The 55,968-nt window shown below is 35.5% G+C and overlaps 5 protein-coding genes and 1 pseudogene across 11 annotated transcripts; 4 read left to right on the top strand and 2 right to left on the bottom strand.

Moving 5' to 3' along the window:
* Positions 1 to 3,443: 3,443 nt before the first annotated feature.
* LOC121798272 (auxin-induced protein 22C-like) lies at positions 3,444 to 6,240 on the bottom strand. The gene is made up of 3 exons (XM_042197189.1): positions 5,849 to 6,240; positions 4,209 to 4,305; positions 3,444 to 3,756 (listed from the first exon to the last, which is right to left on the bottom strand). The coding sequence occupies exons 1-3, from the start codon at positions 6,168 to 6,170 to the stop codon at positions 3,648 to 3,650; spliced, it is 528 nt and encodes a 175-aa protein (XP_042053123.1). The 5' UTR covers positions 6,171 to 6,240; the 3' UTR covers positions 3,444 to 3,647.
* Positions 6,241 to 16,730: 10,490 nt separating this feature from the next.
* On the bottom strand, positions 16,731 to 25,445 carry LOC121797926 (coatomer subunit beta'-1-like). 7 transcript variants are annotated; one of them, XR_006049989.1, is made up of 26 exons: positions 25,298 to 25,444; positions 25,023 to 25,043; positions 24,859 to 24,920; positions 24,378 to 24,432; positions 23,791 to 23,827; positions 23,367 to 23,692; positions 23,146 to 23,277; positions 22,914 to 23,062; positions 22,656 to 22,724; positions 22,192 to 22,342; positions 22,056 to 22,121; positions 21,540 to 21,728; positions 21,079 to 21,219; positions 20,908 to 20,982; positions 20,638 to 20,814; positions 20,442 to 20,533; positions 20,132 to 20,248; positions 19,432 to 19,546; positions 19,175 to 19,246; positions 18,750 to 18,946; positions 18,575 to 18,668; positions 18,310 to 18,416; positions 18,001 to 18,115; positions 17,645 to 17,876; positions 17,150 to 17,215; positions 16,731 to 17,051 (listed from the first exon to the last, which is right to left on the bottom strand). XR_006049989.1 is itself a non-coding variant. In XM_042196708.1 (26 exons), the coding sequence occupies exons 1-25, from the start codon at positions 25,298 to 25,300 to the stop codon at positions 17,196 to 17,198; spliced, it is 2,736 nt and encodes a 911-aa protein (XP_042052642.1). In that variant the 5' UTR covers positions 25,301 to 25,445; the 3' UTR covers positions 16,731 to 17,036; positions 17,150 to 17,195. The 7 variants fall into 7 exon arrangements, 2 of the variants coding, with proteins under 2 accessions (XP_042052642.1, XP_042052641.1); XR_006049990.1 differs by having other exon boundaries at positions 16,731 to 17,036; XR_006049988.1 differs by having other exon boundaries at positions 17,673 to 17,876.
* Positions 25,446 to 33,218: 7,773 nt separating this feature from the next.
* On the top strand, positions 33,219 to 36,804 carry LOC121799692 (probable sulfate transporter 3.4). The gene is made up of 13 exons (XM_042199141.1): positions 33,219 to 33,449; positions 33,645 to 33,693; positions 33,781 to 33,988; positions 34,308 to 34,479; positions 34,746 to 34,811; positions 34,895 to 35,008; positions 35,098 to 35,214; positions 35,300 to 35,426; positions 35,502 to 35,788; positions 35,879 to 36,069; positions 36,190 to 36,275; positions 36,422 to 36,498; positions 36,622 to 36,804. Exons 1-13 carry the CDS (start codon positions 33,234 to 33,236, stop codon positions 36,763 to 36,765), a joined length of 1,854 nt encoding a protein of 617 aa, XP_042055075.1. The 5' UTR covers positions 33,219 to 33,233; the 3' UTR covers positions 36,766 to 36,804.
* Positions 36,805 to 38,865: 2,061 nt separating this feature from the next.
* LOC121797924 (factor of DNA methylation 1-like) lies at positions 38,866 to 43,480 on the top strand. Its single transcript, XM_042196704.1, has 7 exons — positions 38,866 to 39,030; positions 40,027 to 40,927; positions 41,276 to 41,457; positions 41,985 to 42,074; positions 42,207 to 42,494; positions 42,677 to 42,895; positions 43,008 to 43,480. The coding sequence occupies exons 2-7, from the start codon at positions 40,027 to 40,029 to the stop codon at positions 43,236 to 43,238; spliced, it is 1,911 nt and encodes a 636-aa protein (XP_042052638.1). The 5' UTR covers positions 38,866 to 39,030; the 3' UTR covers positions 43,239 to 43,480.
* A 163-nt stretch (positions 43,481 to 43,643) lies between these two features.
* Positions 43,644 to 45,448, top strand: LOC121797925 (glutathione S-transferase T3-like). The gene is made up of 4 exons (XM_042196705.1): positions 43,644 to 43,773; positions 43,861 to 43,916; positions 44,321 to 44,365; positions 44,446 to 45,448. The coding sequence occupies exons 1-4, from the start codon at positions 43,758 to 43,760 to the stop codon at positions 45,343 to 45,345; spliced, it is 1,017 nt and encodes a 338-aa protein (XP_042052639.1). The 5' UTR covers positions 43,644 to 43,757; the 3' UTR covers positions 45,346 to 45,448.
* A 2,449-nt stretch (positions 45,449 to 47,897) lies between these two features.
* Positions 47,898 to 50,077, top strand: LOC121798970 (annotated as a pseudogene).
* Positions 50,078 to 55,968: the final 5,891 nt, after the last annotated feature.

The following is a 55,968-nucleotide window of genomic DNA, read 5'->3' as shown; positions in this document are numbered from 1 at the left end:
CAATCGATCACCATGATTATTCATACTATACATACAAAATACCATCATCAAAATATCAAATAAAGTAGAAAATCAAAGATATTATCAACAAATATGCATCAAACTAGATTCGATTAGGAGACATTAAAAATTATACATTGTGACATACAACTGATAATTCGGGCATGCATGTATAAATATGGGGATTTGACAGCACGACAAGGAAACATGTCTCCAATTATTTTATACTAAAACATTATTTTATACTGTGCTTTTTCGAATTCTAAATTATTAACATTTGAGATCGGACTTCATGTTTATGCACTTAACTAATTTAAGTAAACTAGTTCAACGAACTTAACTAAACTCGCCTCAATAAGCCTGCAATTTTTTATTTAAAAATTAATCCTGCCTCAATAAGCCTGCAATTTTTTATTTAAAAATTAATCCTAATTAGACCGCATAATGAAAACGGTGTGCTTCGAATATTTCGAAAACGAGAGTGGAATCTAATCAGTGGCTAAGTTAGGTAGGAGATTGATACGAGTATATCTTCGGAAATATCTCTCATATCTTTATTATTATATTATCATATCTTTTCCCTATAATTGTTATCTTATTCACCAAGTTAAGTTATTCGTATGAGTATTATAAATAGGGACTTTGTTATTCCTTTCAATCATTGAAGAAATATCAAATTATCTTATTTTCCTTTTATCGTGTTTTACTTTCTTTTGCAATCCTAAATCTTGGTTTGATCGACGGGCAAAGCTCCCGTGACTACCGCTTATCGTGGTAAGGGAACTTCACCCTTAACAATTGGCGCTATCATTGACGAACTCAATTTTCAATGGCGAATCGTTGATACGAGTATATCTTCGGAAATATCTCTCATATCTTTATTATTATATTATCATATCTTTTCCATATAATTGTTATCTTATTCACCAAGTTAGGTTATTCGTAGGAGTATTATAAATATGGACTTTGTTATTCCTTTCCATCATTGAAGAAATATCAAATTATCTTATTTTCCTTTTTATCGTGTTTTACTTTCTTTTGCAATCCTAAATCTTGGTTTGATCGACGGGCAAAGCTCCCGTGACTACCGCTTATCGTGGTAAGGGAACTTCACCCTTAACAGAGATACTTTAATTTTTATGATTTTTATGATAACATAACAGATTTTATTAAACAATGAGAAAGAATGTCTCGTATCCAAAAACAGTTCATAGGTCTAGTAAAAGAAAAGGTGTTCCTTTAACTCGAAATTATATCAAAGAAAATTATTTGGTCCACAAGTTAGGAGAGTCTTTAATTAAATTTCAATATTCATTGATAAACTAATCACCATTTAGACACCAACAAAATTATTTTGTAAAAAGTAGTTAAATCATAAGGGGAACATAATCGTGTAATATTGATATAGATATAATATATAATTATAGCTTTAAATAAGTTTGATTAATGGAGTTCAGAATAAATCAGCTTTTTGCCTTTTAACTTTGTTATGTGTTTTCTTCCAGTTTTCTATATATGTCAATTCCTTTTTGGAGTTAAAATGCAATTAATTAAGCTTACAATGTTGCCGAAATTTAAGCTTAGTGTTTGAACTTATTTGGTCACTCATAAACTCAATAGCCTAATCTAGCCAAACATAAATGGAGTCACAAATTAAGTTCAATTCAAAAATTAAATTTCATTAATTTAATCCAAAATCGTACGTTTTATATGCTGACATACTTGGGTAGATTGACAAGATTTCACAAATATATCAATTGATTTCACAAAATCAGCCTGAAAATTAGTGACACGTTTGTGAATGATTAGAATCTCTTGCACTTAAAATAGACTTTTATTGTTCTATCACATAACACATCTAATCTGTGAGATTAGTTTTGGTTGATTACAAATTTTTTAAAATATAGGTTCATAGAATCTGTTCCATATTAGAGTGTGTTACACAAAATTAATGTTATATTTTTGTTGAAATCTTTGTTCTATGTTCTTTGAATGTAGATCAATCTGATTCTCTGAACAATATGTAAATGAATAAAACTATTGCAGTGTAAATTAATGTTAATAATGGAAGTTTTAATTCGATTCATGCATGCACCAAATTACAAACAGCTCTATTCCAGCTGCGTGAAACAAATAAAGTAAATTAATAATCGACTTTGATCTTATCTAATAACGCAAAATATACGTGGTTGATTAATTCAATAGATGAGGATTTATGTCTATTTAATTTAATAATTAAGATTCATCAATATAGATATTGACACGTTATCACTAATCACTAGTTTTTAACATGAATAAGTATTTCATTTTTGGAAATAAATCGTGTTTTATGGAATGAGCATAATCATATTTCAAAATTCGACATATTCCAATTTTGTTGTTTCTTCAATCTGTTTTGACGTTTTTTTTTATTTCCCATACAATAAAATAAGGGGATTTGTGTTATCTTTCCCTCTCTATACATAGTCTTTAAGCTTTTCAAATAATCCACTGAATAATACAGTCGACAATATTCGGTCAATAAATGTCGAGTTTAAGTGGAGTAATTGTTTGGTATTCATTTGTCGGTTTGGTTGACAATTCAAATGAAATTCTAAAAAGTGTACCATCCGTCCCGCCACGATATCAGTCCTATTTATTTGGGCACGAATTTTAATAAATATAAAAAAAATGAGTTAAATAAATTAATAGAATATGAGTCTCACTTATATATATTATTTTTATAGTAAAATGTGAGTGAAATAAAATGGTAAAATATGGGTCTACTTATTATTTATGATAAAAGTTAAATAAGACTCTTATCATGGGACAGTCTAAAAATAGCTAATGGTTATTGATAAAGTTATTTCCCCAACAGAATCGAACCTAACTTCAAATAATTTCAATATGAGTTCGAGTTTCAGTTCAACTTTCATCTAACCAAAAAAATATAATAAAATCCTAGTATAATTCAAGATCAATTAATGAAACATATTTTGACTGATAACGCAGTGCTACATATACTAGTTCTAGGCAGATGACTTGTTTATTCGCAATTTTTTATTGTTGTTGATTTGATATGCTTATAAATCATTTTTTGGCTTGAACATTTTATTCCATGTGAAAACATTGGTTTTTTCAACAGCTAACAAAATAAGTTTCGATTTCTCTAAATAAAAATCGAATTGCTAAAAATTTCAACTGATTCGATTCGATTCCATTATTTGATTTTGGTTATCCTCAATGATTTTATGACAAATTTAAACTTGGTTTTCACTTTACCCAACCTAAAATTAAGATACATTCAAACCTACACACTATCAAAAGAGGGGAAATAAGTTCTGAAAGTCCATCGACAAAAAGTCAAGTGTCAGATTAGAATCTAGCATGGTTTTCATCAAAATATAAATATATAATCATTTATAAATATTAATAGTATGCTTGTAAATATTAAAGTCAGCATATTAAGCAAGCACCCTTACATGCCAATTCAATAGTGCAATCGTCAACAAAAAAACATACAATCAGTTCTTCAAATTAAATACCTCAAGTCTCTATAATGAATTGAAGTCACATTTAAATTTAAACTTACTAATTCATAACAGATAGTGATTAATTAAGGTGGTGAAAAGACATTTTTATCCATCTCAACTAAGTGAAACACAAAGCTAATCCTCTTTGGAAAGTCCCTTGAGAAGATCCTTTGCATGAAGCCCAACACCATTTGCTTCAACCCTTTTCATCACCCTCAGCCTCTTGCATGATTCTGCAAACATCCTACATAAATTCAACACAAATTAATTTTATAAGTATTTTATTATAGAATCAACAATGACACGACATTAGTACAAATGAAAATAATTGATTAGTCCTCGATTGACTCTGCAGCAAAGACATGCGATGATGATTTATTAGAAAAAAGGTTAAATAATAAATTTTCGACAGATTCTAATGTTAGAGAAAGTGGTGGTCCAAACAGTCCTACAATAATCATAAGCAATGATGTTTGTATTGACTTGGAAATGTAGTTGCACAAATTTGATCTCTCAATTTTAAATACATACTGTACTTTCATAAATTTGATGCTCATATTTTTATTTTATTGGAAATTCATATAAATAATTGTACTCCCCTAATACTATGTTATAGTCATATATACAAAGTTTAATAGATAGAAAAATAAATATAAAAATTGAAAATAGTGAAATAAATAGGTAAGAAGGACATACTCCCATGGAACATCTCCAAGAAGCATCCAGTCCCCATCTTTGTCCTCATAGATGGGAACAAATTCATAATTTTCTTCGTCCTCCTTCAATGCTTCCCCTATTCACAATTCAAATCAAATTCAATTATTTAGTTTCTAGAAATTTAAATTTAATTTCCAGACAATATGAAATTATACGTTGTCTATTGTGTTTTAAAGGCGTGCACATTGCACACCACATAAACCCTAAATGTACGTGTGGGACCGCGCATGTCACAGATCAATTAACTTGTCCGAAATTGTCCGAGTGAACTGATCCAAGACAATTAAGTATCAGACTCTATTTAGTTTTTCAAACAAGATTTGTAATACTCGGATGGAATTGGTCCGAGACAATTAAATATCAGACTCTATCTATTTTATCGAACAAGATTTATAAGACTCGGTCTCTCATCTAAATCATCAAATGAAACATGAATAAAGGGAGATGCTACTAGCAATGCCTATCACACGACTATAGTAGTCATAAATTAGTGCATGTACTTTCTCCGACAATAGCTAGACATAATTGAATGATATTAATTTATTTCTCTTCCTCCTATCTTTTCATCTTCATGTTTGTTTGCATCCTTCGTGTCACAAGTTGATTCTTTTGACTCTAAATTCATAATTTTTCTTCTCAAATACTATGTCTCTACTTTTCTTTTAAAACTCACACCCTCTAATACTCTCATAGTCTACAACCAATGACAACATACATACATTTCAATATAAAATGGCCAAAGTGGAAACAACAATTAAAATAACATTAGTTCAAGTTGAATAGTACGCAAGAGAGAGTAAAAAAGTAGAAGAGAAATAAGTGGTATGTCATATTACTATAAATAGAAAGAACTTTTTTTTAGAGAAAATCATAGATAGTTCAAATTTATTTTTATAGTTACTCGAGAAATTAGAAGTACTAACATTTACAATTCTATAGATGATGGAAACAAAAAAAATAAAAGCAGTGCAAATAAAGGGTAAAAATGGATATATTAATTCTCAAATAATATCCTAACGCATATAAAATCTTAAACTATCCGATCTATCCCAAACCAATTATCTTTATATAAGTATACTTAGTTTTTTAGCCCATAATGATCTCGTACTTTATTTATTATAATCAGAGTAAATATTTTTTCAATAGCAACCAAAAAATTTAAGATAAAATAAATATATATACGTCCGTCAATTATACATAAAATGTCCTATTTCGACATGTTATTACTGTTTATATTACCCTAAATTTAAATCAGTGCAATCATGACCATTCATAATATTAGGCCCACGTATCGTGTAGTCACAATCTATGGCTATGATGAAATATTTACAATTTAATAATACATACTTAACTAATAAATCAATGTTTAGAACCAAATTCATCAAAATTGCATTTTCGTATAAGAAAAAGAAAAAAGCCTATATAAATTTAATATAGTTCGTTGATCCCCTAAGTTGTAACCATTTCACAAAATCAAGACAAAATCAAACTACTAAGTACAATATATGAAAAAGAAAGATTAAATACGATCACGAATCAATTCCCAACTGCATGAATCATGATCAAACACTACCAAAATTAAAAAAAAAATTAATTTAAACAAGTGAAATGAAACTCACCAATTCCAAAACAGCCAAACAAATCTTCAAGAGCCCTAACAAGCTCAGAATAGCCTTTGTGCATGGTCAAATCAACCTTCCTAAGAAAAGGAGCTCCATCCATGCTAACCTTCACATACATTTTCCCCTCATTGAAGCTGTTCTTGCGCCGGAACACCGCCACCGGGGGCCACCCCACCACCTGATTCTTGCACACCGCCGCCCTATCCTCACACCCATCAAACTCCTCATAAACCCTCTTCTTCTCATTCTTGGTATCCACTTCCCCTCCGGGGAGCCCGAGCCGCAGCTCCGTCTCGAGTCCTCCGCCGCTTTTCTCCATTTTCCGGTGAATTAAGGTAAAGGGTTTTTTTTTGGGGGTTGTTGGTTTAGTATTTGGTGAAAAATATGTTAGTTCTTATACATGCAAGAAGAGACGACAGTGCCAGGTCAAAGGAGGATTAGTGGTCGGTCACATGAGAAACAATGGTGGGGAATTGTTTGTTTCCAAAATTACCAAAATGGGCCGGCAAGATTAAAGTTTGGAGTTGGACAGATCGGACGGTTCATGATGCATCGTGGCTTGGGAGGGCTTGTTCGTGGCCGTTGATTGCGGGTCATGGGAAACATTGCATGTGATGGGCTTAATTGTGGTGGGTTGACAAAATAAATGGAAAATAGGGAATTGTATGGTTTACTTATTACTATGTGTAATGGAGTGGGTAAATAGTGTAGCCATTTTTTAGCCTTGCTCTATTTCAATTTTGTTGTTTTCTATGTATTCTTGACCTGGTAACGCTTCTCTTGTAGTTTAAGTCGTATATTTTTTTATGGATTGTTGTCTTGGTTTCGGATCTTGGGCATTGTGTTGGTTCTAATCATATGTGCCCATTGCCACTTTGAAAACTATTCTATTTATACGATGCTCGATAAACCATAATAGATGGTTTAATTAGCTTTTCTTCATGATTATGTGCTTGTACACTAAAGATGTAATTTGAGAAGTATTTGGATGTTATTTTTTAGATAAATTTCTCTGTATTTTAAAATGTATTTATCATAGTGCTAAGTGATGTCATTTTTGCTATTTTTCAAATAGAGGGAGGAGTAATTGAAATTCATACCAAATTAAGTCACTAGCCTTTTAAAGAGGTGAATAATAAGTGGTACACCAAACTACTGAAATTTTTACACTATTTTGAGTCGTGCATTTAATAATTTGTTTTGGGGAAGGAATCAATTTAACAATTGAAGCATAAAACGTGAAAATGAGATGAACAAATTAAGACAACGTTTTAAGACATATGTGGAGCATTGAGATGTTGATAGTGTGTCTGTTGATATAACGCGGTTTCACCTTATTAATCAATTGTAACTTCAGTCGTTCACATTGAGTTGTAAAAGACGTGTTCCTACACAACTACGCCTTTATTTTTTGTCTGCTCTTTTGCTTCCAACCCCACTACTACTCTACTCCCACCACTAATTTGGATTATTAGTAGTAATTTTGTGTTTTTGGATGATTTAGTTAGTTGGTTGTGTGAGTATGTTTTTATTCAAAGATCATTAATCAAATCAATGGCAAATCTAGGTATAATTAAATGGCTTGAGAAAACTCCATCAAATTCGAGCTTTATAATTGACCCTAACTGCACGGAAGGGGAAGGGCAGCTTGCTCCAAGTGGGATTGAATTCCGTTTCTTTGTCCATCATCCAATTGTCACCCGCCGCTACATTGCCTTTGCGTTTTGACGCCTGCAATGACTTTCCTCAGTGTATCTGACTCCATGAGTTTTGTTTTTGGTGGATTATATTTAACTTTTTACATATTTTGTTACATGATAATTTGTTCAAGGATAAAAAGGAAGCATGCGCATATCTCGAAACAACATCGTGGTGAAGTAAACCATATCCCACATCGGATAATGGACAAGATTTGCAAGCATATATATAAGGGCTTCCCCAACTCCATTAGTATGAGGCCTTTTCGGGAGTAACCCAAGAGCAAAACCTTGAGGACTTTGCCCAAAGCGGACAATATCATACTAATGTGGAGTTCGGGTGCGCACCACTGATTCCCAACAGTGGTATCAGAGCCATGGTTCAGGGCTGGGCCTGCGTGGCTCGGGGTTCGGTGGATTGCGCTTGCAAGTTCTCCAATGTCTCTGCATGAGCTCGATCAAGACCTGTGGTGACCTGTATATCATACTAATGTGGAGTTCGGGTGCGCACCACTGATTCCCAACAGTGGTATCAGAGCCATGGTTCAGGGCTGGGCCTGCGTGGCTCGGGGTTCGGTGGATTGCGCTTGCAAGTTCTCCAATGTCTCTGCATGAGCTCGATCAAGACCTGTGGTGACCTGTAACATGTGTGGTCGACATGTGGTCTCAACTCCATTAGTATGAGGCCTTTTGGGAAGTACCCCAAGAGCAAAACCGTGAGGACTTTGCTCAAAGCGGACAATATCATACTAATGTGGAGTTCGGGTGTGCACCACCGATTCCCAATAAACATTTTTAGACAGACAGCATATATGCGCATTAATTAATCTTTTATATGTTTGTGAACTCCAAGATAATGATATTATTAACTAGCAAATTACACAGTCAAGAAAGCTGGGTGAGATCGGATCCAAGATTATGTCTTTGTACACACCATCACTTTACCTTTGGCCATTAACTTTTACCCCTTTTGGCTTTTCTTCCCTGTCCAGGCCATTTATTTTATATTAACATATGGAGTATATGATAAATATGATTTAATATTCTACACTACTAGTATAGGGTTTATTAACCATGTTTAAAATGACTTTATATATCATGTAATGTGAAGTGTTATGCCAATTCGCATCTTTGGCTGATTTTGTTGGAAAATGCAGCCGATATTTGACAAATTAAATGACAACGTTGAATGAATTGGAGTCGACGATCAACTTGATGTAGATATAGAGGAAGAATCTATAGATAATGAAACAATTCAATGACAAAAACTAACCGGATATCAAGTGTCAAATAAAATGTGAAATAATTAATTGGCAATTATAAGTAATTAAAAACACATTTACAAAGTGTTAGTAGCAACAAAATTTGTGGTCTTGTTCCCTTCTTTGTCTGCCCTTGTTTTGCACATAGTGCAGACATGATGGGAAGCTATATCATGCTTGGTTGTTAACATTTAGACATCCATACTTTCTTTCAAAAGATATGCCCCAAGAATCTAATTTTTTCTATTACCAAACCATAAAATAATTTTGATATCCTAATAAATCAAGTCTAATTGTTTGGTCATATGGTTTTAAAGATTCTTCTTGGGCAAGACCCTCCAAAATATGCACACGATCATGGCCACATTGCAAACTAGTTTAGTTGGTTGAATTTGAATCATTATTAATTATTGCTCTTCTTTATACTATAGTTTACTAGCTAGTACTATATGTGAATATTATCCATTTAATTTTTACAATCATCGATACTATTCCCCTTTGGTCAATTTGATACTCATGAATTGAGAAATATGTAAGATCTAATTTTCATTAAACTTGTAAATATTTATTAAATTCATTGAATTTTCATGTCTGATCATAGCCATAAACCATCTAGAAAAATGAAGTCCACTCATAGACATATATGTCCCCTCATTAATCCCCATGAAATTTAGAACTCAGAAGTCTCTATCATTGACAAAAGAATGCATATGCACCACATTTTTGGTTGATACATGTGAAGATTTGTGATTCTTCAAGAATATATGAATCTGATTTCAAAACCTACATTCTTCTATATATTTTCTCTATTAATGGAGAGTGGAGCACATGAACATGCAAGCAATGGAATCCAAGTAAGCTATGTGGATAAAAATAGTCCATAAATTTTATATCATGGGCTCCTCATTTATGTTTTGTGTCAACACAAATGGAGGAAAAGTGGCAAAAATTCACATAAGCTCACAGATTTAGGGGATATTTTTACATATAATCAAATTTTTAGGTGTCCCATGTAAAACTCAGTGTGACAAAATATTAGTAATTTATTTTTTGACTATAAATACCAACAATAAATTATACTATTGTGTTGAGTCTATTGACCCACCACAATATCAACAATAAACAATTCTGACATCTAGAAGATTGTATACAATTTTTGAAACTTCTCCATTTGAAAGTTTGAAACCAATATTTGCAGCTGCCTTGTTGACTAGTTGTTGTCCATTATTTTGAGGCAATTGAAAATTTGAATTCAGGACTGAAGAAAGAGATTTTCAATATAACAACGAAACGGTTGAGTATTAAAACTGTCTGCCAACGATAAATGAAATTATATATACTAGGAAAAAAAATGTTTCATGAGAATGCAATACCGTCTTCACAAGAAATATTAATGCAGGTATAAAAAAAAATCAGTTACAAAAATGCACAAAATGAAGCATGAATTAATCATGTCCGTTAATCTGCATAAATGTACAGTTAAGATTAGTTCTTAGTTGATTTTCACAACAATTTTTTTATTTGAACTCTTTCTGTATATATTTATAAATATGAGGATTGAGGTCAATTAAATTCAGGGCTCAAATATTTTGCTTGACATAATAAAGTCAAATCACAATTAGTTAGCTACTATTATTGGATTGAAACGTAGTGCATATTTGCGAAGTAAAATCAGCCTCCATTTTCGCATATTTAAAACGAGAACATGGCAATTAATACAATAAATCAAAATTAAGAGAAATAATCTACAAATATTAAAAAGAGTTGACGCTTTTAAATACGATAGCCGTTGAAAGCCCCATACATATATGTCCATGTTGTAATCAAAATCCAAGAAATTATCCAAAAATATGAAATCTTCGAGCATTGGATATGCAATTGGCATAGTGATTACTCTATTGTTTCTTTTTAGTGCATTGCTACCAAGATTGTGTTAAAGAGACATGTCCCCATAAACCATCAAGCTGCGATCCTTATTGCAGTCGCTTATGCGGTGACGCTGCTACTCGTGGCTGCAACATTGGTGGCCGGAACCTACCTTCGCGGCGATATTATGGAATAAGTGGATGATTCATGTAAGGAAACATGAGATGTTTTGAAACAAATTTTGTCAAACCCTAATTATAAAAAACTTGCCATTTCATCTCTTTTTATGTTTTTTTCTAATCTCTAATTTGGGAAAAAGAAGTAATGGAAATTAAATCAAAATTAACTCATAATCCAAATTCCAATCAGTTCAGTCAAGCATAAAGATATTTAAGTAGTTAAGACAGACCAAATGCATGTTAAATTTTTATTTTTATATTAATTCTTGTTGATACTGTTAATACTTATGTTATGTGCACTTAATTGGTCAACCAATAATCAACCTATTAAGACACTAATTTTCTAACGATGCCTCTACATTTTCTGTAACCTAAATCTACCCTAACTATATATATACACCGCTACACATTATTTCTAAATCAACCAAAAAAAGTGAGTAAAATGAAATTGTGGAGATTCGGATTTGTGGTTGCAACGGCGATGGTGCTGATTTTTGCTGCGGAGGCACTCGACGACGGTTTAGGTAGTTGCTACGCTGGTTGCACGGACGTTTGTACCGATCCTTTGATTAAGTGTTACGAAGACTGTGCTCGCCAATGTTCACCGCCGCGTCCGCCTCCCCTTACCGGTGGTGAAAGGCTGACGGATTAATTGAAACCTCTATATATGTTTTTAGTAGCATTAAAACCAAGGAATCTATCTTTCGTGTGTGTGTGTGTTTGTGTTTATTTTCCTTTTCTTTTCATTATGAATTGGAGATGAAATGAAGATTTGGATTTATAAAACTTTTAGTTGACATGAATGCATACATAATATATTGATAAAAGGAAGAAGTAATCTAGTTTTATAAAAGTTTATTTCAATAATTTGAATTACGCATCACAAGTAGTGATGCACATATATATAAACCTATTTTTCAAAGGAAAAGTAAACATAAATTTTACTATAGGTCATATATATTAGGATACGGGGTCCAATACGAGACATTTGGTTTCAGATATTAACTACTCTACCGCTAAGCAGCATCATCGTTCAGTTTATACTATTCTGATATCTAGGTACTGGTTCTTGGCGGCTGGACAAAAATAATTTGCATCTTCAACAGAGCAACAATAACACCCAATTCTTGAGGATTTCATGTTTAGTTATTATTTTATAATTATCAGAAGAGTTCAGATATAATAGAATGATGATTATATAAGGAACGATATAGAGTTCTATAAGTATTATAATGAGTATGCAGTACTAATAATATTCCTCATTTGATTAAGAATATACTCCATCCGTCCTAAGGTAATTGAGTCGTATTCTTTTTATATTGTCCCAAGTTAGTTGAATCATTTTTTTTATTTGTCAAAACCTTTGCTTCCCTGTCATACTTTATTCCCTTTTTTTTTATATAGTACTTTAACATTTAACACATCAATTTCTTAAATTCCATTCCCCAAATAAATGATATAATAGCTATATGAATTATGAATTTAATACATAATTATGAAATGCCAATTTGATTTGATGCGATTCGGATAGTATTTAGTACTAGTAATTAATTAGGGCACAAAAGTCACATTGATATAATTAATTTATTGGAATCTCCGATAATCCAATTTTGCAAATGACGAAAATAATAATTCATCACAAAAATAATAACTTAGCCAAACATCCACTGCTACATTATTAGTTATTGAGAAGATGTATGCTAAACATTATTACATTACTTCTATGGCAGAGAATTGGCGGCGGCGGAGGACGACGGCGGCTGAGACTTGGCAACGGCGGCGGCGTGTTTGCTGTCACAATCATCTTTAACAACACAAATATTGACGCAATCGACTCCTGCAATTCCACAATCAACAATGCAACGTCTATAGCATTGCTCTTTAGTTTCGTTTCTTTCGACGATACCATGAATTGAAACAATCAACATGGCCATCATAAATACAACAAAAACAGATTTCATTTTTTATTTTCTTCTTTTGGAAAAACTAAATATATAAATAAAAATGTTTAGGTGTTGGATATTAGGTTGTGTAAGGCGAGATATATATAGTTGAAAAATATACTAATCCACTTTAGATTACTTTGAGATGACATACATAATCTTTTAAGTTTTAACTGCCTTTTTTTGGAATCGGCAAATAGCAATTATTCTGAAAATATCATTTTTTTCATTATTGCAAAAGAAAAAAGAAATATGGCAATAATTTTCTTATTTAACGAATAGTGAATTTTTTATATATTTTGTAAAGTGATCCTATATATGGCAATAATTTTTTTAGTATTATATCGAGGTTTGTTATATATATAGTTGATTTTATGATTTTATATATCCGATTATAAATTTTTACTAACTTCCCATCAACCCACATTTATGTTTAAAGATTACACTAATGTTATTAATACATTATAATTGCCATTAAAAGTACTTTGACCTATTTTAGCCATTTATTATGCAAATTAAAATAGCATACTTATAAATAAACATTTAGAAAAAAAGGAAAATTATTGCAGATAATCTCAAATTAAAAATACTTTTTGTAGTTTCTTTTTGAAAGAGTACATGAAATATCCTTGTTGAAATGTGTTTGATAGATAAAAAGGAATATTATTGCATATGGGATCACATTGAAATAAGTGCTCCCTCCGTCTCAACCTAAGTGAGACGTATTCCTTTTTGGTACGTCCCCATCTAAGTGAGACGTTTCCTTTTTTGGCAACAATCAACTCACTCATCTCTCCTACTTTATCATCTTATCTCTCCTACTTTATCTTCTCTCTTACTTTATTTTTTCTTTCTCTTTCTTACTTTATCATCTCTCTTACTTTTTTCTCTCTTTCTCTTTCTTACTTTACTCTCTCTCTTACTTTACCATTAATAATTTAATTCACCAATGACCACTACCTAAATTCTTGTGCCAAAATAGAAACATCTCGCTTAGGCCGAGACGAAGGGAATAGGAGATAAAAAGGAATATTATTGCAGATGGGATGACACTGACAATTTGTAGGATTGGAATGCCATATCTACCTTTTCCTAGTACTATAGGTGTGTTTGATTGGTAGATAGGAACATTTAGAGTGCATTTAATGACTCTATCTGGTGCTTGATCTGTCGGTTAAATTTTCTGTGCAGTCTACTCAATGGGCAATGACCCATTGAATTAAGGCCGAAAATGGTTGTTTTGTTATCATGAAAAATTCACGGATAATAATCTATGCAACACTATTTCAATCTTAAATTATCTGCAATTACTAATATAACCCTCAATTTTGGAAATATAGAAAAAATCCGAAGATAGTTTTGGAATTTCCTACTATAGTGTGACTTTAAATAACAAACCAAACATGTGTTATTAAGGACTATAAATAACATACCATCAATTCAAATATCACAAATAGAAATGAAAAATCAAGAAAAGATAAACTCCAATTCAAACACCACAAAATGATTGTGTTCTTATCTAAATAAAAGATAAACTCTAATTCAAACACCCCAAAATTTTTTGGTTGAACAGATTTTAAATTATCGACATAAACTATACTTCGTCACGTTATTTATTTAAACTTAGGATAATCGTCATTAACGTTACGAAATTAAGTCAAGTCCTGGTCAACACATAAGTTCGGGTTTGCCGTCACAATCATATTTGACTACACAATTTTTGACGCAATCGTCTCCTGCAATTCCACAATCATTAATGCAACGTCTATAACATTGCTCTCTAGTTTTGATTGTTACGACGATACCATGAACTAAAACAATCATCATCATCATCATCACCATGTGGCTGTTTAAGGCCACCCGCAACGCGTCACGCGGGTGGCTCGTAACCCGTCACGCCGGGACGACACGACGGCAAGACGCGTTGCAGCGTCCCGTCTCGTCCCTAGCCCGCCGAGACGGATGGCGAGTCGTCTCGCCACGCGCCCGCGCGACGTGGCGCGCTCCGGCGCCATGCGTGACTCCCACTCGCCGGCCCGCGAGTGGGCATCGTCACGCTGACGCAATAAATCATTTTTTTTAATTCAAATTTTAAAAAAAAAATCAAAAATCGGTAATATCACTGTTTTTCGACCATTTTTTCTTTTATATATATATATATATATATTTTATTTTTTTACTCTATAAATACTCATAATTCATCCTCATTTCACACACAAATACACATCTATTCTTTCCAAATCATCTCCATTTCCTCTTCAATTTTCATCTAACCTCTCATCACAAAATATCCGGCGACGGAAACTCTGGCGGTGGCGGCTCCGGCGGGTTTGACATCAATGTGTTCGGCGACTGGGGGCATGTACAAGTCCTGGGGTGGTGGTTCCGGTTCGTCGACGCCGGGCAGCCAGGGTTCGTCGACGCCGGGGGGTACCAACCACCCCATTTTGATGTGGATGCATACGCTCGTCCCTCCGCCCTGAGGTATTCGCAGGGATTATCCCAAATTCGGGAGGATATTCGGTTGAACCCACTTCGGAAGGAGGCCGAGGAGGTGGAGGAGGCCGAGGCGGTGGAAGCTCCAGGGCGGAGGCGGAGGCGGACGAGGAGGAGGAGGAGGAGGATTTAGGCCGACATCCGTACAGCCCCAAGGAAACGCTGGCCGTGTACAACGCCTGGATCAGCGTCTCGTACGATCTCATCGTCGGGAATCAACAATCCCAGAAGTGCTTCTAGGAAAAGGTCACCGAAGCCTACCACGAGATTAAGCCGAAGGGGTCCCGCCGCCGCACATTTAAGATGCTCCGCGCTCACTTTGACCGAGTCGACAGAGAGGTCAAAAAATTCTGCGCCATCTACAAGAGTGAAGCGGCTCATTACCAAAGCGGAGCCACGGGAGCCGGCATTCTGAGGTCGGCTTTGCGAGTCTTCTTCGACGACACCGCCAAACAATTCAAACATGTCGATGTTTGGGAGGTCGTCAAAGACGAGGAAAGGTGGGCCGGCGGTGTCCGGTAAAGCTCGGGCTCGACCTCGAAGCGCACGAAGTACACGGCGGGTGGCCAATACTCGTCTAGTGAGGGCGGTTCGGGCAGCGCCGCACAAGAGTTTGCCTCGCAGGAGGTTGATGGCACGACAGACGATGTCGGGTGGTCCTCCCGTGGGCGCTGTCGGCCGCAAGAGAGAAATGGGGCGAAGGCGGTTAGATGGAGGAGGGGTCGAGCCGAATCAAGCCAGGCGGGCTCAGGCTCGGGGGTACCCTCGAACTCCATAATGTCCATGTACATGACCGCCAGAATGGCGGACACTTCCCGCATGACGTCTCCCCAATACCAAGCCTATCTTGCCGGAATTGAGTTAATGGCAAGACAACTTGGTAATTCCGCCTCCAGGTGGCTTCAGTGCACCTCCACCTCCTTCGGGGGATGATTCGCCGGCGGAGTGATTTTTTTTATTTTCTATAAAATTGTATTTTAAATTATGTAATTTTTATTTTTTTTAGGATTTTAATTATGTGTTTTTTTTATTTTTTTAAATTTTAAGTTGTAATTTTATTTTATTTAATAAAGTGTGTTTTTTATTAATTGAATTTGTTGAAAATAAAAATAAAAAATGAAAATGAATGAATAGTAATTTAAGAGATGGTTAAGAGACAGATAAGAGATGAAGGGTTGCAGGTTCTGTCACTTAGTTAAGAGATGGAGTAAAAAGTACAGTGGAACCTAAGAATAGTAATTTAAGAGACGGTTAAGGGACGGATAAGAGACAGCGTTGCAGATGACCTAACAATACACCTGCAAGCCAATTTCTAACAAGACCACTCACAATAATTGAAATTTCAAAATTCACTCAATTTTAATGATTAAAAATCCACATGGTATGATATTCGAAAAACTGAATTTCTGGTATGAAGAAACATGAATGTGACAGGATTTAAGAATACAATATTATAGTCAGGATATTAATTCATCCAAGTGTGACAAAATTCTGCATACAATAGATGATGAGTAAACTCTATATAACACTACTATGTATCTACAATTCACAACGCCGCATGACAAGAGGTAAAATTACCATACAGAGACATGGAGAGAGTGATTAAAAAGAAACTAAACTAGAAAAAATAAACAAAATAGGAACTCCATAAGTCTAAAAGCAGTGTAATATGTAACAAAAATAATTGTGCTTATCTCACCACTTGTAGAAAGACACTTGGCCCCCTGATCGCCTCTTCCGGGCTGCCAATATAGATGCTGGGCATATGAGAATCGAATTTAGAGTCGAGCAAACAAGAGATCCAGACAAACCATGCAGATCTCTTAACATTTAAAAGAAGTTAAAAGAGTCTTACCACGAGAGAAACTGTATAACGGTGGAACCGTCTGTCTTCTCTGGTCTTAGTGACGAGGCGTAAGCACTGGATATAAGTAAAAGGGGAGAAGAAAATAAGGACCAGCCATTGAAAGAACTGCTTCGTAAGATGGTAGCATGACTAGCCAACCCACTAGAAACAAGACTTCATACATGTTTTGACAAGGCTAAGGCATCATGTACAATTGAAGCAGCATTTAAAGATGCTTTGAAGTCAACATAAATATGCGAATTGATTTGAAATTTCATATTTTTTCTAAAATATAGGGCAAAGGTCTAATCCAAGGAAAATTAGGAGGAAACTTGGACAATAATAATAGCTTCAAAATGTGGATCAACATCAGCTGAATTATAGATATCTATGTATAGAATCTGAGAAGATGCACCAAAAGCACATAATGAATTAGGTAGAGAGCTAAATGGAGGGACTACAAAAACTGGGCAACACAGCAAGTAGAAGAAATCAATTAATCACCAGCAAAAAAAAATTAGGAATATCACACCGGCCAAACCAATTGCTTTTAGGCTGACAGTTTTCCTTCATTATTCGTACCCCACTCTTCCTCGGCCTCATTTCCGTTAACAAGTACAGCACCATCAGTTGAGTCAGCATCCACCACAACAGGCTCTTCCTGGCCATCGTCACGCCCTTCTACAAGTTCGTCATGTTGTGTTTCTTGTGCTTCATGTCCATTCTGCTCAGCATACTTAATAAAATTAATTAAAAATATGAAAGAGAAATGTACATAGAATGAACGAGATAACACAAACATAAGTTCCAGAATGATAACACCATCAGATAGGCTTACTAGGACAATAATTCATCAATACCTCGTAATCCAAATCTTCTTCTTCTTCCATTTGCATGCTTCTAAAAGTTTCTACAAGACTTGCGGTTGATCTATCAACATTCTGCACATATTCAGATGCTGGAGGATATTTGCCCCTACAAAGAAATGGAAACAGATATGTTAGTACCATGGCTAACTAATTTGAACTGTAATATTTAATACGATTCTGCAATATTCAATGTGGAAAGCAGGCTGGACAAAAGACAAACATACAACTGATTGGTAATTTACATACATAAATATGCTTGGTCAAATAATAATGGCGCGCAAATTATCTAAACAGAAACACCTTGTCTCTGCAGCTTTGGCTTCAACAGCAAAAGCAATTTGCCAATCATCAAACATATTAGGATACTCTTCCGGATCAGCAAGAGACTCGGCAGCTTTCTGATTAATCTGCCAATAGCAATGGAACTAAAATTTAATAAAAAGAATACCGTAAAAGGCATTCAACCTTAGTTTTCTGTAGTTTCAATAGAATACATCTGTACAGTGTCCTAAAGCATGACTCCTACAGTTAAGAAAGTAGACATGAATAGTAGCAAGATGAGGACCTTGCTGAGGTCCTTTCTCCAAAGAGAAACAATCTCTGACACTTTACTTGGGAGGTATGACCGTGCCATCAATGCAGCCTCAGGTATCCGATTGCTGCAAAGGACTCACAAGTTATAACTTATAAGAGTTATTATAACTATACAGTAGACAAACTAGATGAAGTAACGAGAATACCTATCAATCAACAGCTGAAGGCAGTCCTCCAATTTACCCAACATAAATAAACAAAGGAATGAAACATTATTTTTCCCATGTTCTTTGGCAAGAGAAGCAAGTGCAGAAATTCCCTCAGCATTGCCTAAGGAGGAGTAGAGTAGCAACAAACCACTCATGTCATTTGCTTGCTTCAAGCACTCCTCTGCCATCTCCAACTGAACCACAATAAATAAGCATAAACTATTAGAAAGGAAGCCACGTCTGGACCAATCTAAGCATCCATACAAATCAGTTATCTGAAGCATGGATGAGGATAAATGTGCTATTTAGCACCCAAATTAAAATAATCTAGAAGGAATTGGCTAAAGGATTTAGCAGTTAGACATTAAGTCTTTTAACAAAAGCCATCATTTTAGCTTATAGACTTATAGTCAGGAGGCTACCATTCCAGTAGACAAGGCTAATTCACCCAATTGCTTCCACTTAGACTCGCTCTGTGCTACTGTTGCAATTTCCTGCAGTGAAAACCATAATTGGAGCACAATAAGAACAACATATTTAATCCAAAGACAAGAATTCAGAGTATACCACGAAGATATTCTTCCAGAGTAAGCAGCCACAACAAATTAAAAGTGTTGAGCAAAGAATTTTGAATATAGAAATCTCCCAAAAAAGAAAAGAAAAAGTTAACACCATTTACCTTAGCAATTGCTAGTTTTCCTAGTTGTATGGCCAACTCAAATCTATAATCAGGATCTGTAGCAACTTCAAGTGCGTCTTCTATCATACCTCGTGATTCCAAGAAACGAGCGACACTACATGGGGTATGATTTTTCATATTAATCAAATTAATAATGGATGCAGGAATATATGTGTCAGAATCAGATTGAATGTGAATATGTAGTGATAGTGAAAGCGAGCAAGTGAGCCAACCAGAAAGAGAGAGAAGGGGATTAGAACAGGGTATTAAGAAATTTTTCTCTTGCATTCAGAATCTTCACATTTAACTTTAGTAAGGAACTAAAATCAGTTATTCAGCAGTCAAGAAAAGCCAATCTACGAATGTTAAATCTGACGTATATACATTAACAGATATAGACTTCATAGTTTAGAAAGCTCAATAAATCCAAGGTGTTCTTTTTATGTGTACAAATGAGTGATTGTATCATAAATGGAAGGACTTCAGAGAAAGCCAGAGCAAAAGAAAACCAAATTGATGTGCACAATTAGTTTATTAAATAAGTTGATATTCGACTCCTCAATTTTGAGATAAAGCAGGATTATTTTCATTGATGCTGCACATGGATATTAATTTCAATAGCAAGTTGACTTAGTTTATCATGAATATTTATTTTGGAGAAATCTAAGTAACTAACTAAGATGTTTTGATATTAACAAACCTGTCGAGATGTTCCTTTGGAATTGATGGTAAGACCTCATTTGCCCTTTCCAAGTCACCACGCATTACAAGAGTCTTGTATTCAATCAAGCTGAGTAGCAATGTGTATCCAATAACACTGCAAGATACATATAAAGGTCATTTTTGGGGAGAACTAAAATTAAACAAGAAGAGCCCCTTCCCCTCACATCAAGAAGAAAGAGGTGACTAATAATTTCTTTACTAGGTAAAGATTGTACAAACTATTCATTTCTAGTAGTCAAAATAAACTTCACAGGCAATGTTTCCTAGAGAAATCATGAATAACTCACTTAAATTCTTTGTCAAGGAGATAAACACGACTTTGATTAGCAAGATACCCAAGCAGGTACATTGGTCGGTCTAAATGAAACATTGTTGTCACCTAAAACATCACATAACACAACATTTCTATCATACATCCTGGAAATAACATTTTACAAAAAATAAAATTTATGATAAAAGTACATATGGTCATGTAAGTCCTACCTCACCGACCACGCAGTAATTGAGTCTCCAGGAAGAGTTATTGTAAATAAAACAATCCCCAACCCAAAGTCCAGTTCGTAATCTTTCATTAATTTCGTAAACAAGCTCAAAAGCATCTTCAACGCCTTGTTCATCTACTGATCTTCCACTATCTAGATGAGCAGAAACAACATCACGCTGCAACATATAAAGGCCGATTCAATTACAAACACTCCCCCAAATGGAACCCTGGCGTACATTCATGAGATATAGTATGAATACACGCCTTACGTTGTATTTAAGTATGTAGAATGATGTATCACTGGCAATGGTCACCAAATCACCGCTGTCAGCCCAGTAGAGATTCTGGAATATATCACCAAGAAACAGATTAAAAAACATAACCTATATGGCTGAAACAGTAAGATTCATACCACATATCTTAATCTGCAATTTTCTTACTTTAACAGTGACATCGATTCTCCGTATCATCCTGCAATCAGCCCAATCATAGAAACAAATAAAATCATTTGAACACATTGCCAATAAATTGCCCCCATATATATGCTCGGCAGAAAAAGTGGGCCGGATGCTTTTCTTCTCCTGAAACAAAACCACTGAATCGTCATTCTAATAGAGTAATAGTCAAATGATGAACTACAAACTCAATATAGATTGCTGACAAGTTTTATTTATGAACACTACACAAATGTTAATCTATTTCCTTTTTAAGAAGAACCAGTAACCGTACAGCATATTTGTGTAAATGCAATGTAGCAATACTAGAAACAGAACTGGAATAAACTGAATGCAGACTTAAGAAAGCACATTGACAAAGCAAGATAGTAAAACTGTCGTCTAGTTTGAAGTTTATATCCTACTAGAACAGAAATGATAATACAAAAAGGACTTTAAAAAGCGACCTGGAAATTTTTGGAGAAAATCTTAATCTTAGATGTGCTTTCTCTAACAGCATATTCTCCTTCAGTTGACCAAACAAATTCCAATGCCGAGCCAAATGATCTGTTTCTCCATGCCAAAGCTGTGTATATTATGTATTCACCATCTCCACATACAACAACAAACCTACCATTGGGATTGTGCTTTAAGCTCTGTCAGATAAGAAACGAGGAGATAGGAAAAGTTAATAATATGACAACCTAGAAAGTCAACAAGTGAGCTCGCTTATTTCAGCTAAATGCATCAAGAATCTAATACTAAATAATCAAAATATTCACAGTTTTAATACACTAAATGTCCTCTAAAAATACGCAATGAGAATTATATTCAGTATTTTAATTGTACGTGAGGTGTTATTTTTTAAAAAAATAGGAAAAAAGATGGAAGAAGTGGATGCAGAAAAGATAACCATCCATATTCTTATACACAATAAGACTTAAGATACTTAAAGCAACATGTTCAAATAAGTAGAAAAATACCTGTGGATAAAGATCACAATTTCCCAGTTCCTTAACTGCCAAGGGTAGTCTCTCTCCATCAGCAACCTGAGATGAGTTCATCACAGAACTGCATATGGCTTTTAATTCTGGAGTTAATTTGAAGAAAACTCCATACCTCATTATCTGCCCCAACAGCCTTGATGTTGACAGTCTGAATTTCATTATGCTTGGCCCAAATTATTTTCCCTCCATTGTCCATACTAGCAACAGGTACCTCACGACCAAGCTTTACCATGATCGTGCCTTCATCATAACCGATTACGACCCTGAGCATTGAGTGATTCAGATGTGCCATCCAAATAAAAGAGGCAGACACATGCAAACAATTTAGTTCTTTGGAGAATTCTCCATAGTTCAAAACCAAGTAAGCTAACTTGATCAGAATCCTCTGGTAAAACCAATGCACTTCATGTCGTAAGTTTCTTCAGCAATAAGGTTCAAAAATAAAGTGTACAGTTACACATATTACTTTTCCTAGAAACAACTTTTAAATTTAAAGTCAAGATAGTGAAACAATATGAAAAGTTAGGACTTTCAGAAATAAAACCATCATAGATAGGTAATGGGGCTGGGAGGTACCTTCTTGAACCTTTAATGTAGCCAACTGCCCAAACTCTTTCAAGGCCATAATTCAATGTGTTTTCAAGTCTGCAAAATGATTAAAAAAAAAAAGTGAGACATCTCATCCACAGAATATGGAAAGAGAAAAATGGGACACGGCTTCCACAATAGTTACTGAATATATACAACAGAGAGGGATGTGTAACATATTCTAAAGGAACAATTGAACAAATACGGAAAGTGTAAGTATATAACACTCTTTGGCACACAGGTCACCTGTAAGTGGTTGCATGCCAAATGCGGACAGTACCATCCTCAGAACCAGTTACGATAATGGGAAGTTCAGGATGGAAGCAAACTGCAGACACATTGTGTGTGTGGCCTTCTAATGTCTGCACACAGCTCTTTGTCTGGTAATCCCACACCTATTTGCAAGTTTTACAGATATTTTAAGATTATTGTATCTGAGCTTCACTCTCCAAAAGGCTAAAGGCAGAACAAGAGATACCTTAGCAGTGTGATCATCAGAACCAGTAATGAGATATGGTTTATCACCACCCGTGAAATAATCAACACAATTGACTCCTTTCAGGTGAGCATCCAAGGTAAAGTTTGGATCAGGAGAGCCAAGATTCCAGATCTATGAAAGCAATGTTGCAAGCTTATGCAATGTCAAGTGAACAGGATAAAAAAAGAAAAAAAATTATCAGTGGGTGATTCCATCCATACCTTAATAGTGCGGTCAAGTGAAGCACTGGCAAAAGTATTGGTATCTTTTGGATTAAAAGTCACTTGCATAATATAGTGAGAATGGCCCTCAAAAATTTGAGTGCACAGCCATCCCTTCTCCCAGTCCCAAAGCTTTATTAGCATATCATCAGAGGATGACAGCACGTAGGGAAGAGTGGGATGAACAGCCACACACCTGATATAATCTGTATGTGCCTCAAACACTGTTACCTTATCCATTGTATTGTAATTGTACACGCGAATGAACATATCATCAGCACCAGCAACAACCCACTGCTTTCGTGCGATAAATTTTGCCGATCTAACTGCAAGATGATGTGGAAGGAACTAATATAAACATATTTCTCATCATGTTAAATATTCTAGTCTCCAAGAAATTCAAAAATTGATTTTAATCAAGTACCTGGTAAATCTGTAGCCTCAAAAGATTTAACCATTATCTGTAGAAGCAGAATTAAGTTTCAGAATATAAGTTTAGAGTGTGAATAAGAGATTATTTCAAAGCTAGTTACAGAAGTGTAAAGGAACTTAACATCCCTTTTCAAATAATTCTTCCTGATAATGCACGTCTTTGTTATCATATTAGTATAATGTAAGCATGTTGATGTTGATTAGGTTCACTGTTCTAAGAGAAACTAACCCCTTAAAGTCAAATTTTGTATCTTTGGTAAGGCAAGTTGTGGACAAAATCTACCCCACATGCAAACACATACACCAGGAAAGCATAGGCCCGGGAGTTAGGTTTCATATGACACAACAATAAGGAGCAGCTCTTTTTAACAATCTGAAAATTTTAGACAGCAGAAATAGAGTCACCCCATTATTAGCATGCAGTAAACTGACAAGTCTATAAAACTAATTCTTCGAATGGGTTGGAGATGCATGCAATCTGACAAGTTGTTTAAACTCTACAACCTATATTATTCTGGAGTTGACAAAGAAGACCAATCATTGAATGGTATATCATTACATCATTTGTGCATCCCATACCTGAGTCTGGTAATTCCAAATACAAACAGTCCCTGAATACAAACTTGCCAATATCCTGTAAAAACACAAGAAACATGATTTGTTACAATTTAGGGGTGACCAATGTGGAGAGCTGAAGAAATAGATCAGTGTAATTCATCCCTTATATAAGCAAGTCAACGTATAATCTATCTCAGAAACACAAACAGCTCTAACATTGCTTGGATGCAGTAAACTGACAAGTATAACAATACCTCAAAGTTGATTAACAAAGTAACAGCAGGGAACATGATTTGTACGTGTTGATATCTTAAATTTATTACTAGAAAAAAGCTGTTGGAGTGTTTAATTGATTCAGTTGTTGTCTCAACCATAAGTCCAGAACTAACAATTCCTCTTCCATAAAAAACTAACCTTTCATAAGGAATTATATTATCCATATTGCAAATTAAGATGCAAACGCAACTACTATAACGCTTTAGTTGATTGCGCAGGAACATACCATGGCTCTGTTGGATGCAGATCCACTGATTTTACTCTTTCTGATCGTTGTACGAGTTTCCTCTGATGAATTAATTAGAAGGAAATATATAAAAAAAAAGTCAGCCAAACACTCTTTAAAAATCAAAATCACTCGCACAATTATAATTGAAACGGCATTGGTACCTTGATTTCCAATCTGAGCGGCTGCACCAAATTCCAGAGGAAGAGGACGAAAACAACAAAAAAATGAGTCAGTAAACAATAACATTACCTCAGATCTTTACCAAACCGAAAATAAATCCCCACAAATTGCCATGTGGAGTCTCATTCCCGGAATTACAAGCACGATCAATTGGAAAACAAGTTAACTAGCATCAATTCGAAAAGGATGGCAGATCTGGCGGACAAGTGGCTAATGCGAATAACAATAGAATTCAGATAGTAGCAGAGAAAATCACCATTTTCACAGAATCTGTTGACAATTGGGAAAGCCTTGGGATCGGAGAGTAAGATCTGCGAAGAGTGAGTGAGTCCAGGAACAAGCAGTTGGATACTGAGATCAAGAGAGAGAAAATGCGCGTATTACTACTGTTAGAGGTCTTCGGCTGTGAAAAAAAAGTCAATAAGAGGAGAAAGTTTTTTTTTTTTAAATTCTTATTTCTCCTTCATTGTTTTCTACTAGTATTATGAAGTATTTTAGTGCTATATGGAGTATATGAAATGATTATTCGTTCCAATTTAATTACATGGTACATGTAAAATCTTTAGTTTTAACTTTTAAGTACTCTTGATCGGAATTTAACTATTTATTCACTCTGTGTTATAATATCATTAACAAAAATAAAAAAAAATAAAAAAAAATGCTAGTATCTTGATTCAGTATAGCCAAAAATAGCAATCGATGTGTCACATTTAATCTCTCAGATTTACTATTTTACCGATATTTGTTACTACTATTTTTATACTTCCACTGTTCCATTCAAAATGACTATCTTTTCCTTCTTTTTGTCTCAATCAAGGGGTTTACTTAGGGGTGAGGAAACGGTCAGTTCGGTTAGAACCGAACCGATTAGTCGGTTAACCGACTCCCCTTTTTTTCCAAATACAAGAACCATAACGGTACGGTTCCTTGAGGAACCGATTGGTCATAACCGACAGGTTCTTCGGTTCCACTGAAGGAGAGAGTAGTGGTGTGGAGAGTTAGACAATAGCCTCGTCGTCGCCAACGTGAGAGAGAGAGAGAGCAGCCTCTCGTTGCCTTGGCGGTGAGAGCAACGCAGCGAGGAGAAAGCAGTAGCCTCGCCGTCGCCGGTGTGGGAGAGAGCAGCAGTGCCGACATGCTGCGAATATTTAGATGAGAGAGCTCACGTGTTAGTTGAATTGACTTCATTGTAAACACTTGATAATTTTTTCATGGAAGATAAGTCAATGTACCTATAATATGAGATTTATAAGTTATTTGCTAATGCTCCATATTTATCTAATACGTTGAAGTTCCACTCGGTTCTTCGGTTCTAACCACTCGGTTCTTGGTTAGAACCGAGAACCGCTCAAATACTAAACTCACTAACCGAGACCGAACCTTAACCTTATATTTTCGGTTCTCGGTTAACCGATAACCGAAAAATATGGTTCGGTTCTCGGTTAACCAAGAACCGAGAACCGTTTCCCCACCCCTATGTTCACTTTCTTCTTTTAGATTTCTCTCTTTTTTTCTTATTAAAATATTCAATTATCTTTTTCTCTCTATTTTACTCCATCTAAAATTCCGTATCACTCAAGAATATGATCATCTTAAGTGGAAGGAAAGGATTATTTACCTAACTCAATTGACGGATAATAACATTTTTTTTTCATTTAGCATATTAGAATCGATTCAATCATAAGCTAAATGCAGAATCCAATTTTCGAAATAATGGTCAACAAATTGAAATACTTGAGATTTTTAACATTTTTTTTTCATTTAGCATATTAGAATCGATTCAATCATAAGCTAAATGCAGAATCCAATTTTAGAAATAATGGTCAACAAATTGAAATACTTGAGATTTTGTAAACACAAATTTATTTCCAGATGTTTGGAGATCATTTGGTGACTCTTATATTTAAACATCAAGGCCCAATTTGTGTCAAGAAAAATATCACTGGACCACGGTAAGCCCGGTTCTCATATTTCGACTTGGCCCAAAGTTTGTTTCATATATTTGTAAGTGGTGTGTTTTTCTTTATTTTTTGGTAAAACAAGCGGCCTAAGCCTGAGATGGAAATAAATTATCGACAATACGAAATGCTTAATCTATCACGAAGAGGCTAAATATTAAGTGGTGTGCCTATATTTTTTTAAATTTTCATTTATTTATTTAGCGATGTTCATTGGGGAAATCCACTCTGTTTTGATAAGCCAATTCAATTTCAAGCTAATTTCAATTCGGATCAATTGAGTTTTTTTCATTTTGACTAAAATTTTCAGAATCTAGTCTTAACCCAACGGATATTGGGTAGCCTGTTGGCTCGTCAGCATTTTACATTGATCGGATAAAATTATATGCCATTTGATTTTATGGATATTAGTCATGGTTGACAATTTCATGAAATTTCACTATTTAAATTATTTGTTATTAAAAAATATAATTTCATGAGTTATAATACCATTTATATTTTATCTAGTCAAATTGGTTCACTTAAGGCTTAGTTTCATGCACAACCTCCACCCAATAATTTTAAGTTTTTTAGGCTGTTAGATAGAAAATAGAATACGGAATAAATAATCTAGTACTTTATTACTCGATTATCTTTGATGGGTCTAATTTCATTTCATCAATTCTTAAATAAGCTATAATTGTAGCATTTGATTATTTTATTCAATTATATGTACCCTCTTCATTCCAACACACTCCATAAGTTACGTATCAATTTTTTTTTTTACTTTTGTAGTTTAATAAATAGTTTATAATCATGTTCCAGAAGTCTTTAATTTTCATTGATAGTATATTCTCGTATCATGGAGCTTCTTATTCTTTCTTGAAAGTTTAGGCTCATTTCAATGAGCTTTTACAAATATGTTGATAGTTTAGGCTCATATCAAAGAGCTTGTTAGACTTCGATGATAATTTTTACTAATGCCAATGAGCATTTCAATTTTCATCACTGAGAATTTTGACTCATGGTAGCCAATCATATAGTTTTGTTCATATCCATGAGTTAGTCACTTCAATTTGAAAATTACTGGATCATAATTTAGATATTATAATGAACGAACTAACGATTATTCATACATTGTTAATTGCTCTGGTACTATGATAGAAAATAAAAAAAAAGTAGAAAATAAAAAAAATGAGATAATTATAAAGACTACATTGTTGTATTATGTTCTTGTTAATCAACTCTAATACATCCAACTCTTTTTATAAAGTTCAATTCTAGCAAATAAGGGCCGGATATAGATCCCGATTTTGATATCTCTTCGCCTACTTTCAATGCCTAAATTATGATCAAATTCAAAAAGCAATCATTAGTTGGGGCATATAATTAAGAATATCTTTTCCGTGACCGAGTTTATTGTAATGATAAAACATCTGCAAGATTGCAAGTATCATTGTCGTGATATTAACAATATTTAGTGTCTGAATCAGGTGCAATATTGGATGCCAATCTAGAGACGTGTAAAAATTGTCTCTAATTAATTAAAAAAACTATGTGCCTAAATTTTTTTAATCTTCATAGCCTCATAAATAAAAGTGAAAGTGAATATCTATAATTTTATGTATTTGATTCTATACGAATCAAGAAATTTAAGGATTTAGTAGGTACTGCCAATTTAGGTAGGAGCTACGACTACATTCATCTACGAAAGACAAAAATCATCCTCATTAAAAATAATAGGAAAAGAATTTCGTTTTTTCCTCTTCCTCAGCCAGACAACATAAAAAGTGAAAGTTATTGACATTAGCATATGAGTAGTTGTTCATTTAAATGTTTTTGGTGTTTTTTGCTTCTTCTTTTTTTTTTAAACTTTTTTGACTTTTGATTTCTTTATTTTTATTTATCTTCATTGAATTTGTTATTGACTTTTTTTCTCCATATATACTTTTTCCAATATCACAATATTTCAAACATAAACTAAAAGTTTTCTTTTCTACAAAGTATTCTTTTGCATTGTTATTTATTAGAATATAAAAAAATATAATTTTATTCATATTTTTAATATATCTGAACTAAATACTCCCTCCATTTTTCAAAAAATATAAACTCTTTCCTTTCTGATTTGTTTTCTAAAGATAGAAACTTTTCATTTTAGGAAATGAACCCACTAACACTAATTTCACTAATTTTTATCTTCTTCTCTTTTAATTTATCAATTTTTTCTCTTTCTCTTTTATTTTACTAAATTTGAATTAAAATCGGTGTCGTTTCTAAATTTCTATTTTTGAATATGTAAAGATAAATATTTAATTATATTTATAAACATTAATTTAATTATAATGTGAAAAATTTGAGATATGGAGTTGATATAAGTAAAATTTATATAACTATAATGTCTATTTATTTCATCGTATCACTTATATTTACTCAAACGATTAACCCCAATTTACTGTCGAATTTGTATTCTTGAAAATAGTTAGACTTGTAGTCAAAGGCATCAATCGTCAGTAGGTAGACGTCAGCTGGAATCAACCACACCATGATTTATTTAATAACATTAATTGATCAATACATGAAATTCAGATAATAGTCCATAATTCGATACCTATATAGTTTGACTAAATCTAAATATTTTGGTTGCAAACACATGCATGATGCATCAATGGCTTCTGATTGAAAGGGGGGGAAAAGAACATTGGTACTCGTCACATTAAACTGGCACAAAATTACTTGGAATGTTACATGCTCTTATAAGAATAAGTCCATAAATATTGAATATTTTGATATGATACAAAATATTTAAGCAAACAATATGGTAAGCTAGCATTAATAATAAATACAATGAGAGTTATATTTAAAATCATTATAGTTCATGGTGTTATCTGTCATTGTTTATCCATCAATGAATAGTCAAAATAATTACTTAGCACCGCCTACCCAAATATCAAAGTCGTCTATGATAATTTTTTTTCAAATCAAATCTATGATGTATAAATTAATATTGATAATATTAATTTCAACTTTAAACAAAATAAAAGGTTTTAATGATAAAATCAAAACAATTATTTGGCATCTATCTAAACATCTTTTTTCAAATCAAATGTACTATGAATAAATATTACATACATTATCGTAATTATAAAATAACGATCTTTTTCAATTAAATAAATAATATATTTTATTAAAATGACAAATATTGTAAGTTGACTACACTTTTAAACTCGTAAAATCATGGCATTCAACTGCTTAACTATTTTTTTTTAAGAACTGATCAATAATAATTCATCTATTGGTAATTACTTGAACCTCGTACCGAATTAAAATGACACGTCTTACCAATTTAGCTGAGCTAGTTCGAACTCACCTCTGAGGTATATAGTTGGATAGCAGTATATTAAAATGTAGAGTAAAAAGTTTCAAAAGTCAACTCTGATTAATAGGTCCAAACTTCCGATGCAGATGATTAATAATTATGCATTTACTGTACATCAGGAAAAGGGGAATGTAAAAGGCGAGTCCAATTAAGCTTCAAAAACAACATAGTGATTCGGACTGTTAAAATATAGTAATTAATTCATAATGCACCAAAGTCAGAAATGCAGATTTATTTTTTTGTCTCCATAATTTACTGAGTATAGTTAATGCATATGGGCCATGTTACTAAATTTATTACAGATTGGATTGAAACAGTTATTAAAGTTTAGAGTGATGCTAAATGGTCATAATGTGGCCGACTATAAAGAGTTAATTTAGTCCATTTACATGTATAAAAAATTTAGAATTACCGATATAAACTTATATGTGTGTGAATGAACTTGTGAGTTGATACTTATCTTTGAATTCCATTACGTAAAACACATTAATATCACGAATTACTGTATACGTTGAGCAACAATCAAGAAATGACAGTAGTAATAAGTTGAGCAAAAACTACGAAAGAGCAACACTAACATGTTGAGCAACATATAATGAAGATGATATAAAAAGTAAAATCAAGTAGTATTAAACCAAAAATTTTAAAAAAAATCAAAATTTTTTGTTATTTAATTAATTTATGGCTGGCCATAATGTGGCCGCATAGCATTATTCTAAAGGTTATAACCATACGTCAAATTACTCTGAATATTGAATAAATAAAATAATAGTTTCAAGGTCATTTTGTACGAGACTTGTAAAAACAAATGAGTCAAATTTGAGATTCACATTAATCCATTCCTAATCAGACAACTTGTTAATATATTCATAAAGTTAATCAAAATATACAGCATTACTATTAATTACCAACTTCTGGTGTGGATATTCACGAATTTAAAGGTGGATGATAGTATAATTTTCTCGGATATTTTCATAATTAAAGAGTAGGAGTAATTATAATAAAGGTTTCAACTCGTGTACTGCTTCGGTTTAAATGTAGATAAAAAAATATTTTATGATTAGTCAGTCTAAATCACATTAATCAATTGGCAATTTGACACTCATAGTGACTAAATCAAGATCTAAAAGAATTAGATAGATAAGATAATAGTGCGATACAGTAACTATTATAGGATTTGGCTGCAATTAATTATGAGATATATCTAGACGAACCAAGATATATTGTCACAACAGAGATTTTGAAAAAAATGCAACTGAATATGAGAATTGATTATGACTTTTAATCATAATTAATTATAACAAGGATTCATAATGGTGGATGAAGGGATGAAAAGAAGAGAGTATCAAATTTTATTATGTATGTATAATCTTCTAAAGATATACACTCATAAATTTAGATAAAGAGTATTTTATTGTTAGCCATAATATAACTAGATTAAACCAATAGCTTTCCAATTTTTACACACAATTGAAAATACAGCCACTTTTGGCCCTCCAAGATTTCGCAGATTAATTGTGTAATGATGTGTATGTACAAATTATCATAAATAAGATAAAGAATATTTCATGGTTAGCAATATGACTAAATCAGAATGGTCTTTATTAGTGATTACAGCTTTTACCCACAATTTAAAACATAGCCATTTTTGGCCTCAAATGAAAATACAGCACATAATTAAAATTATAGCCAATTTTGGCCCTCAATTGAAAATATAGCCCTTTTTGGCCCTCAAAGATAGTGAGTCATCCATTTTTAAAACCTAAGACTAGTAAATTTCATTAAAATCAAATTTCAACAAATGATATTCAGATATCAGTAGGCACTACTAATAATTAAGTGGCGCGTAATTAATATTCCCTAAAATATATAAGTATGATTTTCACCTAAGTCTCGTCCTATCAATATGTATAAGTATGATTTTCCATTTGAAGTCATGCTCCAATTTCACATCTTATTTTATTTTATCATTCATGCATGTGTAATACAATGCTATTATTATAAAGCAAAAAAACAGTTCACCTCTATATCACTCTATAATGACCTCACATAAGTGGCTGTAAAGTGTATTATATTTAACCATTATAATTTATAAGCGTTTAAAAATTTGTCATGGTACTGAATAAGATCCCAAATATGACTGGATTCTCTTGTGTCATGGTATTAAATAAGTTACTAAATCAGATCAGCTTTTTAAAATCATGGTATGCATAAGACAAAATACATATACACTCAATATTAATAATAGTAATATACTACTATATGAGAATGAGATTAATAGGAAGGTTGAAAGATGAACCATGTTCAATTCATTTCATAAATACAAAATCGAAGGTTCAAATCCGAAATACTATTTTCAGTTATTTGCCTATATACAGAATCTCATGTAAAAATCATGAATTTTGGCTAAATCATAGTCTATCCTGCAATATCAATAAAAATAAGAAATTTACTTAATATTTTTTAAAATTTGACGCACATAGCGTAGTTGACTTATTTACTTAGTGTGTTAATCAAAGTGATAAAATAAAAAATTAAAAAAATAACTCATCGAAATACAGCTTTAATGATGAGGAAAAACAAGAGTCCACGTAAAATCTACTATAAAAAGCGAAGGTTGGCTTCTTAAAACTTCCTCATTAACTGCAGAAGAAATCCAAAAATCCCTCTCTCAATCCCTGAAAATCATCTCCCTCCCATTTCGGGTTGTATACAGACGTTTTATACATGTAAAACACGTAAAAAAAAATTTACTGGAAAAGTAGGAAAAAATGGCAATAAATTCAAGCGTGGCTGCAAATCCGTCAGAACCACCGTCGGCACCGTATACGGCGCCAATGTCGGAGCCAGGAGTGCTCGAAGTGCGCCTTCCGCCGCCGATGACCACCGCGAAGAAGCTTCGGCACCGCCTCTCGGAGATTTTCTTCCCCGACGATCCACTCCATAAGTTTAAGGATCAGACGGCGTCTAGAAAGTTCATTTTAGGCCTTCAGTTTTTCCTCCCCATTTTACAATGGGCGCCACATTATACTCTCAAGCTGCTCAAATCCGACGTCGTTTCCGGCCTCACGATTGCCAGCCTCGCAATTCCGCAGGTAGTGACTTTTTTTTTTAGTTTGATTTTGAATTTTGGGGGTGTGCTTTGAGCTATAATTTAGAAAAATGTACTAGAAATTGATTTAGGCACACTGAAAAGAGATGAGAATTTACACTTTTATTAGAGTAGATTGTGATGTGATTCTTAATTGAAACTGAGAAATGGTTTGTTGCATTTGTATGCGATGACGCAGGGTATTAGCTATGCAAAGTTGGCGAATCTTCCACCAATAATCGGACTCTGTGAGTGTAAAAAATCATTTAATATTGGTTTTTTTTACTGTTTTCGTCTTTGAAAGCATCTGATCCATGATATGTTGATGCATGCAGATTCAAGTTTTGTACCTCCATTGATATACTCTGTTCTCGGGAGTTCTAGACATCTCGCGGTGGGCCCTGTCTCGATTGCGTCTCTTGTAATGGGAACAATGCTCCACGAAGCTGCCTCCCCGGAAGAGCAACCGGCTCTCTACCTTCAGCTAGCTTTCACAGCAACATTCTTCGCAGGGCTGTTCCAGGCTTCGTTAGGCTTTCTAAGGTTGAAAATCTTCTTCACCTGCAATACTTCGAGCATTAGTTTCAATGATCTGAGAGGTTTTCTTGCAAAAATGATGATGTTGTGCATTGGTCAAGAGTTGAGAGTTTTTTTGTCTCAATTTTTCTCTAAACTTCGTGCTTGAGAGTTGATTAACTTTGCCAGCAGCTGTGTAAATTCTTGCATTAGTTTCAGTAATCTGTTAAGTTTTCTCGAAAGAATGATGATACTGTAGCATTGGTTAAGGCTCAACAGTATGTTTCTGCCTCAATTTTTTTGAAAACTATGTGTTTGACAGATTGATTAACTGTGTGGTGTGCAGATTAGGATTTGTCATCGACTTTTTGTCAAAGGCAACTCTAGTCGGATTTATGGCTGGTGCTGCAGTCATTGTTGCGTTGCAACAGCTGAAAGGCCTCCTTGGGATAGTTCATTTCACGAGCAAGATGCAAATGAACGCAGTTTTATCTTCTGTCTTTACTCATAAAGATGAGGTGGAATCTCCAATTTCTTTAGAACAATACAATCATTCAAAACTATGGTTTCATGTTCTAATGCTTACAATGTCGGCTTCCTTCATCTTCAAAGTTGGCTACTAGTTTTCCTCTGAGATATTATACCAAAAGACATTGATATAGCCAATGTTATTGATCCAAAACAACATAAACCCCGTTGAATTGCTATATGTTTTCTGGTTATCTCTCGTTTTATACTTAAATTTAGCGAATACCTAAACTATTGAGTTACTTCACCTCTGCAGTGGTCATGGCAGACAATAGTCATGGGAGTCTGTTTTCTGATTGTATTACTTGTCACCAGGCATATTGTAAGTATTTATTATCTTCTTCGTGTGTTATTTCTCTAGAGTTGTGTCACTTGTTTCGTTGATGATGTTAACTACGAATGCAGAGCATGAGAAATCCGAAACTGTTTTGGATTTCAGCAGCTGCACCATTAACATCAGTTATTCTGTCTACTGCTCTAGTAGCATGCCTCAAATCAAAGCTTCCTGACATCCAAACTGTAAGAAAATAAGTCAGTTTCTCCTATAAATGATGAGACTGTTAATTTTTTATACATCTTATGTGGGAAAAAAAAATCTATATCTACAGATAGGGAAATTGCCCAAGGGTGTAAATCCGGCATCAGTCAACATGTTGTTCTTCAGCGGGCGTTATATAGGCCTTGCAATCAAAACTGGTCTCATCACCGGCATACTTTCTCTAACAGTAAGTCCTCTCTACTTTTCCTGCCAATGTAGCGTCTTAAACCATGTAACGCAGTGAAATTAGTGATATTTCTCTTCTTGTGTAGGAAGGGATTGCAGTCGGAAGGACATTTGCAACGCTAAAAAACTACCAAGTCGATGGAAACAAAGAAATGATGGCCATTGGCCTAATGAACATGTCTGGTTCTTGCGCTTCGTGTTATGTCACCACAGGTAGCATTTTTTCTTCGCATTCTTTTAACACGACCACAACACAAACTAGATAATGTTTGAGATTTTGTCTTTCAGGATCATTTTCGCGTTCAGCAGTGAACTACAATGCTGGAGCACAGACTGTGGTGTCGAACATTGTGATGGCTGCAACTGTGCTGATAACTCTGCTGTTTCTGATGCCACTGTTTCGTTACACCCCAAACCTGATCCTTGCAGCAATCATCATAACCGCTGTGATTGGCCTAATTGACTACAAAGGCGCCTATGAGCTTTGGAAAGTAGACAAACTTGATTTCTTGGCTGCAATGTGCTCATTTTTTGGAGTTCTGTTCATCTCAGTGCCTCTTGGCCTTGCTATAGCAGTATGTTCTTGTTTCTGATCTTCTCGATCAAACCACATGCTCATGGTGAAAGAAGCTACTTATCTCATTCACGTTTGACATGAATTGTAGGTTGGGATATCGGTGTTCAAGATTCTGCTGCATGTCACTAGGCCTAACACAGTGCCTTTAGGCAACATTCCAGGGACTCGAGTGTATCAGAGCCTCTACAGATACAAAGAGGCCATGAGGATCCCGTCATTTTTCATCCTCGCAGTGGAGGCGCCTATCTACTTCGCCAATTCTACCTACTTGCAAGAACGGTCAGTATATAGCCCGTTGTCTACGTGCTAGAAATCAACATGCACTAGTAGTTAGGTTGCCTTATATTCCAAGGATGAGGGCGTAATACCATAAGGTCTTCTATTCCTAAACTACTGCAGGATTTTGAGATGGATTCGTGAAGAGGAAGAATGGCTGGCATCAAACAGCAGCAACAACTTGAAATGTGTGATTCTTGATATGACCGGTAAGAGTCACAACACAATAACTGAATAACATGATCCATAACTTTATGTTTTGATATCTCGCTGTATTTTATTTTATGGTTATTTGCTAGTAATTACACGAACTTTTTCTCAATGGCGCCTCCTATCCTATTCGTCTTTTGATCAGCCGTGACAGGAATAGACACGAGTGGGATTGATCTGATCACAGAGCTCCGGAGGGTACTCAATCAACGATCACTCAAAGTAAGCATTCGATTCATATGTCACACTTTTATTTTTACATCTCAATTTCACTATCACCATAAAACTCAAATGTTATCCAAAACACGTGGTGTGCATCAATGACACTAAAACACGATTGTGCAGCTCGTGCTGGTGAACCCGGTCGGAAGTGTGATGGAGAAACTGCACCTTTCCAATATCTTGGACTCGCTCGGGTTGGAAGGGCTCTATTTAACGGTTGGGGAAGCGGTTGCGGACATTTCTTCTTCATGGAAGGCTCGACCTTGAAAAATGATCACTGTGATTTAAAATCTGTGTTTGCTTCAGTAACATGCATCGCTTGTAATTATATTGCAGACTGCAATATATTGAATGAAAAATGCGAGTTCAGTCACATGATGAAATATCTTTAACCTACCTATTTAAAAGAGCATGGTTTCATACATACATCAATAGGCTTTGTGTTGGATTTCAATTTTACTTCTAATTTTAAGATGGTTCTAATGCATCTCCTATACTTTGAATTGAGGGGTACTACAAAAATATGTATTTAAAATTTTAATCACATTTTAAGTATTTTTTTTCTCTAATTAAAAGGCAAATAAATAAATAAATACAAAAAATTCTCTGGCATTGTAAACCAAATTGATTAAAAATATTTGCTATTTAGCTTTAACATTTGTAAAATATTTGAGTATTTTATTGACAATTTTTTTATGAAATTTCATTTTTCGTAGAAGATTTACAATATTTTTTATTGAAATATTGTCCTATAAAGATTTCTACTTGGGATATTATTATTACTGGAGGTATAGTGCTAAAAATAAAGTTAGACACCATTATTTTTCCATCTATTGATATTTAATTAAGAAAATAAGTAAAGCTAACTTTAATAATATACCAGTATATAATTAAATTAAATATTAATGTTGTAATTTAATGGATTTAAAGAAATTCAAGCAACCTTCAATATTGATATTTTAGTCCCACTTTTATAAGTCCATTTGTATTTTAAGATTGAAAAATGTATATACCACATCGGACAACGGTGATGGATGAAAGAGGACTTGACCACAATATTTATAAATATTGTACTTGCTCGTTTCATGCAGCACACATCCAAGCAGGGATCCAATAGTATAATATTGTGTGTTTCGTGTTCGTGTACCCACAAACTTGGGTGTATGTACCCGGGTACCCGTTTTGACACCCTTATTAAATATATGATGTTTTGACAACCTCTGGTTAAATATATGATGCAAAAATACAGATTTATGTATCTTTGTTTTTGCTCATTGATAATGGAGTAATAAGATAATTATGAGAGCTGAGATGTTTGGGAAATAATTACTACTACTACTAGTATTTAAAATTGAATAAAATAACAGTTTGTTAACATACCAAAACGGTTGTGGAATGTACTCATTTATTGAAGATAGGAAATAGTAGTTGTTGTATTTCTTACTCCATATTTAGTAATGAAATGGAATCACAAACTTTTATTTTAAGCTATTTTTAAAATCATCTACTACTGCTGCTGCTGTAATTTATTATTATTTTTTACTATATTACTAGTATAAAATTATGGCTATACTATTTTAAGTGTTTAAGGCCACCCGCAACGCGTCACGCAGGTGGCCCGTATTCCGTCACGAAGGGACGAGACGGCGGCGTGACGCGTTGCAGCGCCCCGTCTAGTCCCCAGCTCGTTCCGCGTTCCGTCTCGCCGTGACGAATGGCGAGACGTCTCGCCACGCGTCGAGGCGACGTGGCGCGCTCCGGCGCCATGCGTGACGCACACCTTCCGGCCCGCGAGTGTGCATCATCACGCTGACGTAATAAATTTTTTTTTTTTTTAAATTGAATTAAATAAAAAAAATAAAAAAAAATTGAAAAACGGTAATATTACTGTTATATTACCGTTTTTTCAATTTTTTTTTAATTTTTTTACTCTATAAATACTCCTAATTCATCATCTCCAGTTGTAATTTTATTTTATTTTTTAATAAAGTGTGTTTTTTTAAATTGAATTTGGTTGGAAATAAAAATAAAAAATGAAATTGAATGAATAGTAATTTAAGGAATGGTTAAGAGACTGAGGTTGCAGGTTTCGTCCCTAAGTTAAGAGATGGAGTAAAAAAGTACAGTGAGACACATGAATAATAATTTGAGGGACGGTTAAGGGACGAATAAGTGACAACGTTGCGGATGGCCTATCGTTATATCGAGAGTCGAGCCATAGTGGCGTCCTTGATCATTTGTCGTTTATGAAACGGTCACGGCGTTGGCGGTCTCTGAATTCGGAGATAGGACGTTGGAACTGAAAAATGAAGAGCAGTGGGCCCGCCTCATTTTTACCAGCTATTTGCCTATTTCCATTTTTCTTAGAGCCTAAAAACTAAAGCTGCCACTCATAATTTCTCACTTATTTCCCCTAATTCGATTCCCTGCCCCTTCTCTCACTTTCCGGCGCCACCCAATCTCCTTCCGCGGCGGAATTCTTCACCGGGGACCTCACCCGATCCGCCGGACCACCTCCTCCGCTCTCACAAGGTGAGATTGTTTCGCATTTCTGATTCAATAGCAAGTGAAGAATGAGTGCGGGAGTTTGGTTGCAATTGAAGTTTTTTTTTAATCATTATGATATTAGTGCATAATTTGTTTATATTTTCTTGAGCTGACTCGGTGCAGTGACCGGTGGAAATATGACATTTGCGAAAATTTGTTCAAATTATACAGTAAATGTGTATAGAGTAATGTTGCTGTGGTATGTTACTATTGTCCTAGGTGTTGGATTTTGGAACCACATAGGATATCTGGTTTGCGTAAATCTTCTCTGTTGCTGTTGGTTGTATCGATTGCCAGTTCTAATCTCATGCTAGAGGTCTCAAAATTTCAGTCCTTTTCTGTTCTCAACCTTCTTATCATACTTGATTTTGTACGAGCTAATAATAATTGATATTAGTACTTTTTTCCAGTTTCCTATCCTCCTAAACGTTTTACACTTGAGAAGACATGATCTAGTTGTTTAGAAAATTGTGCATCATAGAATGCAGGATCAGAATCAGTTTATTTGAGTGCTGACTTTGGGAATCGCGTTGTGTTCTCACTTGGTTGTGTATACTCGCCTCAGCAAATGTTAGGCCCCGTCTCTTTCTACATACCCATGACATGATTGTTTGTGCTTAATTATCTGAACAAACGCTCCTAGGTTCAGCCTCTAAAGTCCATTCCAATGGTTCCTATTGATATTGCAATTTTTTTTACTTACTTCCTCGACAGCTCGACTACATTTGTCTGATTCCATTTTGTTTTATTAAATGACCAGCTCATCAACAAATTTTCCTTGACCTGTACATTATAACACTGCAGCATGCAAGCTTGACAACTTACATTTTTTCCCCAAATACATTGATAACTAATGCTGTTATTGCCCACTTCTTAGTATTTGGTGATCTTTTATGGTCTGGTTTACTTCTTCGTCATTCTTTCAATATTTTTCGTGTTGTCTTCTTAGTGTTTATTGAATGTTAAATGATTGTCATTCAGATGGGAAGCAGCAGCTCAGATGAAGAGTCAGATTTCAGTGACTCAGAAATAAATGAATATAAGGAGAAGCCTTACGAGCTACTTAAGGCGGGTACTTACAAAGTAAAGGGCCCAAAAGGTTCTCTTAGATGTCCTTTCTGTGCTGGTAAGAAGAAACAAGATTATCAGTATAATCATCTTCTTCAGCATGCTATTGGAGTGGCTAAAGGCGCTGCCAGCCGAAGTGCAAAACAGAAGGCTAACCATCTGGCTCTGGCAACTTTCCTAGAAAAAGACATGGCTGATGAGGCCGAGCCAATGCCTCAACCTACCATTTCTATACCCGCTCCTAAACCTGAGAAGAGCGAGCTGTATTGTTGGCCATGGGTGGGGATAGTTTCCAATATACAAGATGAACCGAAGAATGGTGGTTCTGTTGATCGTGGTGCTTACTGGTTAAAGAAATTCTCCAAATACAAGCCGATCCAAATTGAGATGTTCTGGGATGACCATCAGCACAATGCACAAGTCGTTCTAATATTTGATCATGATTGGTTTGGATTCAAGAATGCAATGGAATTTGAGAAGTCCTTTGAAGCTGATGGTCGAAGCAAGAAAGGATGGGATGAACGAAGAACTTCTCCAGGGCCTAATCTGTATGGCTGGTTTGCCCGTGAAGAAGATTATAATTCAGGAGGGAGTGTGGGAGACTATCTTCGGAGGAAAGGGGAGCTGAAGACAATCGCTGACCTTGTGCAAGAAGCAACCAAGGATAGGAACAAGATTGTTGGCAATTTGGTCAATGAAATTGATTTGAAGAATGAAAATTTGGATCAGTTGCAGATTAAATACAATGAGAAGACGTTGTCATTGAGTAGGATGCTTGAAGAGAAAGATGAACTTCACCGATCCTTCTATGAAGGTTTTTTTTTAATTGTTTCATTTTCCCACATGTTCGTGTCAGATTCTGATTGATAAATGAGTGTTTGCATGCATGTCTCTAATAAACAAATCTTATGTTCAAACATATCATTGCTCCGAACATTTGCTTTCCTGAGTCCTGCCAAACCTTGCTCATACTCTTTGCTAGATATCCAACTCCATAACATGATCTACCTTCACAACTTGAGTTGGCTGTTGCTGAGCTTAGTTTTCACAATATATTTTTGCAGTTTATAATCAGAGTTATAATTATATTCTAATGGTTCATTTAGCAAAATCTTTTGTTGTGACATAAGCAATGGTTTTTCTGAGTCTTGTTTGTTTTCAGAAACTAAAAAACTTCAACGCATTGCTCGTGAACACATAAAGAGGGTTTTGGATGAACAAGAAATGCTGAACATAGAACTGGAGAGTAAAAAGAAGAGGCTTGATTCCTGGAGCAAAGAGCTGAAAAGCCGCGAGGCATTAACTGAGCGTGAGAGACACAAACTTGAAGAAGAGAAGAAAAAGGCAAGTATTTTCCATAGCATGTATTAGTCTATATGAATGTATATCCAAAAATGAAGTTGTACTTCTGCCATGATTTCTTATATATAAGCATGAGCTTCACTAGTGTGCCAAAGCTATTCTCTTTTGATACTAATTAGAAAGAATTTTTTATCATTCTAAATGTTGACTCAGATTTACTGTTTCGGCATAATATTCTAGTAGTATATAATTTCTATTAGGTTGGTATATGAATGTTATGATTTAGGCAAAAGTTCTTATGCCTTTCATGTTACAATAGAATTTTCAGCTTGTAATTATCTAGAGTGTGTGTACTCAAATTTATTATCTTCCTCCCAATCTTCGTATAGTAGTATTCGTCTTTGGTTATTATATTGGAGCAAAACTAAATTGCTGGTAATGTGTACTGCTTTCATATTTTCTGTCAGAATAATATGAGAACTATATGGTGTAATGTATACTTCTCATCTTTGATTACATGTTACAATGAAACTAAATTGGTGGTGTAATACTTTTATATTTTACGGCAGAATGACATGAGAAACAGTGCACTTCAATTGGCTTCTGAGGAGCAAAGGAAAGCTGACGAGAATGTGCTGAGGCTGGTTGAAGAACAAAAAGTATGACATGCAATTTAACTGCTCTCCTCCTTGTATAGCATGCACATTATAACTCTACTCTCTACATGTATAAAGTATCCAGTTAATTGTTTCTATTGCTTATCATATCATAACATCTATTGCAATGTGCAGAGAGAGAAGGAAGAGGCGTTGAAGAAAGTTCTCGAGTTAGAAAGAAATTTAGACGAGAAGCAAAAGCTTGAAATGGAAATAGAAGAACTCAAAGGAAAGTTGGAGGTAATGAAACACATGGGAGGTGATGACGATGCAGCTGTTCAGAAGAAGATAAATCAGATGAACGAGCAGCTGCAGGAAAAGAAAGAGAATTTGGATGGTCTGGAAGATCTAAACCAGCAATTGCTTGCTAAAGAGCGCCAAAGCAATGATGAACTGCAAGAGGCTCGCAAGGAACTAATGGCGGTATAAAATTTGTGATGTCTGCTTTCAGTTTCCACATATAGTAACTAATAATATGCTAAAAGCAGTAAAGAAAGATTGTCGTGGATACAGTTTCGTGTATTCATTTCTCTTTTTGCCTCTGTTTGAAGTAGCTCGCCTTTTATTCTTGTATTTAATGCATTTTTGCTCTAATTTGCTTTCAGGGTTTAACTGATATGTTGAGCAGCAGCCGTGTTAACATAGGGATAAAGAGAATGGGCGAACTCGATGAGAAAAGCTTCAAAAATGCATGCAAGCAAAGATACCCACCCGAAGAAGCTGATATCAAGGCTCTTGAGCTCTGCTCCCTGTGGCAAGAAAAGCTAAAGAATCCTGAATGGCACCCATTCCGAGTCGTTGAAGATAGCAAGGGGAATGCTCAGGTAACTTCAAATGACTTTTATCAGTTTTTGCCTATCTTGGTTGACATTTTATTTCATACTATATCAGTACAACACTTGCCATGTTTAGAACTTCCCCTTAAATCTTTTGCAGCACGTGTTGAAAGAGGACGACGAATTGCTAGTAGACCTCAAAGAAGAATGGGGAGAAGAAATCTATGACGCCGTTGCTACAGCCTTGAAGGAAATCCAAGAATACAACCCGAGCGGGTGCTATGTGGTTCCTGAGCTGTGGAACTTCAAAGAAAACAGGAAGGCCACTCTAAAGGAAGTCATTGCATACATTTTAAATCAACTGAAGACGCTCAAGCGCAAGAGAACCTAACAAGATATCAATCACTGATGATTTCAAACAGCCCATTCCAAACTGGGAAACAAACTCAAGATCTTCATTTTTCACTTCTTTTCTGAGGCTGTTTATTATCTGAGTTGTAGTTATTATGATCCTTACTCTAATTTGCATTGTTTCCTAATGCTGAAAGACCAAGAAACTGTTTCATCAGCTGCTGGGCATTGTCTGGAATTGCTTAAACAATGCGTTCGTGAAATAATATTGCATTTGCCTAATTTTGATTGTTAGCTTCTTTACTAATGTGACTTTTTTGGTTGTTAGAAAAATAAAATTGTTTCTAAAATAAATTTATAAGAATGTGATGTGATAATACTACAATTTTATACTAGCATTTGCAATTTGGCAAATATCATAAAACTGTCTCGATTTAAAATCCCATAAATAGTGAATGTAGGAATAACGTGGGTTCACATTTCCAAGCCACTATAAACACACAGCTTCTTCAGCTTTACCAAATTCCCATTTCGCGAGCCAAAGCCCTAGAATTCGACCATGTCTGACAATCAAGGTGATCAATCGTTTCTTAATTATCTTGAATTTTCTTCACCATTGTTGAATTTAGCTCTTCACTAATCTCTTTTATGAATTTGAACAGGAGATAAAGCGAAGCTGCTGAATCAACCTAAGCCCGAGAATAATGAATACGACGAGGTATTAGATTCCGCCTCTGATTTTTCACTGTTTTGAGATGAGAATTAAAGGAGCTTCTTTGATTTTGAATTGATTAATTTGTTTTTATGCTTCTTTGAACATTGAAGTAGCTGAAAATACAATTTTACTAAATTTGCATCTTCATAAATTTACCAAAAATTCATATGGTAGGTTTTCGATTGAGCAGCATGAGTTGAATTTTTATGAATTTGTATTTAGCTATGAATTATTCATTGTAATTCACAGAGATCACTGTATTTGATTTCCAAGGCTACCAAATTGTTGCATTTCAATGCAATTCCTTGATTCTAGCTTGCCGATTAAAGTTAGCAAATTGTTTGAAACACAGTGATGATTACTAAATTTGGGCCTTTTTTGCTGAGATTACTGTTGGTTTTCTTCAGATGGAAGTGGCTAGTATTCAAAAGAAGAAGGAAGTAGCAGAGAAGGTACAGCCAATTTCTGTTCTTTCATTTTCTTCCAAATTCTCCTATTGATCTCAGTTTTTTCTCCAAATTTCATTATGTAGGGGCTTATACCATATGATCCAAGCACTCTACCATTATTTGAAATGCCTTCTCAACCGGCACAGTCTTCGTCTCCCTTCCAAGACTCTTCGTCTCCTCATGGTCTCGACAACATCCACCATTTTGGCGAAGTAGACATTCCCATGCGGGATGTACGAACTTCATACACTGCAGAGGAGACCCTGCGAATTTTCCAAGCCTACGTGGACATTACCGAAGATCCAATCATCGCCAACCGACTAAAAGCAACGACTTTTTGGGAGAAAGTCGCCGAGAGGTATAACGAGGTGCGCCCGGGAGGTGCCCCGCAGCGCACATCTCGTATGCTTCGAGCCCATTTCGATAGGGCGAACCCAGAAATAAAAAGGTTCTGCATCATCTACAATAATCTGGAGTCACGAGGGAGGAGCGAGGCAAATGAGGTGGATATTTTAACCGAGGCGATGACCACTTATCAGGAGGAGAATAAGAAGCCTTTCAAACACGTAAAGACCTGGGAGAAGGTTCGCCATTGCAAAAAATGGGCGGGGAACGGAGAATCTTCACCGAAGAGAGCAAAGTACAGCTCCGGTGGCCAATTCTTCAACAACGGCGAAGCCAACCCCGTTCCAAGCAACGGTGGCGGGGGTGAGAGCTTCGATGTGGAGCCGAGTAGCCCTGTGGTTGGACAAAAGATGGGTAAACGCAAGACGAAGACGAAGGGGGAGGTGATAGCCACGAGCAGTGCGGCAGCAGAGGATATGAATGGCTTTCAGGCGGCACTTGAAAATTTTAGCGAGGCAATTTTGTTGAGTTTATATTACAAAGCTTACAACAAAAATACGTCTCAAATGAATGAGGAGAAATTGCGAATGCACCTTCGCTTTCTGAAATGTCTCGAGAGTAAATTGGGATTCTCTTAATGTAAATGTGGTGGTTTTTAAGTATGTAATCTTTTTATTTTTATTTATGTAATTATTTTAATTTTAATTAAATTTGTATCATCTGATTATTCACATGTGAGGATATATCATATATAAATATTAGATACAATTGCAAATTACTACAAATCAAAGGTAGCATACATATGTAGTAGTACTACATGATGATACTCCTAAATATATAGGTTGGAATAATTTTCTCAACTTAGACCTACAGCAATACAGCATCTTATTTTCAAATAAAACAAGGATGATTTTTCGAAATATATATGATGATGTCTATTACTACATATGTTTAAAAAAAACACTGGTCTATTGTTCTTACCTACACGGCTACACCTAAATATTGAGTGGTAGACAACATTGAGGATTTCGAATATTTGAATTGATTGAAAATTTGTAAAGAACTTCATTTTTTTTGCCAACCATAGATTTATGATTAGAATTGTTCGTTTTTTTTAGAGAAAAGGAAGGTTATACTCCTAATTGATTACTTATTTATAGTATTAAGTATTACTCATTATTCATGTTAGTTATTCATAAAAAAAATAAATATATACTGCATAATTGACCGAATACGTATTCAAGGAAGATCATAAGAGTATTATTAATGGTTACAACAGTATCACTGTTGTTTTTTTGACATTGTCGGCTCTTTCGACTTCCACACTACTTTTAACGATAGCTATTGTATGTATCTTTACTTTCTACTAGTAATTCGCTGATGATTTCTCTTTCACTATCCATCTTCCTGCACGCTTCATGTATTGCCGATGTCATAGCTGCATTCATTGACGTTGATACCAAAAAAATCCACAGTTGTTTATGTTACTCCCTCCGTCCCATGTTACTTGAGGCGTTTCTTTTCGGTACGAGATTTAAGAAAGTGGTATTTAGTGAATTAAATTAAAATAAAATAAAGTAGAGTAGAGAATAAAGTAAAAGAGAGTAAGTAAAAGAAAGAATAAAGTATGCGAGATTAGATGTTTTATTTTTAGCTAAAATGAGAAATCACTCAAGTAACTAGGGACAATCCAAAACTAAATATAACTCAAGTAACTTAGGACGGAGGGAGTATATATCAACATCAAAATTCTGACTCCGCCACTCAATAGAGATATCTTAATTAGTGTAAGCATAATTGAAAAAAAGAAGAAACCAACATCTCAAAAAATCCATGTTTATATCCCAACAATTTTTGTTTTGCACTAAATTGGTATCTATGTGACATTTTTCTTACATGTCCACAATAGACGATGCACTTCCAATTTGCGCGTCTTCATAACCTTCTCTCTCTATGTTATTCAGCGTGAATAACGACATTCACAAATCAGATGTAATTTTTGATAAAGAACTCCATATCACTTGTTAATTTCGGCGTGTCAAACAATAGCACAACAATAAAATCGACAACTAACCAATAAATGAGAACACAAATTACAAAATTGATTTGTGCTGCCGAGGTCATTGTCTATGATTTTGAAAATTGATACTAGTCTATGATTTTCATATGTTGGTTGAGCACATGCAAACGATGAGGTGTAAAAATGATAGTGTGCCAAAAATAATGCTATTGAATTATCATTATTAAATAAAATATTCCATTGTTCAAAATCAATATATAAACCGTGCATTATTGCATACTAGGAAAAAAAATTAAAACAAAAAATATCTCACTTAGTTTATTTAACATCATGAGGTGCGTTATATTGCTGACTATTTAAGTTGCTAACTCATCAATGCAGTGTATTCAAAATGTCAACACGGTAACATTAAAATGTCAACACATAATATCAACGTGTTGACATTTTTAATACCATGCGTTGATGAGTTAACAGAGTTAGCAGCTTAAATAGTTAGCAATTGATCACACCCCATCATTATATTCTCATACAACTAAAAGTTTAATTTCATGATATTAAAAAAAATTAAAGGAAAAAAAACTTATGCTCGCTGTCCCCTATGCATATAATGATCACCTGTGTGTAATAATCTTCATTACTAAATATTCTTCACTTTCAGTAAATTACTTAATACAGTACATTTCCCAAAATCGTTTTAAATTAAAAAAATCCCAGAACTGTAGATCAGATGAACTAAACAATACTGGCAAAGTAATCAAATTCTAAAATAAAAGGGAATCCAAAATTCTTATTACTCCATATCTAAAGTTAAAAGGGTTCAAGCTTCACTACATCTTTAGCATCAAATCGACCTCGGTTTGTATTTTACATAAAAATTTGGGTCCATATTCATTTTAATTGAAACCACTATTTTCATCAAAATTTGATGCATGTGTCAAAAAAATCAAGATTGTTAGCTTAGCTCTAGCTATTTAGCCGCACCCCTACATTACTCCATGTGATTCCAAATGTAATGTGACTAGATTTTTGCAAGACTCCAAAAACACACAAATGAAGTCTCAAAGAAGTCAGGTCCCAATGTTTTAAACTATTGATCGATAATATCATAGTAATATATATAGTGACCATTAATAAAATAATGTATGCACCTTCTCTCTCTCCATGCTCTGCTTTGTACCAGTGTAATGGTTGACTCCACAAGAGAGTCCAGGTACTGACTGATTCATATTACAAAATTGTGACAGCAATAACCCCAATGACTTATGTCCCAATCTTTCAAATGTTGTATCATATTCTTCATGTCAAAAGGGAATCTGTCACACCATCCTCTCTCCTCTTCCGTCACTCCAATATCATCAACCAAATACTCATATTTCTCCAACTTTTTCTTGGATCCATCCATTGATTGGGATTCCCCAAGTCAACTTTCTTGCACCTACTATAAAAATGGCCCAAGCCCACATTATTAAAACATAACCACTTGCAATAACACACCCACTTCTTCACCTTCCTTGTTTCTTCACTCCATCCAAAATACTAGATAGACACACATGGAAGGCGAAGACGGGGAGTCCGCGCCTTCCACTCCCGTGACGCCTGGCGCCCCTCCTCTCTTCGGAGGCTTCAGGAATGGGAATAGGAGACAACCTTCCCTCCTTAGGAGTAGTTGCAAGTGCTTCAATGTTGAATCATGGTCCTTGGAAGATGGGCCCTTGCCCCCTCTCTCATGCTCATTCCCTTCCCCTCCCATCTCCCTTGCTAGAAAGGTCTGTTCAGCAAAGATCTCGCGTTCGAGTCCATTTTTGTCCTTTCCCCCCTAATTTCAAAATAATGAAACTATATGTTATAAAATAGGTGGGAGCAGAGTTTATAGGCACACTCATCCTAATATTTGCCGGGGCCGCGACGCCGATAGTCAACCAGAGGACCGGAGGGGCAGAGAAGCTCCTCGGGCTAGGTGTACATAGGTGCACAAATTAGTGCATCAATATGTGCATCATTTATGCTAAAGGCTATTTTTGAGCCAATGATGGGGGGAGGGGTGACTGTGCCTGGTCCCACAGTGGGATATGCTCAAGCATTTGCATTGGAGTTCATCGTCACCTTCAACCTTATGTTTGTTGTCACTGCAGTTGCCACTGATACAAGAGCTGTGAGAACACCATTTTTCTTGCATTTTTTGCTATGTGTTTGTGTGTGATGCATTTATTAGTAGTTGTTACTACATTTCTAGCTAGATCACCATTAATTGCAGAGACAAGTATTAATTTTTTAGACAAAGAGCGCAGTGCTGCTGGTGATGGTCACCTTCTATTCTGGCAACAATAAATGAAATTAGATAAAATGTTAGTATATTAAATCAAGTGGGATCTCAGATCAGATCCCATAAAGCTAAGATGGGAGGTTAGTTAAATTAGTACTATAATGAGTTGAGTTTTGGAGTATTTTATTTTGACTTCAACTCAAAGAGTTGGATTTATTGTGATAGTATTTAAATAAATTTGGGACAAAACAGGTGGGAGAGCTTGCGGTTGGAGCTACTGTCATGCTCAATATACTCATAGCCGGGTAATACTATCAACTTTCTCTCACCAATAAATTACTACTCCAACTTTCAATACTTTTTTCACTTGTGGTTCAAAACAAATAGGCTTTTCCCATGTGGTTAAGAGTTACATTTCACATAAATTTCATTGAAAAGAAAGAAAGGAAAAAAATGGGCTTAAATCAACTGCATTAGGCCTATGTCACATATTTCACATCCATAGATTTGGTTGGAAATCTTAGAAGAGCACTTAAGGTTGTTTGTCTAATTACAGTTGAGATAGGAAAGGATGAGACAGTTACAGAACAAACATTTTCATTTATAAACAACCTTCATATTGTAAATAATGTGACAATCCTACTAAATATAATGGCAATAAGCATAGGTGTGGTTGGTCAAAGGCTCATAGATCTCTTCCCTTTTGCTCTGGACCATGATCATTAACCATTCAAAGTTTGGACACAATTTTGAATCCAAAAGCAGTAATGAATTTTCACAACATAAATGTTATTGTGATGCAGGGAAAGTACGGGAGCATCGATGAATCCGGTTAGAACTCTAGGGCCGGCGGTTGCTGCAAACAACTACAGAGCCATTTGGGTGTACCTAACTGCACCAATCTTGGGAGCTCTGGCCAGGGCCGGTGTTTATACGGCCGTGAAGCTGCCCGACGAAGGAGGCGACAAGCCTTTGGGAGAACATAGTTTCAGGAGATGAATTCAGACTACACACATATGTATAAGTTTACATGTAACAAGATGCTCAATCCAATGTACATATGGATCAAATAAGATTTAAATTTACATCCAAACACCAAACAACAAGAAAATAAATCAATACTATTCAACTCTAGTTTAATACTTGTAGGAATGGCCTGGCCAAATAATCACACACAATCAGCTTCGCATTTTATCGAACACATTGCATGCAAAACTATGACCCATTTTGATTCAGACCTCCTCAGCCCACATCACATTCTAAAGAGTCGTAGTATTATTACCTGTCAACACGTTGATAAAATATAAATGAAAAATATTAAAATATTTAATTTTTTTTTACTTTTCAATTTTATAAAATAAAATTTAAATGTAAACTATTATACTAGTAATACATTACTATATTAAAATAGAACAAGACAATAACAACTTTTCGCATGTGATTATGATGGGAACAATGCAAGAAATTAAATTGATAGTTTTAATTCCTCTTTATAATTAATGAAAAATGGTAGTACTAGTATGTAAATATATCTGAACATTAATTAAAAATTTTAATTCATTATTTTTTAAAAACATTTACTAAAATAAAATAATATTATGTGGCAAATCATAATATAATTTCATAGTTTTCCAGTATCCACGTCCACATTTTAGGGGAGTGATCAATTGCTAACTCACTCTCTAGTTGCTAACTAGAACTAATTTAAGACTACAGGATTTTAGAAATCTAGTGGTCTAAAATTTGTCACGTGTAATTTTCATTTTTATTAATTAAATCGAAATAGATAAAAAAAACTCTCAAATTAGAGTTTTGGATGAAAATGTCAATATGGTGTTTTGAAAATATCAACACAATGCTTTGAGAATGTCAACGCATTGCTCAGAGCATCCACAGTGGGGCGCCCTAAGGCGCGCCCTAAGCATTTTACTATTGTTTTGTTAATTAATTTAAATGTTTTCAAATATATAAATGCAAATTTAGAAAAAACACAACGATTAACTAAGAACGACAAAAAATTCATTGATTATAAAAAAATTACACGGGTTAGAAATAAAAAAATGACTATCCTACAAAAGCCCCAACTTCCGGCTCAACTCATCGATCAACCTCTGGAGGAATTCGGCTCTGGCCAGATCCGTACACTTCATAAGGGCGTTGTGCGTATCCAACAACGTCCGTGCCATCGAGGTCGTTGCCAAATCCGCGTAGGCAAGTGTCGCCTTCGCCTTCCCCTTGTTCTTCGCAGCCTTGACGTCTATGGGTAAGGCCATCTGCAACGCTGTCTCTTATTCGTCTCTTAACCGTCTCATCTCTTAACTATTCATGGGCCCCACTGTACTTTTCACTCCATCTCTTAACTAAGAGACAGAACCTGCAACCCTCCATCTCTTATCCGTCTGTTAACCATCTCATCCCTTAACTATTCATTCAATTTCATTTTTTATTTTTATTTCCAACAAATTCAATTAATAAAAACACACTTCATTAAATAAAATAAAAATTACAACTTAAAATCCAAAAAAATACATAATTAAATTCGTGGCATAATAAATAAAAAAAGATATAATTTAAAATACAATTTTATAGAAATTATAAAAACTACTCCGCCGGCGAATCATCCCCCTGAGGCGGTGGAGGCGGAATACCAAGTTGTCCAGCAAGATACACAATGCCGGCATGATGGGCTTGAAATTGGGCAGGCATCATACGGGAAGTGTCCGCCATCGTGACGGTGAAGTACATGGACATTAAGGAGGAGGACGACCCTTGGGAGCCCGCCTGGCTTGATTTGCCTCAGCCCCTCCTCCTTCTAGCCGCCTTCACCGCCTTGGTCCCTTGCGGCCGACGGCGCCGACGGGAGGACCCCCTGCATCGTCCGCCGTGCTCTCAACCTCCTGCGAGGCAACCTCTTGTGTGGCGCTGCCTGAACCACCCCCACTAGACGAGTATTGGCCACCCGCCGTGTGCTTCTTGCGCTTCGAGGTCAAGCCCGTGCTGGACTGGACACCGCCGGCCCACCTTGCCTCGTCTTTGACGACCTTCCAAACATCGACATGTTTGAATTCTTTGCCTTGTCGTCGAAATAGACTCGCAAAGCTGATCTCAGAATGTCGGCTCCCGTGTCTCCGCTTTGGTAATGAGCCTCTTCAGTCTTGTAGATGCTGCAGAATTTTTTGACCTCTCTGTCGACTCGGTCAAAGTGAGCGCGGAGCATCTTCAATGTGCGGCGGCGGGACCTCTTCGGCTTAATCTCGTTGTAGGCCTCGGTGACCTTTTCCCAGAAGCACTTCCAGGTTTGTTGATTCCCGACGATGGGATCGTATGAGACGCTGATCCAGGCGTTGTACACAGCCATCGTGTCCTTGCGGCTGTACGGATGCCGGCCTACATTCTCATCCTCCTCGACCGTCTTCGCCTCTTCCTCCACGACGTCGAATGCCCTGGAGCTTCCACCGCCTCGTCCTCCTTCCAGAGTGGGTTCATCCGGATAATCCTCCCTAATTTGGGATAATCCCTGCGAATACCTCAGGGCGGAGGGACGAGCGTATGCATCCACATCAAAATGGGGTGGTTGGTACCCCGCCAACGTCAACGAGCCTTGGGTGCCCGGCGTCGACGAACCGGAATCCGAACCACCCAATACATTGTACATGCCCCCCAGTCGCTAAACGCGTTGATGTCAAACCTGCCGGAGCCGCCCTCGTTTCCGTCGCCAGACATTTTGTTATGAAAATTGGAGAGGTTAGATGAAAATTAGAGAGGAAATGGAGATGATTTGGGAAGAATAGATGTGTGTTTGTGTGTAATGAGGATGAAATAGGAGTATTTATAGAGGAAAAAAAATGGTCGAAAACGGTAATATTACCGTTTGATTTTTTTTATTAAATTTGATTTTTTTAAAAATGATTTATTGCGTCAGCGTGACGAAGCCCACTCGCGGGCCGGCGAGTGGGTGTCACGCGTGGCGCCAGCGCGCACCACGTCGCGCGCTTGCGTGGCGAGCTGGCTCGCCATCCGTCTCGGCGGGACGAGCGTCTCAGCGGGATGGTGACGAGAAGGGAAGCTGCAACGCGTCCCGCGCGGGTCTCGTCTCGGAGGGACGAGATAAGAGACACCCACGAAATGCGTTGCGGGTGCTCTAAAACTCACAAGACAAGACATGATAAAAATGACATGTCGTGACACTAAAAAAAAAAAAGTAGTGCAAACATTACAAAAAAAGGAGTCTATATAGCAATAAAAGAATATTTCCTTTGTTCATGAGATTTAACTCAAGAACTTTGGTTGGTATATATATACACACCACAACACCCATTTTTACCCCATGTACATCTCATATTTCAACATCATTGATATACACAAAATATATTACTGATATTATAAACCTGTCACACATATATAATAAATTGAAATAATTAATATTAAAAATTCCAGATTTTTTCCAAATGAAACAATTTCTTGAGCCCCTGGCTACTACGTACACCAACTAATTACTAGTAAGCGCGAATGAAAAAAAAGGTTTTAAATAAAACATACTACTAACATTTTGTGAATGATTGCCTGTTAATTGATTGACTCTTTATTAGTGTATAAAACCTAAAATATGAAACAAAAATACTAGTAACATTTTTTGAATAATTGAATAGTGTTTCATTTGTCCACTCAAAGTATCTATATTTTTCTTTTCAAAATATCTAACTCAAAGTGAAACAATAAAAATGAAAATACTGTATATTCTCCACTCGACTCTCTCTTTACTCAACATATTAAACAACACTATAAAAAATTTAGTGCCGAAAAAGAAATGTTCTCTCTTCCCATAAAATAATGTTTCATTTTATTAATTTGGAACGTCCTCAACTTAAAGATTCATTTGCTTTCCATTTTTAATAAGGGAGCTGATGAATCCGCGAATTTTTGATGGTGATGAATGCAGGAAAATACAGATCACGACACAATGAATTTACGTGGTTCGATTTACTGAGGTAAATCTACGTCCACGGGAAGAAAAGAGGGCAGAGTTGTATTGCTTGATCTGTTTTCTACAGCTTACAATACAGACTTGCTATTTGATCTTTTATCTCTAGAGAGCTTAACAGACCTTAACCTTATCTATCTGATCTAGGTTCTATTTATACATTGAACCAAGATCGTGGCATGCAGCACTATTTACTAGGCAGTGGATGTCGTGGAGATCGTGGCGATCTTGCATGGGTCCACTATCCTGCATGAGTTAAAGACTGCTTGACACCACTAAATAGATCGTGGGTGTAGTGGAGGTGGAAATCCTGCATGAGTCCACTATCTCCTAGTTCGGTCGAATACTGAGACCGAACTGCTGAATTATTGCCGAGCAGCTTTTGCCGATCTGAGAGTAGAGCTTGATGCCGACCTGAGAGCAGAGTTTGATTGGTTGGCTTTTACCGAGCTGTAGGCTGGGGCCGAACTCTTTGGTCGTGCCGAACTGAACTCTGATACTCTTTAGTCATGCCGAACTGATACTCTTTCTTGGGCTTTACTGCTGTTGGGCTTGTTTAGTACGTACTCCATCACTACCCCCCCCGAAAAGCGAAGTGAATCACTTCGGCATTCTGGATAAAGGTACGGGGTAAGTTGATGTTTGTCCTCGGTCTTGTGAAGTGAACTCTTCTTTGACCGGACTTGGTTTGTGTCCTAATTTGGCGAGTTTTATCGCTCGGATCGGACTTTCCGTTGTCCTAATTTGGGGATCGGACTTTCCCTTGTCCTAATTCGGCAAGTTTTATCGCGTGGATCGGACTTTCCCTTGTCCTAATTCAGGCAAGTTTTATCGCGTGAATTGGACTTTTGTTGCAGTTCGTTTCAGACGAAGTGCTTGATTTTTAAGCCGAATTGTGGTCTTGTATCCTCTTTAGAAGCTTGGACTTCACAATCGTTGGCTTATTGCAGTTCGTTTCAGACGAAGTGCTTGTTTAAGCTGAATTGTGGTCTTGTATCCCCTTTAGAAGCTTTGACTCACAATCGTTGGCTTGTTGCAGTTCGTTTTAGACGAACTGCTTGTTTAAGCTGAATTGTGGTCTTGTATCCTCTTTAGAAGCTTTGACTCACAATCGTTGGCTTGTATATGTTCTAAGAAGGGGATCAGCCTTCGAAGAACAAGATACCTCAGTAACATTTGTAAGAGACGACACGCACAGAGACAGACAAAACACACAGACAAAACGCACAGAGACAAACAAAGACCAAGCAAACCAAATAAAGCACATTGACCGAACAGGACTCAAGACTGACTGACCGGACTGTCTCTTACAAATGGAACTTCTTGAGGTTGGAAATGTGCCATGTTCGGGGTACCTGTTCTCCTGACATGTGAGCCAATTTGTAAGACCCTTTGCCGAGGACTTCTGACACCCGATACGGACCTTCCCATGTGGGTTCGAGCTTGCCCAGCTTTTCTGCTCGGCTTACTTCGTTGTTTCTCAAGACGAGATCTCCCACTTGAAATTGCAGCTTCTTCACCCTTTGGTTGTAATACCGGGCTACTTGCTCCTTGTACTTGGCTGCTTTTATGCATGCCAATTCTCTTCTTTCTTCGGCAAGATCTAGCTCGGCTCTCAGTCCGTCGTCATTCATTTCTGCTGAGAAATTTAGAGTTCGGGGACTGGGTATGCCGATCTCCACCGGAATCACGGCTTCAGTGCCGTACACAAGACTGTACGGAGTTTCACCGTTGGAGGTTGTGGGTGTAGTTCGGTAGGACCATAGGACTTGAGGGAGATTTTCTACCCATTGTCCTTTGGCTTGTTCTAACCGAGCTTTTAACCCTTTCACCAGGATACGATTTGTTACCTCCGTTTGTCCGTTTGCTTGTGGATGAGAGACCGAAGTGAACCGCTGTTGAATATTCAGCTCTTGGCACCAATTCTTGAACGTCTTGTCGGTGAACTGAGTCCCGTTATCCGAGATGAGGATGTGGGGTATGCCAAATCGGCACAC

The sequence above is a fragment of the Salvia splendens genome, chromosome 4, assembly GCF_004379255.2.
Source record: "Salvia splendens isolate huo1 chromosome 4, SspV2, whole genome shotgun sequence".
Lineage (NCBI taxonomy): Eukaryota > Viridiplantae > Streptophyta > Magnoliopsida > Lamiales > Lamiaceae > Salvia > Salvia splendens.
The sequence above is the reverse complement of the archived record's forward strand: the minus strand, read 5'-3'. Positions and strand labels throughout refer to the sequence as shown.

What these genes read in the sequence shown, in the direction of transcription:
- LOC121797924 (XM_042196704.1), top strand. Translation starts at nt 40,027, where the DNA reads ATGGGAAGCAGCAGCTCAGATGAAGAGTCAGATTTCAGTGACTCAGAA. An exon ending in TCACCGATCCTTCTATGAAG is followed by an intron (nt 40,928 to 41,275) that starts GTTTTTTTTTAA and finishes GTTTGTTTTCAG; the next exon opens with AAACTAAAAAACTTCAACGC. An exon ending in CTCGCAAGGAACTAATGGCG is followed by an intron (nt 42,495 to 42,676) that starts GTATAAAATTTG and finishes ATTTGCTTTCAG; the next exon opens with GGTTTAACTGATATGTTGAG.
- LOC121797925 (XM_042196705.1), top strand. An exon ending in AGAATAATGAATACGACGAG is followed by an intron (nt 43,917 to 44,320) that starts GTATTAGATTCC and finishes GGTTTTCTTCAG; the next exon opens with ATGGAAGTGGCTAGTATTCA. An exon ending in AGAAGGAAGTAGCAGAGAAG is followed by an intron (nt 44,366 to 44,445) that starts GTACAGCCAATT and finishes TTCATTATGTAG; the next exon opens with GGGCTTATACCATATGATCC.
- LOC121799692 (XM_042199141.1), top strand. Translation starts at nt 33,234, where the DNA reads ATGACCACCGCGAAGAAGCTTCGGCACCGCCTCTCGGAGATTTTCTTC. An exon ending in GCTTCGTTAGGCTTTCTAAG is followed by an intron (nt 33,989 to 34,307) that starts GTTGAAAATCTT and finishes TGTGGTGTGCAG; the next exon opens with ATTAGGATTTGTCATCGACT. An exon ending in TTCGTGTTATGTCACCACAG is followed by an intron (nt 35,427 to 35,501) that starts GTAGCATTTTTT and finishes TTTGTCTTTCAG; the next exon opens with GATCATTTTCGCGTTCAGCA.
- LOC121797926 (XM_042196708.1), bottom strand. An exon ending in CCAAAGGAACATCTCGACAG is followed by an intron (nt 19,547 to 20,131) that starts GTTTGTTAATAT and finishes TACCCCATGTAG; the next exon opens with TGTCGCTCGTTTCTTGGAAT. An exon ending in AAGAAGATTTGGATTACGAG is followed by an intron (nt 17,877 to 18,000) that starts GTATTGATGAAT and finishes AATTTTATTAAG; the next exon opens with TATGCTGAGCAGAATGGACA.
- LOC121798272 (XM_042197189.1), bottom strand. Translation starts at nt 6,170, where the DNA reads ATGGAGAAAAGCGGCGGAGGACTCGAGACGGAGCTGCGGCTCGGGCTC. An exon ending in GTTTGGCTGTTTTGGAATTG is followed by an intron (nt 4,306 to 5,848) that starts GTGAGTTTCATT and finishes AATTGTGAATAG; the next exon opens with GGGAAGCATTGAAGGAGGAC. An exon ending in CTTGGAGATGTTCCATGGGA is followed by an intron (nt 3,757 to 4,208) that starts GTATGTCCTTCT and finishes GAATTTATGTAG; the next exon opens with GATGTTTGCAGAATCATGCA.